We start from the raw sequence: 72,089 nt of genomic DNA on the forward strand, positions 1-72,089 counted from the left end.
GGATAAAAAACGTAGAGGAATCATAAAAATCAAGGAACTAATATAAGCCGGACGTTGCTCATAGAAGTGGATCAATTGTTGCAACACAAAGTTATTAAATCAGCTGCATATTTTAGTATTCTCTAATTATTGAAGTTAATGATCAAGAGGGGTCGAGGTTTTGGACAGGTTTAGGTGTCTGCTCTGGTGGTTCGTGAGTTGAGGGGTGCCTCCATGACCTGTGTTGGGAGTCTTGTGGGCCAATCGCTTTTGATTCGAGGTCGGGAGCAAGTCTTGTGACTCAGGTCCTTCTAGGTTGTTGTGATGTCTCCTCCGATAGGCCGGAACTTGAGTGGTGGTCGAAGCTGAGCGTCTTGAAGCAAAATCATCATTGGGTGCTTGATTGTCCACTGTTGGTGGTGTGGTTCTTTGATGAGCTTCTGTTAGGGGTTACGGCTGTTTGAGGGTGCTAGTGGTTTTTCTTTGGGGTTTTATATTGGTATAATACTTGGGATTTAATCCCCTTATATATATAATATATTTTGCCATTCAAAAAAAAAAACAAATGATCAAGAAAAATACAATTGTGTCTTTTGTAAAAAAAAACATATTTAGATGAGAGATAAAATAATTGTCAAAAGCTCCCTTTATCATTGAAGTGATTTGACATTCTCCAACTCAAATTTGGATTAAGTGCAACACAAATGGGCTTCATTTGGTAATCCAAGGAACTCTTCGTGTGAAGGTATATTCAAAAATCAGAAAGCAAGTCATATTGGTTGTTTTTCTAAACCTTTGGGAATTACCACTTCTCATCAAGCTGGAATTTGTGGTGCATTAAGAGCAATAGAAATTGCTTACTACAATAACTAGTCAAATCTTTGGCTAGACACAAATTCAACTTTGGTTGCCAAGGCTTTTAAATCTCAAAATCAGATTCCTTAGCAACTGAGAAACATATGGAACATTAATGTTTTTTTTTTTTTTTTTTTTTTTATAAACAAGATTTTACTAAATTGAGTATAAGGGGTACTCAAAGCCCATTATAGTAAGTGAAAAAATAACATGTTTTGAAGACATACAATGGGGTTCATGCACCAATCCGAGAAAACAATTTTTATTACACCCCTCCCCACATATGAACCAAGACTACGATAGACGATTTATGTGATCGACCATATCTGTCAGTTTTGTTCAAACAATAGCTACCATATCTGTTCAAACCGTGCCATGATTTAATACAACCACGCTACGATTGAACAAGTACACATGACTGTTGGCACAAGTTGGCAAAACCGTGACATGATTTCACCCATGTGTGACGCAATTTTGAACGTATCATCAAGATCAATTTTTGTGTCAAATTTTCAAGAGATGTCATTACAAGAAGGATAAAAAAGCTTTCTCTCTTGTTTTCTTTTAGGATTCATTGTGGCTTTGTGTGTCTTGAAAAATTAGTTGAAATTAGGGTTTGTTCTTTCTGAGCTTTGGATTTATTTTCTTGTATCCTCTTTCTATCACTCATTTTTTTAATGGATCTGAGAGCTTCTCTCTCTCCTCCAAACATAAGACATATTAGTTCGAACTAGATAAACAAATATTGGTGCGTTGGTGTTCTCTACTCATTTATCTTTGCTGCTTTTGTTATGCTTGTGGTTTTGCTATGTTTTAGATACTATGTACAATGTTGGTGGTGGTGTTGCTTGAAACTACTTTAATTTTTGTTGTTACTTCCTTTTACTCCACACATCTAAGCTTAATAATGTGATTTAAGTTTGAATTCACAACAACCATGTTTCCCTCGGGTGGTAATCTTGTCATGTGTTTCTGTTCCATTATAGAAATATAATATGCCATCCGTTGCACAAGAGTTATATTCAAACTACTTCATTCTGCCTCTAGAGCACACCAGAGTAAATTTAGAGCGCAATCCGCCTGACCATTACGCAGTGCAGCGCACTGCATTTTTAAGGTATCATATTTTGAATAACATAAGGAATACAACTGTCAACTTGGAGGAGAAAAACTAAAGAATCAACTCTTGAAAAGAAGATAAGAGGATTCAATTATTATGCTCCCTCAATTCCATAACAATTGTCTCGTTTGCAAACACAATTATCCAAAGAATAGTGTCCACTTTCAATTTCCAAAATAAATAATTTTAATTGTTTTTCTTCAATTGTACTATCTACTAATTAATAACAATGTATAACTTTTAATTTTTTTTCACTCTACACATATGATAATGAAAATGTACAAACGGTTGTCCAAGATAATATAGTAAAATTACTCTTTCTTTTTTTATAAAGAAAATGCTAATTTTTTTATAAAGAAAATGCTAATGAGTGTTTTAAGAAATTGGTTAAACAAAACTTTTTAGTAGTTTTAAAAATGTTGTTTATAATATTTCCTCTGTCTTACAATCATTGTCTTTTTAGTATTTTTTCTTTTTCTCAAAATAATTATCACTTTACAATACAAATGCAGCATTTATTATTTTTTTTCACTATTATATCTTTATTTATTGAATTTCATCCAACTTAATGAAAAATGCTCTTCTCCCAACAAAAAACACTCCCTCCAAACTGAATGGACGAAAGTACCCCTGCATGACTTAACTCACGTTGCGTGAGTTAAGCCACGTACCTTTAGCCGGTGGCGTGAGTTAACTCATGCACCTTTGGACGGTTGCGTGACTTAACTCACGCACCTTTCTGCACCACATAAAACACATTTTTTGGACAGTGGTTAGATGGTAAAACTTGTTTTTTTACATGTTTTTGACTCACACCATCATCTCTCATTCTCTCCTCCTCTTCCTTCCACAACAACAATGTTTTCCATCGTTGGTCATTCATAGAAAGAGACCTCTTTGAAAATTTCAGGGAATGTATGAACGGTCAATGGAGATGGCAACACACTGCAAAGAAGTGCGGTTTGTTTGGGTGCAAGGTTAGCATTCAAGGACTCTTTCGCCTTATACAAGAAACATACCTTGCCACAGCACCCCCCCCCCCCCCCCCCCCCCACGATTTTGCTTAACACCATCACCTCCATATCCTTCTTAAGTAGATGTAGTTTTACCTCAATCCCCCTTTCGTTGACAAGAAACTTACCTTATTGTAAATGTATCGATATAATAATAAAATGAAATTTTATGTGTATCAATTTTGTTCTTTTATTTATTTTTGTTTATATTTGCATTTATTTATTTTATGATTTTGGCATCTAAATAATATAATGTCTTCGAAAACTAATTAAACCTAGTGAAAATTCAAATAAAACTGTGTATTGAATAAATTTGAATAAAGTGGCACAAGTACTCAAAACCAATTAAAAAAAGGCTTAATAGCAGTTTTGGTCCTCTATGTTTCAAGAAGTTGCGATTTTGACCCCTAACAAAATAAAATACAAAAATGTCTTCTAAGTGTTGCCCCTTTTGCAGTTTTGGACCCCCAGGCCAATTTTAACCAAGTCAATGCACACGTGGACGCCACATGTGTAATTTTTTTAATTAAAAATAATACATTTTTTTATTTTTTTAATAATTAAAAATAAAAGAATTACACATGTGGCGTCCACGTCAACTTTGACTTGGTCAAAATTGACCTGGGGGGCCAAAACTGCAAAAGGGGCAATACTTAGGGGGCGGTTTTGTATTTTATTTTGTTAGGGGGCCAAAATCGCAACTTTTTGAAACATAGGAGGACAAAACTGCTATTAAGCCTTAAAAAAATACACGATTTTATTTAGTTTTAATTTCATATATATATTCTCCCTAAATATATGTGCTATCATAATGATGTTGGATTTAAATTTAATTTTTGGAAGTTTGCTAAAAAAGTTGGTATTGAAGTGTCGTATGCTTCGGGTAGAGATTTGCAACTTTCTTCGAATCCTTTCATATTAGTATGGACGTAATTTTAACCAAGTCAATGCACAGACCTTAAACGACTAATATTGTTACTCGGAGGGAGTACAAAACTTATAGTGTCATTTTTAGGATATTTGTTACTAACATTTTGGTATCATCTTTTGATAACATGTGTGACATAGTCAACTAGTAAAAATTTATTGTGAAACTCAAGGAGTAACATGACCGACATTTAGCTGTACTTGTAAACAATTAATGTCTCCATGCTGTTACAGGATTGGAATCGACTGAAGCAAATATGGTGCAGCCAATTAACAATGTAAGTTGTACTTGTCCAATACTAACACTACTTCTACAAACTACAAAGGACGAAAGCCAAAAGCTGGAAAGCCGCATGCATGCATGCATGCAATTGAATGCAAGTAAGCTAGGCCAGCCTGTGACACTGACAAATGACAATGAAGAATATTTTAAAGTAGAGACAGAGAAAAACAAAAGACGTTTTGCCAAAAGAAGGAAAAACAAGGGGCGCTCAGCCCATATTGTTGGTTGCACGATCCTCTATACTCCACATTGATGTTACAAACTACCACTAGGTATAGAACCCGTGTGTTGCACGGGCTTGTTAGATTGTTCATACTTTGTTAATAGTTTCACAATAGATTTTTAATAATAGTAAAATTTGATTGACACAAAATTTAATATATTTATAACGAAGCTAATTTTTTTTTGTAAATAATAAGATAGCATAGGTTAGGGGGAAATGTAAATGAAATCAATTCTATTAAGCTATTAATAACATGACTTGTCAACATGCCAAATAAAATTCAGAGATTTGATGTAATAAGGAAAAAAACTAAAATTGACCAAAACACTTTTGATGCATTTTATTTACATTATTGAACTATCTTACAAATATTTGACCATGAATCAAATGGTTGGAAATATGAAGAATATTTTATAAATTTGTTCTCTCCTTCACTAAGCTCTCAGACTATGAAGTCTTAACCTCAACTTTTCATTTTATTCTTTCCTTTGCATCGTCTTGTAGACTGCAAGTGGGCAGGTAAAGCCAAAATAAAGAGAAGCACACATTATATTTTGGGGTTTTTTCTAAATTAAGGGTAATGTATTTTGGGTTTTTCTTACAATTAGTTATCGTTTTCATCTCAAAAACATTTAAGTTTCTTTATCTCTCTTTCTTTATCGTTTTCATATTTATCATTAGGGATAAATTACCCCCAACCCCAATTCATGTAGGGGTAGTGTAGGCCTCACCTTTATTTTGGTGGTTTCCTCAATTGCATTGTGTATAATAATTTTGCGTACATAAGATATTTACTTTAAAGTCAAAAAAGTTACAAAAATTACAACCAAACTAACCATATTTTGTAACCTAACATAATCTTCTTTAAATGTGTTTCCCAGTCTGTACTCCACATCAGTGTCTCCGTAAGAAATCTAACCTCCTTGATATACTTGAGAATATAGATTCATTTAGGCTACCCCTCAATCAATTGATGTGAAGAAACCAAAATCTTTGTTAATTAAGATACAAATAGATATGTAGAGTTAATGGAATGTGTGCATTGCAGAAACCAAAATTATATACTTCTCACGTAGAATAAACTATAGAAATGGATTAACAATATTATGGCTGAAAAAAAGAAGAAGAGATTTTAGGCAATCTGTATGAAGTACTAATAGACTGATGATATGAACAGAGTGGTTAGAACGGATGCAAATGTTATAGAAGCTGCCAAATTGGATATTGATTGACGTGGCAAAATTTTAAATAACATTATGAAATTAATATTGAAGGTCAGTTTCACGTGTAAAAATAGAAGTTGCTTAATGGGAATTCAAAATATTTTAATTCACGGTATAACTTTTGTGCTCTAAGAACTCAAACATTACACATTAAATTGATATAGTGGAGATAAATAATGAATTTTAGAATAAGAGAGAGTGGAGAATAAGAGAGAGTGAGAATAAGCTCTTTTAGAAGTATCACATAAACATGATGCTTGCATATGGTTAGCTCAAATTTCCTTTACAAAGATATATAAAACTCGGTGGGTAACATTAGACATGCTAAGATAAATCATAGAAAACTAAGATATCTATAAAAATAAGATACACACACAAACACAATATGTGTGCTACCAGCAAGTTAATAAATCAAACTACCATAAGACAATAACATGCAAGGTAATAATTTTGTGCACCATTATGCATATTCTCAAACACCATGATAAATATTTGAAAAATAAATTTTCAATATGTATAGCATCCTCACACCTCAAACTTTATTGCTCATCCAATTGAGCTCCAACTTTAGCAAATCTATAAAACTCTGCAACAGGTTCACAAAGACATCCGCCTCCAAAACACAATTTGAATGATAGGAATTTTCATATTCTAGCAGACCCTATCCCACATAATACGATTTAACAAATACTTTTAAATTACTATTAGAAGGTGGAAGTTACAAATAAAAACGTGGTTTTAATTGTAGTTATGTGGCTGTGTTTCTCAACCTCCAAGATTTCAAAAGTTAGGGGTTGTAGGACTAAAGCAAGAAGCCCATGGAGCAGTTAGAATAAGTTAGAGGAACTACTATTAAGTAATATAGATTGACAATACATTACATATTATTCTTGACGTTACATATATACAATTTCATTAAATAAATTTTCCTGGTTTTTAAAAGGACATTATAAATCGCAACATATTATTATATCAAAGCTTTAACTATTTTTTCTATCGATTCAACTTTGAGGATAGTAGTGGTTCATTAATTAGATAAAAATTGATATATAGTGGAGGATAACTCATGAATGTGAGAATTTTATTTTATTAAAATTAAGAGTATATTATATTATAGATAATAAAGATTTAAAAGATAATAGGAAGCTCTTTTAGAGTGTCACATCTTCACAAAGCTTGCAAGAGAATAACTCAAGTTTCCTTTACAAAGATGCAAGAAACATAAGAAACAGTAACAACTATTTAAAAGTTCAAAAGAGAGGCATGGTCCTAAAACAAAGATTTCACACCTCTTATTGAAATAAACCCATAATAACTTAGAATTTATCACTATTAGAAAACTCTCGAAGAAAATGAAGAAAATTTTGGTTTCATTGTATCTACTATGAAAACACATGAAACTTCTATCTATTTCTATCCATCAAATTTAGTTAAAATTTGACAACAAAATCATTAGAAAGAACCAATTGAATGAAGATCACGATAAAGAAATAATGGGGTAGATGAAATATTTAATGTAAAAATAAAGCATTACATATATATATAAAAAAAAATTCACCAGGGAATTTCTATAAGAAAAGGAATTGCAATTTTTGTGTAATTTGCTGACCAGTTTCTCTATAAAAAGTGTTGCACCTAGCAAAGGCAAAAAGAAAAGTCATTTTTGGTGAAGAATATATGTCTCTTCTCATGAAATTCTCATGAAAATGACTATTTTAAAGGATGGATAAAAATTTGTCTCCTTCGTTCTCCTCCAAAACCTCCTCACCCTTTAGAGATGAGTAATAATCATTTTTCTGAGAGAAGATGAGTAATAATCATGTTTTTGCATGTCCGTGCAATGGTTATTATAGTAGAAATTTAGTGTTGGTTAACTAAATAAGGTGACTGAAAGGATAAAAACAATAATTAAGAAATTTTAATAACGTAATCAAAATGAACCTAATCAATTGAAAAAAATGAATAAAAATTGCATAATAGTTAATTATGTATTATATAAGATGTAAAAGACGAAAGATTCCTTCATCATTGAATAACAAAGAATATACAATAACTTTAGAACAAATGGATAAAAAAAACTTTAGCACAAATAAACAACCAAAGATGGTAGTAGCAATAGCACCATGGTGGAAAAACTTTGAGATTTAGTATAATTGTAAAAATGGGTAGAAATGATAAAAAGGAAAAATTTGAAAAAAAAATTAATTAAGAAATTTTAATCACATAATCAAAATGAAACTAATCAATTGAAAAAGATGAATAAAAAGGATAATAGTTAATTATGTATTATATAAGATGTAAGAGACGAAAGATTCCTTCATCATGGGATAACAAAGAATATACAATAACTTTAGAACAAATGGATAAAATACAATAACTTTAGAACAAATGGATAAAAAAAAAAAACTTTAGCACAAATAAACAACCAAAGATGGTAGTAGCAATAGCACCATGGTGGAAAAACTCTAAGATTTAGTATAATTGTAAAAATGGGTAGAAATGAGTTGAAAATGAATGTGGAGTAAGTGGTGGTTATAAAGGGTGAGAGTGAATGTGAAAAATCATGCATTAATTTTTTTTCAATTTGTAGGTTATAAATAAAAAGCAATGAGTAGTGGAAGAAGTTACATTGTGAATTGAAAAGGTGCTCTATTTAAAATGTTATGTGCAAATGAAAGGTGTGGAAACGTTCATAAAATTAAAGAATTTGGATATTAAAGAAGAATCTACCGTGGAAAGGTGGTAAGGTTTTTAGAGAGAGATAATAGCAAGGTTTCAATGCAATAGAGAATAGGCAATTGGAGCTTTTCTAGATATGCCACATCAGCACAATACTTGCATAAGAACAATGCAAGCTTAGATTACAAAAGATATATAGATATGGGTTATGTTACAAGACACCCTTTGGTGGTGTCTTTTATCAAGCAACACCTTAAGGTGTGATTTTCACTTTTTAGTTATAACTTTGCTAAAAGACACCTTCATAAAAGTAAGTTGGTGTCTTTTCGCAAAAGCTCATAGAGTAACTTGATAAAAGACACCTTCACAAAAGGTGTCTTCTATCATAACCCTATAGATATATAGATAGATAGATACGTTGCAAAATATAAACAAAATTAAATCAAACAAAATTTATGTAAGATTATTAGAACGCCTTATTTAATAACTCATCAATAATTTGAATTGGTTGAAAAGAAAATTACTCATACTATTTTATTTATTTTTTTCATATGCATTATTCTTACTTTTCAGGAATTTTACCCAAGTCCATCTACTGTAATCATCAACAATAACTAATCCATATTTACTTCCATATAAGGATGCAGTGCTAACTGGTCCAAATAAATCAATATGAAGTAATTCCAAGGGTCTGGAGGTTGAGACAATGTCTTTTGTTTTAAAAGATGATTTCACAATCTTCCCTTTCTGGCATGCACCACAAAGTGCATCTGAATGATAGTCAATGTCAGGTAGGCCTTTGACAAGTTGTAGCTTACTAAGCTTAGAGATTAATCTCTAGTTAGCATGTCCAAACCTTCTGTGCGACATCCATTTCTTATCATTCACTGATAGAAGACAGATTACCTTCTGATCAACCAGTTCAGAGAAGTTGATTTTATAGACATTTTCAATTCTCTTTCCTTTAAATACTATGGACTTGTCATCTTTGTTGATTACTGTGCAATTGGTCTTTTCAAACATCACATCATAACCATTATCACAAAACTGACTGATACTCAAAAGGTTATGTTCAAGACCATCTACCAACCACACATTATTAATTGAGATAGAGGAGTTACCAATAGTTCCTGTACCAATGATCTTTCCAGATTGGTTGCCTCCAAACTTCACTTTTCCTCCTTCTTTCATTGTGAAGGTGAGAAACATAAACTTCTCTCCTGTCACATGCCTTGAGAACCCGCTGTCTAGGTACCATGATTTTTGCTTTTCCTTTACTCTTAGACATATCTGCAACATTGAAAATTTCAGATTTAGGTACCCATTGTTTTATGGGTCCTTTGAGGTTAGTACTGGAAGTTTTACTCTTCACTTCTTGTACCTTGTGCTGTAAGTTTGACAGCTTCTATTTAATCACCACCTTCGGTTTAACACCTTTTGGTTTTGATTCACCAGAAGCAATAACTGTCTTGTTCTTCTGAACTTTAGACCTTAAGATACCCGGATCTGATTTCAACAGACACTGAGGAACAAGTTCTGATCTCTTCAGAATCTTGATCTTTGAAGTCTTAGAATCAGAGTTTGTCATTGCCTTAGGCTTAGTGTTCTTTGACTTTGAAATATTCTTAGTCTTAGAGCAAGAAACTTCAGGTTCTGACTGAACTACAGTTACACACTTAGCACATTCAGGCACAAAGAAGGTTTTCAATCCTTCCTTGATGCATTCACAACATGCTTTAAGACTGATTTCATTAGGTTTCCTTTCTGAGAATTCAATCCATTTACCATTGTTTCTGTAAATGCTATAAATCATTGAAGCAACTTTGCTTCTGTCAATGCCAGATATAATAAAATCTTCAAGAGTAATTTCATGTTTACTTAAAATCTTCATAAGTTTTACAAATGAAGTCAAAGCCTCTAAGTCCTTCTTCAGAAGCTTTCAGATCTAATAGAGTTAATTATTGTTATTTCATAAATCAACATATCTTTCTTTTAAATCTTTCAACTCATTGGTTCTAAGTTCAAAGTGTGTAAGGAGTTCTTTAAGAGACTCAATAAGTTCTTCTCTGGGAATTTTAGAGTATACCTCATTTTCATTTTCTAATTCTGAGTCAGGTTCAACTTCTGATGTCAATGTAGCCACTAACCCTCTAGCTACATTTGCTTCATCTTCTGCTTCTTCCTTTTCAGACCCAAATTCACTATCTAAATCTTTCCAGGTTGCCATTAAACTCTTCTTAATCTGCTTCTTGAACTTCCTTGAGTTGAAGTTTGATTTCTTTGACTTGTCCTTTGATTTCTCCTTCTGAAGATCAGGGCAATCAACAATGAAATGTCCAGGCTTCTTACAGTTGAATCATCCCTTCTGATCTTCTTTCTTAGAGCTCTTGTAACCACCTCTCTTACTCAGAAACTTCCTATTCTTCTATGCCAGATACTCAAGCTTGTTAGAGAGCATAACCATCTTCTCAATAGGATCTTCATCAGAATCTCCATCAGGTGATTCTTCTTCAAATTCAACAACTTTAAGAGCTTTTGTTAACTTCCCTTTAGATGGAAGAGCAATTACTCTTCTTAGCAGGCTCATGTTCATTTAGACTTATCTCATGAACCTTGAGAGAACCGTGAAGATCTTCAACACTTAAAGTGTTTAAATCTTTAGCTTCCTCAATAGCAGTAACCTTAGGTCTCCATCTAGCTGGTAAGCTTCTTAGTATCTTGCTCACATGATCAAAAGCAACATAACTTTTCTTCAGTATTTGTAATCCAGAGACTAGGGTTTGAAACCTTGAGTACATTTCCTCAATAGTTTCATCATCCTTCATATTGAACAACTCATACTGATGAACAAGCATAAGAGTTTTTGCTTCTCTGACTTTCTTGCCGCCTTCATAGTTTGCACAAAGAGAAGCAAACATTGCCTTTGTAGTAGACTTATCACTCATTTTCATATACTCTGCTTTAGGTATAGCAGTGACAAGTGCTTCTCTGATCATGTGATGCTTCTTGTAGAGTTTCTTTTGAGCAAGAGTATGTTTCCTTCTATCAATAGCAGCTCCTTTTTCATCAAGGACTAAGTCACCAACACCATCTTCTAGAATGTCCCATAGTTCTTCATCTAAGCCCATGACATAGCTGTAGAAGTTTGGTTTTCCACCAAGAAAATTCTTCAGGATCTCCATTGAACTTAGAAAGTTTACCAGAGTCAGCTTTCTTGTTGTTTCCATAATCATATGGAACAACATTGTTGTTCCCAGATCCATAAGTGAAGTCTTCACCAAACATGTTTTTCTCAGATCTTTTTCTGTTACACTGTTAAGTGTTGAAATAACAGACCAAGGCTCTGATACCAATTGAAGGTGAGAAAAACACAAGAAGGGGGGGTTGAATTGTGTTAACTTTTTCTTCGTTTTCTCCTAAGCTAAAATTACTGATCAAAAGCAGATAGAGTTCCACTTATGAAGTAAGGTTTAGGATCTAAATGCAACGGATAAAATAGAGAGAGAGAGAGAGAGAGAGAGAGAGAGAGAAAGAGAGAGAAGAAAGACACAAAGCAATTATACAGGTTCCCTCCACAAACCGGAAGTAGTCTTGTCCCCCTTGTAGTTCCAAAAAAGAGTTCACTAAAATGTAATATCTGATTACAATTGCTCACTGCTAAAACTAGCAAGAGACTTCAAACTACTCAAGCACTACTGCAAGAGATTTCCTATGCTCCTGAACACAATCAAGAGACTTCATATGCTCAATCACAACTGCAAGATACTTCTATTCAAACAGAATTACAAAGAAAAATGTTTGAGGTTGAACACTTGATATACAATCAGTGGTGTTCACAATACAAATCAGATACAGACTCTTAAGACTCTAGAATTTCTAAGATATGAAAGTTGTTAAGAAATTCTAAGTGAACTTTTGATGCAGAACAATTTTGACAGAGCTTTGGCACTTGTAAATTGTTGTTGAGTCCTTTCCATTCTCTAAGTCTTCACTCCTTTATATATAGGTGTGAAAGAGACGTGAAATTGCCAGCATATCAAAAAAGAGTCGTTTGAAGCTTTGATCAATCACCAATGATCTTTTGCCTGATATGGTTATTGTCTTATGAAGGATAAATTTCAAATCCATTCAAAGTATGAAGGAACATCGTTGCAGACATAGCTGTTATTCTTGTCCTGTAGCAGAGACAAAAACAGAGTAGTGGAGGTAGTGGTTGTACATTTTGTACAATCATACTTTGTCAACGTTCTTCAAAGAACAAGCATCCAATGCCTTCAAATCCTTTTAAAATAGTCGTTGCTTCACTCTCCTGGTCTTCTGCAATGCTAGGCGTGATTAAATCCTTTGAACAACCTTTGAAGCTTTAAGTCTCTCATCTTCTGATGAACTTCAGCTTCTGGTGATGTTGCTTCTTATGGGTGCTTCTGATGAACATGTTTCTGATGATGACGTCATCACTTCAGGAGCACTTTTCTTCAGATGCTTTAAGCTTCATTCTTGTTGATTCCTTTGCTCTCCTTTGTTCCTTCAGAACCTTATAAGATACCAATTTTTTTGTCTATGGTCATATACACTTGAACAAATATTAGCATATCCAATTGACAATTTTTAATACCTTGTTATCATCAAAACTCTAAAGGGTAATGTTAAACACATTTTGTTCCAACAAGGCGCGCCCCCGGGTCAGTAAGCCCTCGTGAATGGATGTTAAACGCTTAATAGAATATTGGCGGGCCAGATATAAAGGGCATATGGGTAATTATAAACATGATTGTTATCACGGAAAAGGTTTCGTTAGATCGCATGACATTCTTGTCACTTGGATGACAACGATGTATTGCTAGATATTTATTTTTGTTTATAATATGATTTAATATTATTACCAATGTGACAGAAACCTATATGGTAACACACATATGACAAATAAAGGAAAGAAAATAAATAAATAAGACTTATCTATAAACTAATAAGTAAGGAACTTTTCGTAATTAAGTTAATGAATATGATTTATTAATTAAATTACTAAACGCATTACATCGTAATATACTGTACATATTAATTGGAAAGTAGTACACCATAGGCTATGGTGCATACCCTAGTTAACACAAATCCTAAACTTAAAATCGTAAACCCTAGTTCTTTGAACCTTTGATTGCTTGGCTAACATTGGGAACTAGAGGAGATATGTTATTGTGGATGCTTAGAGGAACTGCTACGTTGCTTTGTTATGATCGAAATCGTTTATGTACTTCAACAGGTAAAAAATACTTTCACTAATTCATGTCAAATTCGTGATGATCCCTGGAAAGGAAATAAAAAAAATAAATTTCCATTGTCTTTCAAATCATGATTTCCCTTCACAAAAGTCCCTCTCACCACCTCGATAGATCGTTGATCCCACGAGGAAGAGACACCAGACCAACAATTAATGAAAGGGAGAAGGTCAATAAACCACTTCTACAACACGTTATCTAGTTGAGAGAAATGATATCCTCCATAGCAGAATTTCAAGCCCTTGAATTATAAAACCAAAACCTTTCACCGAAAAACTTCTTAGACGCACCTGTAAAAGGTCTGAGATTCACACCATTCGTCGTGGGTCAACGTGCCCCATGGGACGGGGGAACTGGGAACCTCAAAGGATTTTCCATAACATGATCGCCAAACCCAATGAGGTCAGAGCATTAAACCCCAATGGAGATTTTGTTCTCAAATACGAGTTCCTCATGAAAGCTTTTATCAAGCTACAACCTGACTCCCTCAACCTATAGCTTGAGGGAAACTATTCTGGACAGGGCCAATGCCTATTCTGTTTAGACTCGAGTCTGACCCAAAACCCGGGAGCAGAGGACACCATACGATGGACACACCGTAAATCCCACTAGATAATTGTCCGGACCATAATATCTTGATCGTTTTGTCCGAATCCAACGCAAGAGGACCACCCAGATGGCCATGCCTGTCCCTTGGGGGATAGCTGTCTAGTTGAAGGCTTGCCAACCAAATCTCTACTTATCCACTATATATACCCATGCTTAACATTAAGTCAGGTATCATACTTCTTACCTTATTTTTAGCTTTACTAACTTCGGCGTTGGAGCACGTGCAGGTACACCATCCACCTTTGGTGGAGAAGGACTCAAGGCGGCCCATGGCGGACGAGGTAAGCTCAATCCCACTACACAACGGATCTCAACCCAATTAACCATCTTCTGAGGTCCAACCTAACCAATATGCATATACGTGTGATACTTCTTTATATTGTGATATGATTATTTGTTTAGGTGTTTGTTTTGACTTGGTGCTTCTTAAAGTTTTTTTATTTATAATTTCAAAGGTGAGAAAATTCCACCAAATGTTCTAAAGATCAAACACAAATTTAGGAGGAACTTACTATTCAAGACATTCAATTCTTAGTTTTCCATCATAAAAAGAGGAGTATGTATGTGCATAGGCTCTTAAATCTAGTTTAGATTAAACTTGGTTTTGATTATATGACAAAACTAGGACTTTAGATTTGATGTAACTGTGTGTCCCTTGAAAATCACTTTACTATCTTTAAGAAATCTCAAAAATCATGTTTTTGAAAGTTCTTGTTTGTGTGAATCGATTCATTCTTAGAGTAATAAATCAATTCATTATGTGTTAAAATGACTTATATCTTATCTTTCCTATGAATTAATTCATACCTGCTCTTGGTTGTCATGTGAATCAATGCATTCAATGTTTTTAAAGAGAATGAACTATTTGTCAATGTGAATCGATTCATACCCTTAAGAGTGAATCGATTCAATCCCCGTTTTAATAAATAATGTTTTTTTAAATGACTGAATCCATTCATACTACTCTCTCCGTTTCAAAATGAGTGTCACTTTAGCCAAAAATATTTGTTCCAAAATGAATGTCACTTTACATTTTCAATACAACTTTAATTTTTTTTCTTCCAACTTTACCCTCAATAAATACTTCAACTTTTCTCTCACAATTTTCGATGCAACTTTAATTTTGTCTTTTCCTTATAAAGTAAAGGCAGTTTAGTAAAAGTGTTATATCTAATGATTATTTCATTCAATTTCTTAATTTGTGTGTCAAAGCCTAAAGCGACACTCATTTTGAAATGGATGGAGTATTTTTCTATGAATATGTGAATAGATTCACACATGTTTTTCAGCATTTCAACATGTTTATTCCATCTATTTAAAAAAATTATATATATCATAAATCTATTTTTTCAAAGTATACAACTTTGTCATTCTTTTCTCTCAAACACTCATCTCTTTCGTATTTTTGAACTCTTTAATAAATTGATCCTTAATTCATAATAGTGTATTTTGACGCTTAAAAATTCATACTTACTTCATCTTTAGTTAAAAAAATAAATTCTTATAATATTCTCAATATCTACATAAACTCATTCAAAAATCTTAAATGTACACATAAATTGTCTTAAAAATAAAACAAAAAAATACTAACTAAAAACATTTAAATGACCATTGTTTAAGAAAATATATTTTTTATATGAAGTAAAAACTTATTTAACCCAAACGTTTTATATGTTTTCTTTAGTTATTGAAATTGTAGAGGTAGAAAATAAAATAGAAGATTCAGAACCGTAAACGTTTAAGGGAGAAAGTGACTAGGTCGTTGGAAGAGGTTAATAAAAGGTCTCTTAATGAATCATCATCTTCAGCTTCAGTGAGCAATGATTGGAAGCATTGGGCTGTTTTAAATGGTAGTGAAGAGACAAAGGCGACTGATGTTCAAGACCTTGGAAAAAGTATAGGTGTGTCTTTTGAAGGGAACAATCATAACAAATTCAGTGCTCTTTCAAGAATGAAAAAAGTTGAATTGGGGCCTGTGTTGACGCCAGTGTTAGATGGGGGAGATGAGGAAAGTGGGAGATGTTAGGAAAGAAAGAATGGTGTGGGGAGCTGGGCGTGGTCTGTGTGTATGATGAAATTGGTTTCGTGGAATGTGCGGGGGCTCGGTGGGTTGGAGAAGAGAAAGGAATTAAGGAAACTGGTGGATGAAAAGAAACCTTTTATTTTATGCTTACAAGAAACAAAAATAGCGGTGTGTGATGAATTTTTATGCACGTCGGTGTGGGGTGACACAAATCATGATTTTTCTTTTCGTCCGTCTATGGGGGCTTCCGGAGGTTTGTTAACTATATGGGATTCGAAGGAAGTGGAAGTTTGGTCTTCGGTTAGTCGTGATCATATGCTTTTAATACATGGCAGATTTATTCGTAATAATGAGGAGTTCTATGTGTTTAATATTTACGCTCCTTGTGAAGCTCGAGCAAAACAGGAATTATGGGTTTCTTTGTCAGATCGTTTGCAGTTGTTACAGGGTGAAAAGGTGTGTGTTTGTGGGGATTTCAATGCCGTCCGTAATGCGGAGGAAAGAAGGTCGGTTAGGGGTTACAGTTCAGTCCAGGAGTTCCAGCACTTTAATCTTTTTATCGATGAGAATGGGTTAATAGATTTGCCGCTATGTGGTAGACGGTTCACTTGGTACAAAGGGGATGGCACTTCCATGAGCAGGATAGATCGTTTTCTAATTTCAGAGGAATGGTGTCTTCAATGGCCGAATTGTTTTCAGGTGGCTCTTCTATGGGGCCTCTCTGACCATTGCCCGTTGCAGTTGTCTGTGGATGAGGAAAATTGGGGACCCCGTCCGTCTAGAATGTTGAAATGTTGGCAAGAGGTGCCGGGTTATAAACATTTTGTTCAAGAAAAATGGCAATCCTTTCAAGTTGATGGGTGGGGCGGCTATGTTCTTCGAGAAAAATTAAAATTGATTAAGTACGCTTTGAAGGAATGGCATATGGTTCATGTTAAAAATATTCCAGGTAGAATTGATGTTTTAAAATCTCGCCTTTCTGAGTTAGACGTTAAAGGGGAGGATGGTGGACTATTAGAGGACGAAATTGATGAAATGAGAGGTTTAACACATGACATCCATTCTTTGTCACGTGTTAGTGCTAGTATAAGTTGGCAACAGTCAAGGATGCTTTGGTTGAAGGAGGGAGATGCTAATTCCAAGTATTTCCATTCTATTTTGTCTAGTCGTCGGAGAAGAAATGCCATTGTTTCTCTGATGGTTAATGGAGAGCTTGTGGAAGGTGTGCAGCCAATTCGAAGAGCAGTTTTTGATGATTTTAAGAATCATCTTGCGGAACAGCAGGTCATAAGGCCAGATGTTGGTAATTTACGGTTTCCAAGCTTGTCTCATGTGGAAGGTAGCGGCCTAATAAAACCTTTTTCGGTTGAAGAAGTAAAAGCGGCGGTGTGGGACTGTGATAGTTATAAAAGTCCTGGTCCAGATGGTGTGAATTTCGGGTTCATCAAAGAATTTTGGGAAGATTTGAAAGGAGATGTGATGCGCTTCATGTCAGATTTTCACCGCAACGGCAAGCTGACAAGAGGTATTAATTCTACTTTTATTGCTCTTATACCAAAAGTGGATAGTCCTCAGAGAGTACAGGATTTTCGGCCCATTGCTTTGGTGGGGTGTTTGTATAAAATTTTGTCGAAAGTATTGGCAAACAGGTTGAGAATGATTATTGGTCAGGTTGTATCTGAGACTCAGACAGCTTTTGTGAAAGATAGACAGATTTTAGATGGTATTTTAATTGCAAATGAAGTGGTTGACGAGGCAAAAAAGAATAAAAAAGAATTGATGCTTTTTAAAGTTGATTTTGAAAAAGCCTACGATTCGGTCGATTGGGGGTATCTGGATGCGGTAATGCAAAAGATGGCTTTTCCGGTGTTATGGAGGAAATGGATCAAAGAGTGTGTCACTACAGCAACTGCTTCTATTTTAGTTAATGGAAGTCCAACTGATGAGTTTCCTCTTCATAGGGGATTGCGGCAAGGGGATCCCCTTTCTCCTTTTCTTTTCTTATTAGCAGCTGAGGGCCTGAATGTTATGATGCAAGCGTTAGTGGATAATAATTTATACACGGGCTACGGAGTTGGAATATCAAGATCGGTTGTGGTATCTCATTTGCAATTCACGGATGATACTCTAATCCTTGGAGAAAAGAGTTGGGCAAATGTTCGTGCTTTAAGGGCGGTTCTGAATTTATTTGCGGATATGTCTGGTCTTAAAGTGAACTTTCATAAAAGCTTATTGGTTGGTATTAATATTGGGGATTCCTGGTTGTCAGAAGCAGCATCCATTTTAAATTGTAAGGTGGGCAAAATTCCGTTTGTGTATCTTGGCTTGTCAATTGGTGGTGATCCTCACAGATTAGGCTTTTGGGAACATGTGGTGGCTAATATTAAGTCTAGACTTCTGGGGTGGCACAGTCGATTCCTGTCTTTTGGGGGCCGTTTAACTCTTCTTAAATCTGTCCTGACCGCACTTCCTGTCTATGCTCTTTCTTTCTTCAAAGCTCCGTCAGGTATCATTTCTCTCATTAATTCTATTTTTTCTAAATTTTTTTGGGGAGGGAGTGAGGAAAACAGGAAAATTTCCTGGATTGCTTGGAACTCTATTTGTTTAAAAAATGAGCATGGAGGATTGGGGGTGAGACAGTTGAAGGAGTTTAATTTAGCCTTATTAGGTAAATGGTGTTGGAGATTGTTGGTGGATAGAGACGGGTTCTGGTATAGGGTTTTGGTGGCGAGATATGGTGAGGAGGCAGGGAGGTTGGCGGTTGGGGGCCGGAGTGTTTCACCGTGGTGGAAGGAGGTAGTGAAGATTAGGGATGGTATAGGAGAGGCGCATGGGGGCTGGTTTGATTGGAGGGTATCGAAGGTGTTAGGGGATGGATTGAATACGTTCTTTTGGTTTGATAGATGGTTAGGAGTTATTCCTTTGCGTTTGAGATTTCCTCGTTTATTTGATCTTGCGACAAATAAGTATTGTACGGTTGCGGATATGTGTACCCTAGGTTGGGAGGACGAGGGAGAGGCGTGGGGTTGGAGGAGAAGACTTTGGGCATGGGAGGAAGACTTGTTAGGGGAGTGTAGGGCTTTACTTGAAAATGTTGTTGTGCATTCTGATGTTTCTGACAGGTGGCAGTGGGATCCAAATCCCCACGAAGGATACACAGTGAGAGGTGCTTATCAGGCACTGACATCTATGGAAGTTTCCATTGCTGAAGAAGGACAAGATCTCATTTGGCATAAACAGGTTCCGCTAAAGGTTTCCATTCTTGCATGGCGGTTGTTGAAGGACAGGTTACCAACCCGATGTAACCTTCATAGGCGTGGTATCCTTGCGGCTGCAGACACCACTTGTTTATCAGGATGTGGCATGGAAGAAACCGCCTCCCATATCTTCCTTCATTGTGATGTTTTTGGTTCTTTATGGCATTATATCAGGTCTTGGATTGGCATGTCTGGACCTCATCCCCAAAATATTAGTGAGCATTTCTTTCAATTTACTCACTTTATTGGGCATTCGAAGGTGCGTCGAACTTTTTTACAATTAATTTGGCTCCTTTGCATCTGGTTGTTTTGGAATGAACGTAACAACAGGTTGTTCAAGAACAAAGAGACTCCGATCTTACAGTTGTTAGAAAAAGCAAAATATCATTCGTTATGGTGGTTAAAAGCAAATAACACCAATTTTGTGTACGGTTCTCAAAGATGGTGGTCGGACCCTTTACTTTGTCTGGGTATCAGCTGATTTTACTGTATCTATGTTGTAAACAATTCTTTTTCGGGGTGAGTTTCTCTAGTACACCTTGTACTGAGAGTTTCCTTCATCGCCGTTGTTAATATATATCATTTTGATTTCTTCAAAAAAAAAGAAAATAAAATAGAAGAGTATAGAAGTTGAATAAAGAGAACTTTAAAAGCAGCAGGGGGCGGGATAGCCAGGTGGATTATATATATAACGAAGTGGCTGGCTGGATGCCAATTCTGTGCCACTCACTCACATCGCTGGCTTGCTGGCCCTAACACACAAACAAACATTATTATTCTCCTCTTCTCTTCAATTCATCTTTTACTTTCCATATTCAAAATTCAAAATCTCAAACATATTCCACACTTTTTGGATTCTAATTCCAAAAACAATACAGACCTGTTTCAACTCTATATTCTTGTTTCATTTTCTCTCATTCTTTAAGGTACCAAAACGATGCGTTTTATTCCTTCTCATTCTCATTCACCTCCACCAGCTTCATAGAAGAAACAAAAAAATATGATAATTTTTTTTCTTTCTGTTTGTGGCTTTTAAGGCAATGATGATATGCTTTTCTTGCATATATTGTCATAATTTTTGTGCCTGTTTTTTTTTTTGTTCAATTTTTTATTTTATTTGAATGAATTTTTCTTTGCCTGAGCTTCATTTGAGACTTTCAAAATCAGATCTGCAACGACAACACTTTGCTTCGTAATTTGTGTCTGAAGTTGATTTTCTTTTTTAATAATTTTATCACCCAAAAAAGAAAATTACAAAAAAAAATAAAATTCTGTCCTAACTTTGTATAATCACTTAAATTCAAGGTGGTTGAGAGAGAGGACATTAATTAATTCATCAATTAATAATTATTATTGTTATTGTTTTTTTTTTTTGGCCAAATTGTTGTTTTGTTGTTGTTATTATTATTAATGGAAAATGCTAGATATCAAGAATGATTTTATCAAGAAAAATTCAAGAATGACATGGCAGAATAATCACCATTAGATTTCAGTCCCACCACCCCATGATTTCCGCACCACCCCATGATTTCCGGTCAAGTTGAGATTTTATTGGCTAACATTAATTTCAGGACAATTTCTTGATAAAATCTAAGGGTGATTATTCTGTCATGTCATTCTTGAATCTTTCTTGATAAAATCTTTCTTGATATATAGCATTGCTCTTAAATTAATAAAAAAAATCTGAATTGTTGTTTTGTAGATGTTATTATGGTTTATGATTATAATTAAGAGTTGTTTTAAATTTGCATGCAGGTGTAAAAATCAACATGGTTGCAACTGCTGCAACATCTTCGTTTTTTCCTGTTACATCATCATCTTCATCTGACAGTGTTGGAAAATCCTCCAAACATGGAGTTAGTTCTGCTAACCTTGGAGGATTCAAATCCAAGCAAAGCTCTAATGGCTTAAACATTAAAGCAAATGCAGCACCTTCCAAAATCAACGGAACTGCGGTTACAACTACGACGGTGAAGGTTGAAAATGATTCACCATCACAACATCACCCAAGGACATTCATCAATCAGTTGCCTGATTGGAGCATGCTTCTTGCTGCCGTTACCACCATTTTCCTTGCTGCTGAGAAGCAGTGGATGATGCTTGATTGGAAGCCAAGACGACCTGATATGCTTGTTGATCCTTTTGGTATAGGGAAAATTGTTCAAGATGGTCTTGTGTTTCGCCAAAACTTCTCGATTAGATCGTACGAAATAGGTGCGGATAAAACTGCGTCTATAGAGACGTTAATGAATCATTTGCAGGTATGCTCGTACAAGTGAGATTTTGATTTTATACTTTATGTAACAAATTTGTTGTGGGTTGTTCGCACTTTGCAGTTATCTTAATTATTTGTTTTGATAACAGGAAACTGCACTTAATCATGTTAAGACTGCCGGGCTTCTTGGTGATGGCTTTGGTTCTACGCCAGAAATGTGCAAAAAGAACTTGATATGGGTTGTTACTCGGATGCAGGTTGTGGTTGATCGTTATCCGACGTGGTTAGTCTTAACCTTTTTGATTTGTTAAATGTGCTGATACCTTAGTTCAGCTGCTATCTCTATTTCTATCTTGGTGATTTTAAATTTATAAATGATGAGTCAATAATTTCTTTCTGAATTTTTTGTACTTCTGCTTTTCTTCTATAGCTAAACTTTTTGTCTCAGGAGTTTTATAGCACCAGATTGAAGATTAGGTTAAATTCTTCTGGGATGAATATATATATGACAAGTATAAGCTTTATACATATGAATTTTGGGATTTCCTTTGTCTTTAGGCTGTTACAGGGTATGAAATATAAAATGGTGTTAGTTATAAATTTGCTGACCTACTTTTATAAAAAGTTTGTAGATTTCTTGAGTTAGCCTGGCTACATATTATGGTAAAAAGTGAACATGTAAACTTTTGAAAGAAGCGACTTATACCGTCTGTACTTTGCAAATTGTTTTGTTACTTGTTGTATATGCTTGAAATTATGTTTTTGGAATATTCTGTATCTGTTCATCAGAAGTTGAGTGAATCTATATTTGCTTCAGGGGTGAAGTTGTTCAAGTAGACACTTGGGTTTCTGGGGCAGGAAAAAATGGTATGCGTCGTGATTGGCTTGTGCGGGACGCCAAAACAGGGGAAATCTTGACAAGAGCATCCAGGTAAAAGTCAATTCAGAACCTTTCTTGCTCCTTTCTTCACTGGCCATAAGATATGTTGAAAATGTTTTCTGAATCTGAATGTGCATGCCTTGTGACTGGCCACTGTTTTTAATCTTTCAAGCTTTACTAAGTTATGTGTATGCTAATCTTAGTTTATCCTATTTTACAAAAATTGATAATTGAATATTCAGTTTGCTTTTGTCAAATCGGTTTGAGATTTAAGTGTAGCAGTAAATTACATATTAGATATTCAAGTTATACATGAAGCACTTTTGCAATTTCTGATTTGTTGGTTTTGCTTTTGATGTTTTACAGTGTTTGGGTCATGATGAATAAACTGACAAGGAAACTATCTAAAATTCCGGAAGAGGTCAGAGGAGAGATAGAGCATTATTTTGTTAATTCTGATCCAGTTGTGGACGAGGATAACAGAAAACTAACTAAACTTGATGATTCGGCTGAATATATTCGCACTGGTTTAAGTGTATGTGAACTATTTTTCTAACTGTCATCATTGATTTAGTGTTTTGAATATTTTCTAATTCTTATGTTATACACTTCATCTCTATTTTCAGCCCAGATGGAATGATCTAGATGTTAATCAGCATGTTAATAATGTGAAGTACATTGGGTGGATTCTGGAGGTAATTTTCTCTTCTTGTAGTCAGTCATATCTACCCCTCCTCGCTTTCTCGCGTTCTTGTTTTTTTTTATCATTGTGTAGATTTATTAGTAGAGATCGTCTGAATAAGGTCTATCATTCTCAATCTTTGATAAACAAATCAATGGTTGATGTTCTAACACATGTATGAAACTTATACACTTGCACGTAACATTAACAGTTGATTTAATAATATCAACAGTAGAATGAATTGGTCACTTTAGAGGAGTTAAAATCCCTTTTTGATTATTTGTTTAGTCAATAAACTTATCGGGCCGCTTAACCAAAGGGATTGTGGTTTGATTGCTGCAGAGTGCTCCACAGCCAATTTTGGAGAGTCATGAGCTGCATTCCATGACTTTGGAGTACAGGAGGGAATGTGGCAGGAACAGTGTACTTCAGTCCCTGACATCTGTCTCTGGTGCTGACATTGGAAATTTAGCTGACAGCGGGTTTGTTGAATGCAAACACTTGCTTCGACTCGATGATGGTGCCGAGATTGTTAGGGGTAGGACTGGGTGGAGGCCAAAACCTATCAACAATTTTGATGTTCTGAATCAGTTTCCATCACAGAGCACCTAAATGTTTGACTCACTATCAGCTGGAGGTGCAGATTGGATATCACCTATAAAGCCTTACTTGTTTTCATGAGATCTGTGTCATAAATGTATACTAATATGTGTTAATTCAACGGGTGAAAGAGGGATAGGGTAGTTAAAAATCTCATTCTCATTGTAATTAACTCCTACTCTATTCTTCCTCTGCTCCATCTTCCAATTCATATATGGTTATGGTACTGTTAGGTGTTATCAATATTATTTAATTTTTTCTTCAAAATGGCTAAGCATGTATATTAAATTGTTGTTATATATGGTTCTGCCTTATTTTTTTCCAATGAAAGTTATTGCTTTTTAATTGGGTTGTGGATAGGTGACTAACAACGGTTTCATAATAAAGGCTTAAGTATTTATTTATGTTCGACAACTGTGAATGTATAATCTAGCTTCTGTCATGTTCCCAACTCCCACCTAGGACCTAAAAATCTGTTAACTTATGCTATCATGCAATAAATATGCCCTTCCTCTCGTGTGTGCTTTTCAACTAAATCACTTCTATTGAAGAATTTAGTTAATTTGATTAATAATAATAAAGTTTGGTTCAATGTATTTCAAATTATTTAAATAGTCTGTGAAGCGGATGACTTTTCCTAAAATGGATATATAAATATATTTTGGCCATTACTTTTCCCACTCTGTGTTTCTTAAGTGCCTTATTCAGATTTTAAAATCTGAAATGTTTTAATGTGTTTTGGAGATTTTTATAGTGTTTATGCTGTTCGGATTATATAATCCGAACAAAATAGGGCGCACGAGAAATTAATAAGGTGGGAAAAGGTGTCATTTTCTATCTAATACTATTCCTAGTACAGTTAGAGTGGGATGTGCTTGTGCATGCATGCTCCTCTTCACAAACTTTTTCTGGAGTGTTACGTTTAGAACATGAGGTTAAGCTTGCGAGTAGTTCTTTTTTAATATAGTTTTCAAGTTTGAAAAGCTTATTTTGATCAGAGTTAGAAAGTTCTTTATTGTATAACTAACCTTTTAAATAATTTTAAGATAATTTTTAGCAAAATTCACATCAAGTTATCCGATGAAAAGCAAAAACAGGATAAATTAGAATATCATTATTTTGGTAATAATTAATTTTGTGGTTGGAGACTTTCTCAATGTTAAGTCTTTCTCCATTGCCAACTTCAAGCGGTTGGAATTCATTAAATAAGCCACAAAATTTCCTATTTAGTACAGTTTACGCTAAATTATTGGAAGTTGACAACTTCGTTAATCGTTACCCCCTAAAAACAAAAGGTAATTTTATCCAAATGAGTTTTTTTTTTTTTGAAGGAAATTTTATCCAAATGAGTTGTCTCAATCACATTGGTTTAAAAATATGCAAGATAATAATACTAAACAAACAAGAATCATGTAACTTGCCGTGCCATTAAAAAGATGATAGTTTTTAATTGTGGTAATATAATTTTCAATAATTGTAAATTCACCCCCATTGTTCCCAATGCACCTAGTTCACAATGGTTAGCTTCCAATGACTGCATGAAGTTATGCCTTCGAAAGAACACAATTGTAAGACGTAGGGCGTTTTTCGGTTGATATTTTGTTTATTTTAATTATCTTGCTTCCAAGTAACTAGTAGCTCAGGAGCATGAGATATCGGAGTGGACTCCGTTCGACTTGAATCCTTTGTTATTGGACACTGAGATTGATCCCCTATATTAATCAATCGTTAAACCGTATGCTGAGTTTTTTTTAGAAAAAAAAGTTCGCCATGGTTAATATGTATTAACTATTTATTTATTTCACTATATTTTGCAATTTTCATAAACATGGAGCATGGAGAGACAACATTATGAAAACTAACATTCTATCTATGTTGGGACTCCAGAACAACAATACTGTATCAGAATCCTAAATATTATTCAAAATAAAGAAAAATTACGGAAAGAAAGCAATGGCCCAAAGTACTCGAGAAATTTTTAAAGGACAAATTATACGGATAACCATTCAATCAATCAATCATGCATTCACATCATCACAGCATAAACCCTCACCAAATTATGCATTTTTCTTCCCTAAATAATTGTTTGAACAATCCCTGAGTAATTGAGATATTGAAACTCGTATACAAAAGAAAATGGAGATATTGGGTGGGTGATGAGATGTTAAGCATATCTACATAAAGGTTGATGGGAGAGAGAGATAAGACTCACATATCAATGAATTCTACTTCAGTATCTAAAAAAGATCAATTTTGAAAATAAAAGGAAGAAAAATATCCAAGACACACATAATGTGAACTTTATCTTCCCCTCCCTCTTCCTCTACCCCTTCCCCTCCCTCTTCCTCTACCCCTTCCTCTACCTCTTCCTCCTCTTCCCATTTGATAGCTATCATCAGATTCCTTTTCATATGTGAACATGCTCATTCGAATGTTCTCTGCTTCAGATTCCCGAGGACCCCTTTGTACCTAATCAAGACACAGGATATTGAAACAAGTATTGCAAAGGTAGAATAATGAACAGGAAGAAAACCTAAAACAGTTCAATTCACTAACATCCCTAAAAGAAATTAAACTACAGACCTGAGAATGTTCGAGGTTAAATTGATTCTGAAGCTGCCAAGCAAGATCCTCATCACGGCTAATATCTAGAACCTCGTCATTATTAGAAGGTTTTACTTGGGCCTTTCTTTTTTCATATTCTTCCAGAGTAAATACAACTTCATCCTCTTCTTGACCCTTTCCCCTACGTCCTCGACCCCTAGGATGTCGACCATGCTGATATGGTTGATTCAATTTCTGAAGTAATTTTTGTGCAGCTGCTTGATTTTGCACAGGAACAGACTCCACAACTGTAACAAGAACAAATAAGTATCGGATTTCAGCATTTATAGTATCATTAGGAGATATTAGAAATTAATTGGTCTGCCTTCAAATATAATTTATGATAACATTGCGTAATCATTTGATCCATGCAGCGAATTTCACTTAACTGGGAAAAGGCATTGATACTTGAAGTTGTTCATCTATTATACATATATTTTTTCTATATTTTTCTGATTGATCAGTTCTGGTACAAACCAACGAACATAGTGAATCGAACACAGGAAATGCGCAAAAAATGAAACAGAAATACAGATGAAATTGATGGATATATGTGTATTATTGATGATAAAGGAAAATGTAGTAGAGGATCTCTCTAGCTACTCGCAGAGCAAAGCTCCGACACAGAAATATCTATTCTCTGGATTCAACAGAAAAAATCCATCATACCCTCTATTATGAATTGCTCCGTATATCCAAACAAGGAGCACAATCCATTACTAACTAATTCAATTCTCTCTCTGTCACCTTACTAGTCTTCTTTTCCATAAACCCCCCGTATTTTTGGTTTACCCATAACACCTTATTCTTGGTTGTATTCCCATCATGTTCATCCCCCATGACTTCACATTTGTATAAGGGTTTTGAATAAGCAATGTCAATTATATATTGACATTTCTGTCACATGGCAAGCCAAAATGAAATAATATCAAATGCAAATGAAACTTTTTCTTTCTGGTTTTCATTTTAGATGTACCTCAAGATTACTACTGTATTACACAATGTGAAATAAGCAGAAGAATAACAGGCAAAGGAATCACCTTCTTTTGGCCTTGTCCCCGAACTACTAGGCTTGTCTTCAGCTCTTTCTGGACAAAAGGAAAAAATATCAATTCCAGATGCAACTTTCTCTTTTATGGATTTAACTTCCTCAAATGCACCTCAGAGGGTTACATCCCTAATCATATAAAAAGGGCAGCCCGGTGCACTAAAGCTCCCGCATACGCAGGGAACGGGATATATATAAAAAATAATCAAACGAAAATCAGACAAAGCTATCACCTTTTGGCCTTAACCCTGAACTACTAAGTTTGTTTTCAGCTCGTTCTGGAGGCGGGATGGATTTTAGATTTGCGTCCAAAATATCTTCTTTCCGATTTCGGTCTTGCTGGATATCAGTTGGCCTCATCTCAGCTCTAATAGCTCCAGCAATGGGCTTACCACTTCTAGAGTTATAATCTGCATAACCTGCAATTCACATTTACTCTAAGCAAACAATTTATGTGTTCTGAATTGCAAACAATTAATCTTCTACCCGGAGGTAAACTTTTATGTAATAAAAAAACAGAAGCACAGAATAAAAGAAGAAAGAATAAGTCCTCTGCCATAGCAGGGTAGTGAAAAAAACAACTCCAAAACCCTAAAGAGAGTGAGCTATTCATTCTCTACTTTTATTTTTTTTTGGAAACTCGGTATCCGGTCCATGCGTTTGATTTATGGACAGCATCATTGTGGTGAAGGCTGTAATACCAGCGGAATCATTACCGCAGGGCATAGAGGGGGAGGTCATAAGCGTCTATACCGTAAAATTTATTTTCGACGGAATTAAAAAGAAATATATAGCCGAATCATCACTATTCCCCCTTATGAAATAGCCTAGCCTTGGCCTATTAGTAGGATCAATCACTATTTTCTCCATTATTATTTCGGGATCAACCAACACCTCATCCTTTAACTGGTCAGGCTTAATGCATATTGGATGCAGCCTGTGACACCACAAACATTTTGTCGTTCCTGTCCTTATTCTAGCTGCAGGACATGTAATCACTGCTCTATTCTCCTATCTTAGCTTGTAATATCAAGTCAAAGAAATACCTGAAGCCAGTCTTGTTGGTTAAGTTCGATGATCCTTTTCTCTATAAGAAATATGTGGCTTTGCATCAATACGGTTCCTACTCATTTCCTAAAAGCATCAAATTCCGCAATTTTTTTGTATCAAACTTAGGTAATACGGATACTGTAATGATTCTGTTATAACTGTCTGAAGCCTGATTTGCTGCCTTGTTCCACTGAAATGCCCTTGTCTTACATGATTAGACAATGGTTTCTTTCTTTGCATGGTCCTAGACATATTTTCAATACCTTGCCAACTGCCTTAGACTGTCTAAATTGGCCAGGTCATCACACTTCTCTTACCTTTTCTAGTTCCATAAACCATTATTGGCTGAAATTGCGTGCAAAGGATGCACTTCTTCCGATTGGCAGAAAAAATCCACTGTAGGACATCTGATACTGTTCTCAATTGTGTCAGTCAAATGTATGCCAATTCCTATTGTACGCCAAAATGTTGTCAAAGAAGACCAAAACAGAATTCCATACAAATATCTTGAAAGAAGAACTTAAAATGGCTTGAAACGTTGCTAGTGCATTGGTCAATCCAGAAGGAATCATCAAGTATCAGATGTGGGCATGATCGGTACAAAGAGCTATCTTATGCTCATATTCCTTTTGGTGGTACCCAACATAAATCTATTTTAGAAAAAAGAGCAAGCCCAAACAATTCACCAATTAATTCTTCTACTGCCAAAAATTGGGGTTTGTTTGGTATAGTGACCTTCTTTGAGGCCCTCTAATCAATACAAACCTCAAGCTCCCGTTTTTTCTTTCCATCAATAAAATTCAACTAGAAAAGGGGAAATTGCTTGAATTTGCGATTCTAGCCCTAAACCTCTGTTCCACAAATTTTTTTATCTCATTTTCCTACATAACCAGTGTTTGAGGTGGAGGCAATCCTTATGGCTGTTGAAAATCACATTATCAAACAACTTCAATAGTTGGGTTAATGGAGGTGAAGGAGTGCTAAATATGGACTTCACTGTTTCTCCTCATTTGCAGTTCCCCTAGGGATACAAGCAAAAGCACCCCTTCTCGGCCAACTTCAATTCTTTTAGTAAGGCTCTATGTGACGTTTCAGTCCTAGCCAAAATAGAATTCTAACGTAAGGTAACTTGTTGTCCCCTCTTAATCAAATGACATAATAACTAGTGTCTTCCAATTTAGACATAACCCATGTAGTCTCTAATCAAGTCATCTAGAATATTGGCAAGCAACAAAAAAAGTGAAATAATATCAAATGCAAATGAAACTTTTTCTTTCTGGTTTTCATTTTAGATGTACCTCAAGATTACTACTGTATTACACAAAGTGAAATAAACAGAAGAATAACAGGCAAAGGAATCACCTTCTTTTGGCCTTGTCCCCGAACTACTAGGCTTGTCTTCAGCTCTTTCTGGACAAAAGGAAAAAATATCAATTCCAGATGCAACTTTCTCTTTTATGGATTTAACTTCCTTAAATGCACCTCAGAGGGTTACATCCCTAATCATATAAAAAGGGCAGCCCGGTGCACTAAAGCTCCCGCATACGCAGGGTCCGGGATATATGTAAAAAATAATCAAACGAAAATCAGACAAAGCTATCACCTTTTGGCCTTAACCCTGAACTACTAAGTTGGTTTTCAGCTCGTTCTGGAAGCGGGATGGATTTTAGATTTGCGTCCAAAATATCTTCTTTCCGATTTCGGTCTTGCTGGATATCAGTTGGCCTCATCTCAGCTCTAATAGCTCCAGCAATGGGATTACCACTTCTAGAGTTATAATCTGCATAACCTGCAATTCACATTTACTCTAAGCAACTAAGCAAACAATTTATGTGTTCTGAATTGCAAACAATTAATCTTCTACCCGGAGGTAAACTTTTATGTAATAAAAAAACAGAAGCACAGAATAAAAGAAGAAAGAATAAGTCCTCTGCCATAGCAGGGTAGTGAAAAAAACAACTCCAAAACCCTAAAGAAAGTGAGCTATTCATTCTCTACTTTTATTTTTTTTGGAAACTCGGTATCCGGTCCATGCGTTTGATTTATGGACAGCATCATTGTGGTGAAGGCTGTAATACCAGAGGAATCATTACCGCAGGGCATAGAGGGGGAGGTCATAAGCGTCTATACCGTAAAATTGATTTTCAACGGAATTAAAAAGACATATATAGCCGAATCATCACTATTCCCCCTTATGAAATAGCCTAGCCTTGGCCTTTTAGTAGGATCAATCACTATTTTCTCCATTATTATTTCGGGATCAACCACCACCTCATCCTTTAACTGGTCAGGCTTAATCCATATTGGATGCAGCCTGTGACACCACAAACATTTTGTCGTTCCTGTACTTATTCTAGCTGCAGGACATGTAATCACTGCTCTATTCTCCTATCTTAGCTTGTAATATCAAGTCAAAGAAATACCTGAAGCCAGTCTTGTTGGTTAAGTTCGATGATCCTTTCCTCTATAAGAAATATGTGGCTTTGCATCAATACGGTTCCTACTCCTTTCCTAAAAGCATCAAATTCCGCAATTTTTTTGTATCAAACTTAGGTAATACATATACTGTAATGAGTCTGTTATAACTGTCTGAAGCCTGATTTGCTGCCTTGTTCCACTGAAATGCCCTTGTCTTACATGATTAGACAATGGTTTCTTTCTTTGCATGGTCCTAGACATATTTTCAATACCTTGCCAACTGCCTTAGACTGTCTAAATTGGCCAGGTCATCACACTTCTCTTACCTTTTCTTGTTCCATAAACCATTATTGGCTGAAATTGCATGCAAAGGATGCACTTCTTCCGATTGGCAGAAAAAATCCACTGTAGGACATCTGATACTGTTCTCAATTGTGTCAGTCAAATGTATGCCAATTCCTATTGTAAGCCAAAATGTTGTCAAAAAAGACCAAAACAGAATTCCATACAAATATCTTGAAAGAAGAACTTAAAATGGCTTGAAACGTTGCTAGTGCATTGTTCAATCCAGAAGGAATCATCAAGTATCAGATGTGCGCATGATCGGTACAAAGAGCTATCTTATGCTCATATTCCTTTTGGTGGTACCCAACATAAATCTATTTTAGAAAAAAGAGCAAGCCCAAACAATTCATCAATTAATTCTTCTACTGCCAAAAATTGGGGTTTGTTTGGTATAGTGACCTTCTTTGAGGCCCTCTAATCAATACAAACCTCAAGCTCCCGTTTTTTCTTTCCATCAATAAAATTCGACTAGAAAAGGGGAAATTGCTTGAATTTACGATTCTAGCCCTAAACCTCTGTTCCACAAATTTTTTATCTCATTTTCCTACATAACCAGTGTTGAGGTGGAGGCAATCCTTATGGCTGTTGAAAATCACATTATCAAACAACTCCAATAGCTGGGTTAATGGAGGTGAAGGAGTGCTAAATATGGACTTCACTGTTTCTCCTCATTTGCAGTTCCCCTAGGGATACAAGCAAAAGCACCCCTTCTCGGCCAACTTCAATTCTTTTAGTAAGGCTCTCTGTGACGTTTCAGTTCTAGCCAAAATAGAATTCTAACGTAAGGTAACTTGTTGTCCCCTCTTAATCAAATGACATAATAACTAGTGTCTTCCAATTTAGACATAACCCATGTAGTCTCTAATCAAGTCATCTAGAATATTGGTAGCATCCAATATGAGATGGTGTTTTAAGTAATCAGTAGGTGGTTAATTAGGTTTAAGTAGATTATTATTAAGTGACCCGCTAGGGTAAAATAATAAGAGGGCCGTTAGGGTTAAATAATAGAATGTTCTCTTTAGGGGGGGTTGGGTAGCACAATAGGGTTGATCTAAGTGAAAAGGAGTTGGAGATCCTGGGTTCAGACCCGGACAAAGGAGTAAATATTAATCTAACATACTAACTACTAATATTTGACATTAAAAAAAAAAAAAAAATAGAAAGTTCTTTTTTATTTGTATATAGAAAGTTCATTTTCAGGAGTGAAGAGTATGACGGAATAAGTTTATGTTAGGGCGAGAGTAGGATTCATCTCTGAGCTGTGTCGGAGCTTTGCTATGGGAGTAGTTAAGAGAAACCCTCTACTACCATTATCATTATTATCAGTTATCAATAAAACACCCTATTCACCTTAATTACTGTTTGTTTCTTGCTTGTGTTGTGTTTCTGTTGTTCGATTACAGGATCCTTTGGTTTCTACCAAATTGGTCTGATCGAACAGATAGGGGAGAAGGTGGATGTAGTTAAGGCGGAGAAGAGAAGACTCGAGAGCGTGAACGCTGCTAATGATTGCATCTCAGACAAGCTTGTCAGCAAAAGAGATTCAACAATACTGTTAGAGGCGGGGTACTCAGAGAGCCATAAATAGCTCAGGAATTGATTGTTACCACCATACCTCCACCGAAACTGCCATTATGTTGGGAACTGCCGGATGGTCGCCTACTCGCAACCGTACCGGCGCCACCAAAGTCTCCGGACATCGGTTTGTGGACAGCAGCTCGTCCACAACCTCAAACGACAATGAAGTGTTTAATGAAAGCAATGAAAGAGCCTATCTCAGCTGATCGAATACCTTTTGTGGTTGTTTCAGTTTGGAAAGCTCTAGCGATAATAGGGGCAAATTTATCATTCTTACAGGGTTCACATGCCTTGGGTTTCAACCAAGGAAGAGTCTTTGGGAACGTACTAAAACGATGGGTTATATTGTCTAGTGAAAGTTCTACCAAAATCCAATCAACCAACAGTAACCCCGAAAAAGCAAGAAGAAACAAATAGTAATTAAGGAAAATAGGGTGTTTTATTCATAATAATGATAATATCAGTAGAAGGTTTCTCTAGTTACTCCCAGAGCAAAGCTCCAACACAACTTAAAGAGGAATCATACTCTGGTCCTAACAGAAACTTATTCCGTCATACTCATCACTCGTAAGAATTCTCCTTTACATACAAATAAAGAGAAGATTCTATTGTTTAACCCTAATGGGACTCTTATTATTTAACCCTAATGGGCCACTTGCTAATGATCTAATTAAACCTAATTAACCACCTACTAATTACTTAAAGCACTCTATCAGATTGGATCCTAACAAGTATTAACCCCGTGAATCTATAACGTCAATTGGTTGCATATGAATATACCTTCTCTAAGACATTCTTTCCACCCATCATCGCAAGTTCCTCCTCAGATAATCCTTCACCCTCTCTAAAAATACTACACATACGGTTTTAATTTTGTGCATCTGTGGGTGGGTCCGTAGGTTTGACCACACAAAGTATTTTCTTTCATCTTGTCGGAATATATACTCTTGATACAGAAACCTATGTTCCTTCATTAGGTAAGAAGAAATAGTGGTACTGCCGGTACTACTTGCAGTGGTTGAACCCAATTGTAGTGGCTAAGATTGTGGGGTATCTAAATTACGATGTAGGTTGGACATCGACTAGACTTTGAACTGGCTAGCAGGTCCAAATCCTTTTGTATTACGAGGCCAGACTATTCCCTGTACTACATCCGCTACTGCATAACCTCAGCCCAATGAAGCTTTTGCAAATGCTTATCAATAGCCAAACAAATGATCTTCAATTTCCCAAATGTTGGATATAATCCTGCAACATTTTCTCCCATGATTCTACTCTTTTTGTAGACCCCATCTTTGTTTCTTGGCAATTTTAACCAAAATGTTATGTAACAAAAAGTAGAAGCACAAAATAAAAAAAGAATGAGTACTTGTGTTGACTCTCACTAAAACACCTATGACATAGCAAAGTAGTGCAAATACATTTCCAGGACACCAAAGAGTGACATCTAAATTCTCTACCTATGACACTTGAAAAATAATTGATGGCCACTCTACACCTTAGTCCCCTTCCCATAAAACCTGTCATTACCCAAGACTCACTTATAAAAAATCGTAGTAAAAACTAGAATGATTTGTTTTGGGTAATTTTTCCCAAATATTGAAGCTCAATGTAGTCTACTCCATCATTTAGTCCTAACAATAAATAGTCTATATATGAAACTGACCTTTATAGTCTTATAGGAAAGTTAAAAGCAATGATCATCAATGTTACAACATAAAATCACGAATTCAACTATGCACTCCTAATAATAAGCATTATTTGATTGTGGACAACGACGACTATATACAAAAGCACCGTCTCTGTTTAAAGCAAAAGCAGTGCATACACTAGGGAAGAAAAAAATAATAATAAAGACGAGAGATATTTTTCTTTTTGACCTGTGGTAGATCCAACCTGCAGCTTCACAAATGGAGGAGGACCACCTGAATCACGATCCTCTAGCTTCCTTATAGATGACCGAGAAAATCCTGAATATTTTTGGTTCATCTGCCATTCTTCATATAGTGATTGAACAACACCTCCTAATACAGTCAATGCTTTAGGATTTAAGCAAGCTATACCACTATGAACTGGAACTTTATTTTCCAAACGAATCTGTCCAATGCAAACACACGATACTATCGTCATAAATGGTATAAGTGATTTAAAAATACAACATGTAAATACAGATTCACATTAGTAAACACATAGCAGAGGGAAAAACGCTACACTATTTATATACTTGAGATCCTAAACTAATTATCACTTTAGTCTAAATATTGTAATATACAAATGTCATGAGAGCGTGTAACCGTAACAGAAAACAACGTAAGCAGCCAAGACAAATATATGCATCAAATCACAGCAAATCATGCCATCAAAATTTGCATGGCAATATTCATGGTTTTAAATTGTGGCCGCAGTTGCAGTTGTGCTTAAACCTTTATATTACAGCAAAATGCGACTGATGCAGTCAAAGCATTTGACTGTGGCTGTCATGCCGTTGCGGATACCTCAGAATCCTTTATACTGTGGTCACAATAACAGTAGCAGAACACAATTTAAAAGCATGATGCTAATTATTTTAACTCTCTAAAAAGTTATTTACAGACTTGCGATCTGTCATTAGACTTGCAGCCATGAAGGACCCCCCACGATTTCAAAAATGGTATGCAACCGCTAGTGTAGCTGCAACATCATGTTTTTGACGTTGCTGCAACTACGACTCTGTTTGCATCAGCCGTATCTGACTGTAATTCTTTGGCAATACAAAGGATCACACCACGACTGCGACAGTGACTGTGACTTAAAAGCTTAGGAATGCACATGCAATCATACAAAGAAACATGACAAATTACCTTAGTACCAGGAACAACATTGTCAGGTAAAAATGGAATATGAGTGTATTCAACGGCAGTTATCTCCGAGTGACCATCCGTGAGACACAGTCTTAGAAGTCTCCGACCACTTGAATTTCTTGAAATATTATCCACACTGCTCATAGATATGTCCCTCACTGAAGATATCTGTTGAAAACCCATAAATTTTCTCTTCAACAAATATACTCAAATACTGAATCGCAAAAATTAAATACGAGTAAATCACCAAATTAGTCTCCGACTTTGAAGGACACTCTTCAACAAATCTACTAAAATACTAAAGTATGAATATTATTAAATTTAGTAGAAAGAGAAGAAAAGGGGGTGTGTAAGTAATTTGAACCTGAAGAACTTTGGGACCATGGAGATAAGAAGTGGTACGAAGAAGAGATGGTTCGGGTAAGGACTTGGCTCCGATGGATTTGAGGTCGGAATTGAGAAGTTCCGATTCAACAGACTCGAACACCTTGGAAGGGTCATCGGCTAGTGCGGTTTGAATGACGATTATTGCCTTTAAATCATCGGTTTCTTCCAAATACCAACCCTTCCTTCTTAGGGTTTCTATTGCTGCTGCTGATTCCGAGTCTCTCGAACTCTCCTGCATCTTCAATGTTTCAATTCAAATTCAAATTTTGGGAACGGGATGGTGCAAGTAAAGTGGGAGAGTTTCGCTAAATTGTGATGTGTTAGAAAAGTTAGTTTTTTTTTTTTTTAATGGTGGTCGGGGAACCCAAACTTATGCATTGTGCCAGCAACTGAGATTCAACTAGTTTATAAATTTGTTGGATCAAAACATGACCAGTTTAGCAACAAGATTTTCTCACGAGCCTGTAGTTTTTTCTAAGATGTTTGTTCATAGGGAGCCCCTAATTTGGTCTTCAAAAATAAAGGTCCACCCATGGACTTGTTCAAATGACTGGCTGCAACCGGTTACCCTCTCTTTAATTGGAATTTAATGTGTAAATACTAGTACCAATCTTATCCAGATTCCTTCCATGCGGCCCCCACTAAACCGTAAACAACAATTCATAATATTTCATACAGAAATGATAAACAAACACAAAAAATCTAACACAAATACGACACCACCGTATTAATATACCGTATTTTTCCTTTTTTCTTTATATTTTATTTTCCTCTTCTTCTTACTCTCTCTTCTCTCCCTCCCTCCATTTTTGTTTCTCTCTCACACCACCACCGTATTATTTTCCGACAACGGCGATCACCGTCGTTTTCCTCTCTGGTCATTATTCTCTCAAAAACGACGACGCCCAGAGAGAGAAGCAAGGATCTTGAACCCAAAAAACGCAGCGGCCGGCGAGAGAGAGATGACGGTAGGTGAGAAAGTGATAGAGCCAAACCGCAAGTGCACGGTCTATCGAAGTAATAGTAGTAAAAGAGAGTATCGTTCCGACAGGGAGTTATGAATTCAATTAACTTTAGATAACGATTAGATGAAGGTTTTGAGAATAAAGTTTGGATTTTTAATTATAAGAAAATAACAATAATAAAGTAAAAGTGCATTGGGGTTATTGGTTCATCCTAATGACAAATCCTTCACTAGCCAAAACCTTAACTTCTAGTCTCATGTTTTACACCTTAATTTCTAAAGACCGGTTTCCCTTTAGCCCCTCACCTTTCCGGTAAAAGTCTGGTGAGAGTTTACCCCTAGTAACCAAGCCTATTTCGCTGACTTGATTACTAGAAGAAGCTTATAAGGATTGAAACTACACATGTCTCAATAATTGCAAAGACTATTTCGCTGCCTTTGCAATTATTGTCTAGATTCACTTGTTCCAATATCAAAGCTCCGCTTTCGCTTTATGAATTGATATTTGGGATGATGGATTAACAATTATCAAACCCTCCACTTTCGCTTCTACAGTTTGATAATGGTTAATCCATGTTAAAACGGTGAATCTAAATTAGAAATTACGGTTACATGAAATTAGGGTTAAAGCTTGGTTCGTTAGGATTATGTCATTAGACTTTCCCAACAATCCCAAGACAAAGAAGTCTACTCACTCATGTTCATTGTAGACATGGGGGAAGAAGCGAGAAGACAATAAAATAAATTGCGAGAAAGTAAAGAAAGGAAAAGAATCTTTATTAAAATAATCGTCCTGAATTATTCTAAAAAGAGGTCCATGTTTATGATGGAATGCTACTCTATTTATAGCTTTACAATTGACTTAAAATCTAAGCAACTATAAGGGCAAATCAGTAAAGCTGTAACATGGTAACTTGGGCTTGAAGAAAAGCAGCAAAAGAGCATCCTGGAGGGTGGCACGGCCGTGCCACATGTTGGCACTGGCCGTGCCAAGCTTCTGACTTGGTGGAGACATATTTTTGTCTCGTATCTTCGTATTTTTGCACTGTATTTGCTCCAGTCCTCTTTCTTTTGCTCCAAGACACCTTCCACCATATATTCGTTCCTAAAATAAAATAAAAAGCAATTTGAAGTAAAATATTCAAAAAGGAAATAAAACTAAAATAAAATAAAACTAAATCTAAATAAAACGGTACTAAATAAAGCATTAAAATAGACTAATCTATGACTCATCAGAAAGCTAGTGACTATAACGAAGATCTGTTAGTTCCGTATATATTGGTGGTCGTAGAAGACAGTAGGAGGCGGAAAAGACGGATCTGAATTGTTTCTGTGGTTGGTGGCGAGGACGACGATGATGATGGAGAGGACGAAAACGGTGAGTGGCAAGGACAAGGACCACGGCGGCAAGGGCGAAGGAGTACGAAGGTTGTTATTTCGTGATGATGGGTGACGGTGGGAGGGTGGTAGGAGGATGGAGGGTGGCGGTGGATGGGGATGTTCAGATAGAGAGAAAAAATGGGGGAAATTTTTTTAACAAACTCCCATCATTTTCATTGAAATATCAACTATGCCATTGAACTTTAATGGAAATTACACAATTGTCCCTAGTGTTTTATTTGTGTATGTATTTTTGTGTCCATTTATCATTGCTGATATTTCATATGCTTCTAATCTTCTCAACATGCATAGATCTGCATTAAAGAGTTTACGTGTGAGGGTTGCTAGAATGAAAAGAGAATGGGTTTTTGTAGTTAGATCTGTGGAGTTCGAAAACAACCATGGAAGATTTTCTACACATATTTACTGAGATTGGACTTCATGGTCACTATTTCGTTTTGAACCTTCCATTTTTGTTCTTCTTGTTCAATGTCCAGTTGCTCAACTTGTTCAAAAAAAAAATGTCCAGTTGCTCAAAATTGTTTCATGAAAAGTACCTAACAAAAAAAAATCATATATGTTGGGCCTAATTTTTTATTTATGCCTTGTGTAATCTCTTGGCTGGATGACAGAAACAAAAAGCAAACAATACTCTAGATATTTTATTTTTAATCCAATTTATATAAAACCAATCGATTCCCATGAAGAATTAAAAAATAAACATGGTAACCCAAAGTAAGTTTGGTGGTTAATTAAGCCATTGTATCAAGGACTTCTTCTCTTGTTGCACCCTTAAGCTTCTCAAATTTCAAGTGATTCTGCCGCATATTGCTTCACGCCAGTGGGTGCTTGAAGAAGGGTGAGGGTGTGTTGGGTGACGATACAATGAAAAAGGTGAAGCAATTTAAAGTGGTCATGCACTGAAAGAAAGAATAGAGCCTAGTGATGGAGAGGACACACTCAAGGCTAGCTAATTAAATTAAATTGTTTAACTAAATTGAGGATGACCGATTGGAGTATGTATTATGTAAAGGTCTACCAATGGACCTTTATTTTTGAGGACCATGTTAGGGGCTCCCTTGTTCATATAGCTAAAATATTATCTATCACTATAAAAAAAAAAAAAATTAGCTATCAGTCATCAGCTAGCTTATAGCTTACAAAGTCTCAATTGATCACTAGTTCCCTTAAGTTAATTTTTTTGTTTCATGTTGTTCCTATAACTATAAAAAAAAAAAACAGTTTGGTCCTTTATTTTTGTTTTTTTTTTCAATCAAGTTAATCCTATTTTGGATTAGACTCGAGTCCGAACAGGAACCAAGGCAGAGCGAGCCCATGTCATATACTCGTCCTAAATTCTACTAGATAGTGGTCCAAACTAATCGATATAGATCGTTGAGTCATAATCTAATGTTAGGGTCCCACTCTTACTCATATATTTGTCTCACTCTCCTTAAACTCTAAATGATTTGAGCGTCAGAGCACTTGCAGGTACGTACATCATCCCTTCGGATGGAGAAGGACTCATGATGGACCACGGTGTACAAACGACGATATCAACCCTCTACACAACGAATATTCACCTTCAAGCAAGGGTGGATCTAGACATTTGATGCATGTATGGCTAAAATAGTTCCTCAATGTATCAAAATTTTAAATTGTCTCTGATTGTTCACCTTGTTAGTCAAAATAGCCCCTAACATTAAAATACTTCATTAATATTGTCATATTAGCCCTTCAATATACTTACTTATTGTCACTTCATGGACTATTATGACTAACAATATAAAATCATGGACTATTTTAGAATTTTAATACATTTAGAGACTATTATGACTATTTATTACACATTGAGGGACCAAAATAACTATTACCCTTTTATAATATATATATAATAGGGAAGTGGCATCTGGGGCTTTAGCCCCACATAACCCTTAAATAGATCCGCCCATGCCTTCAAGCCAACCATCTTAGGTCTGAAAGGATCATTAGGGAAACAAAATTTAAGACAAGGATCACCTCTCTGGTTTTAATGTGTCATTTGATGCTAGGCACATTTTGATGCTTATTTGATATTTGGTTGATATTATATACGGTGGAGCACATCGATGTTGTTGGGTTCCTAATGTGGAGACGGGATGATTTCCTAAAATGGCGATGAGGTAGAACTTCACGCAACTAATCCTTCATGTTGAGGAGATAACCTCGTATGTACGTGTTGTTAGACCGCACTATTGTGTCATTTTGGTGTTATTGACATGAGCTTCCTTGATGGACGATCCATGAGATAATTTGGTTGGGCATTTTAGGTCTAGACCCCTTGTCATTGTAATGGGTAGTGACATTATGAGCAGTGAGGTCGAATGTTTTGAAAATTATCATATATGTAGCAAAATTCTTGAAAAAAAAAATCCTAATGTGAAATTTCCTAAGATGTGAGCTCATACACATATGGTACCTTTTTTTTATAGGGACACATATGGTACCTATGCCCCCTAGATTTGTAGTCCAGGAATGAGGTGGAATCTCGAAAGCCTAAATACTTTAAAATGGATGACGTACTGACATCAAATATGTATTATACACTGATACCTGCCTGATACACCCCGATACGTATCAGAAGAATATCCGAAAATTAAATTAATTTAAAAAAACAATTGTCTGATACTTTTCGGATACATTGGGGATACACAAAGGATAAGCGGTATAACACCCTAAGCTCCGAATGCAATAAATCATGCAAATAAATCAATTATTCGTAAGAGTTTAGATGCTACGTGTACATTTTTTCAAAAACATGCATAACCTGATTTTCATAAAAACTCGCAGCGGAAAACAATATCATAAATATCTTAGCAACATATAACAAATCTCAACAACCATGTCTCAAGTCTCATAATACATCACCAATAATATCTCAAATCTCATACATAATAGTCAACAAGTCTCAACAATAATATCAATACATAACATACATGCAAAAGGTCCCGACACTCCTAATCAGAGCCCTAAACTAGACTCAAATATAAGATAAAGAGATAACTGCAAGTCAATCCTCAAGCACTAACAAGCAATAAGAATTTAATCATTTACGCAATCTACACCATTTATACAAATGGGTAGGCGATCAACCAAACGACTAACGGGAGTTAGATAATATCCCACATAATAAAATATAATCATAAAATAGTTGTTGGTCTATATGGCTAGATGGTTACCAAGCTAGAGGGGGGTGAATAGCTTTTTAAAAGATTTTTTGGAGATTTGATAAAAATTGATTTTAATGAAATTGACTATTGGAAATTTGCTTGAACAATCACAATCAATGAATCAACAAGAAGCAAATATATGTGGAATAAGATTTTATCTTAGAATTGAGAGATTCACGATACAAATCTTTTTACACAATCAATTATTAATAATCCTTGAACAAGGTACAAAACAATACACAATTTCAAACCAAACCTATGAACAAAAATATTATGTTATCAATTCAAAAACACAATGCAAGTGTAATTGAAGAATTGAATAAACTTTGCAATCAATTGATTTAAGCAAGTTATATGAAACCTAACTCAATGAATTAAGTCAATTTTCAATGAAAAACTACTTAGATCAATACTAGCAATTAACCTATCAATTATTCAATTAATCACAAGCAATATTGAAAAGTAAAAAAAGATAAGGAAAGAGAGAGAACACCGGTGTTTATAGTAGTTCACCCTATTTCATCCTCGCTTAGGGCTACGTCTACTCTACTTGATGAAGTACGCCTTCACCAAGGTCATCCACTATGCAACAAATGTTGATTACAATGTTTACAAGAGTTCCTTCAAATTAAAGCCCTAATTCTTCAACTCCTATGTAAACTACTCCCTCAAACTTCAAGTACCTCTTGAATTTGGTGCTTCTTGGATCTTCGGATCCTTGAATTACCCGTGCACTCCTTCGAACTCTTCACTCGAGTCTTCAATGCTACGTCCGGCAAACAAACCCCCTTCGACTTCAAGAACGGTTAGAAAGACCCCCAAGTCCTTTGGAGGTGGAATGAGATTATTCACTTCCTTTGAATCCTTGATTAATCAATCTTCTTGAGAGAACCAACTTACAATCCCTACTAGCACCCTAGAGAATCTATACACTCAAAGAACAAAGTGATTCTAAGAAAGGGTGTTTAATCTTGAAGAATATATAAACAATGAGTTTTTGAGACCTAGAGAGAACTGTTGCAAATGATTTAATGATTTGAAGTTGAGAAGAAAAAGTGTTTATATATTAAAGGGTGAAAAGGCACAATTTTCGCATCAAAACAACATATTGAATCGATTCATTTACCTATTGAATCGATTCAAACATTAGGAAGGCTAAAACCAGATGAAGGAAAGTATATGAAGATTGATGCAAGTCAAGAGATATATGAAACGATTCAAACTGCTCAGATGAATGTTTAAATTGATTCAAGATAACAATGAATCGATTCAGAGAGAGTCAGAGAGTTTGATGATACAACTCAAGAAGGATGATACGATTCAGACATGAATCGATTCATACACAGTGTGAATCAATTCGTACAAAGTCAGAAATTTTTTTGAGACGATTTAGACAAGAGTGAGTCGATTCATGCAAATACATGACACAAATGAAAGGGTACCAACATGAACAGTTACAAGATGCCTCATTAGGGTGCTTTAACATAGTCTAAACAAAATGAAAAGCTAGACTAACAAGATCTAAACTAAAACAATCAAAGATACAAAACTAAACATCATCAAAACTATAGCTAGAGGCTTCAATAACATTCAAGGATTTCAAGTATAACGCATATACATACTCATCATTCTTAGAATACTAAGATCATGTGAATATTAAACTAACAACATCAATTTGAGTGTACAAATACACCAAATCACATAATTCACCAAATCACCAAGTCACATAACCGCGTATGACATTTTTCACATAACTCAAATGCATGTAATGTTCTAGACACTCTCTACATGCAAGTGGTACCATTTTGGATTCCGGATATAATCTCACCGAGTGATCTACCAACGTAATCCCCATCAATTGTGTTCTTCATCAACTAACGTAAACCCTTACGGATTTCATTCTTCACCAACTAACGTAAACCCTTACGGATTTCATTCTTCACCAAAGACTTAACATGACTATGAATGCATGGACTTTCAAGTAACGACTCGACAATGCACAAATGTTTACCTTGGATTTTGGTAAACTACTTAACTGATTTAAAACAAAGGCAAGCGAGATCAACCAGCAAATCTAGGTCAAACTCTATTGACCATATTTATTATAGCCTGTCGAAAATACAGGCTAACAACAAATTACAACTATATATTATACAATTTACACCATCATATAATATCTTCACCAACACCACTATTTGCATTATCAAGTATTTACATCCACACATAAACAAGTCATCATCACCAAAATCATCATCAATAATCATCGCCATAATCATCTCAACAAATAAGCAATGTCACTTCATAAGTATAAATTGCATAATAGACGGACAATCACTCACATCATGATAACCAACATATTAAACACCCATCAATCATCAATTAATTCTTATTTCATCATATTATTATGATTACAAAGTCATTTACAAGTTATTCAATCATAATTCCTCATTTTACCAAAGTTTGTCTATTTTCATAAAAACCGTCTATTTTGACATTTTCACACAATTCATCATATGTCATGCATATTAACCCTCAATTCAATCACAATCTAACATATTATCATGAACATAAAGTCAATAGCAAACTATCAAGTCATATTTCAACATTTCACCAAAGTTTGTCTATTTTTCACCTTTTTACCAAAAACCAAGTTTCATGCTCTAATAGTTCTTTATCAAACCTACATGCTTCATCTAAGTCCATTATCACAGTAAACAAGTCATAACATCTTCATTTCACTTAAAAAAATCATTATTCGATTATTTCAAAATCAAGTTTGTCTCTAATTCAAAGTTCGTCTCCATTTTAACAAACCAATATAAGTCCAAGGTAAGTATGTTCCAGCAATTATTTTAATTAAAACTAAAAATTCTTACTCTTAGAAGGTCGCCTAGGAACCATACAAGCCACCCCCAAGCTCCTGAAACCAAATGCAAGAAGATTCTTGCACTGTCGGGGCGCCTAGCGCCAGGGTGGTCAGGGCCAAGCACCAGCTTCTTGTAACTGGCGCCTAGCGCTCCGGTGCAGGCGCCAGCGCTGCAAAAATAGCTTTTTGGTGTGTTTTGGCCTCGGGTTTTCATCCAATTTTTTTCTTTCCAAAAGTGCTTATTTTGATCCTCCATTCACCCAAGGTGTTTTAAAACTTATCCCAATGCTCAAACACATCAATTAAGCTATTTTCACAACACCCAAAACATCATAAACATCAACTCACCTAGTTTTCACTTAAAACACCAAAGTTCCAACAACAACAACAACTTAATTCATCCAAACACGCTGTAACGACCTAATTCTATTAAAGCAATAAAACATGCGAATATAGCAAATATTCAAGAATTAGACGCTACGTCTCACATAATCCAAAAACTTCACATGCATAACTAGATAGAATATCTCAGCAGTCACATCGGATAATATTCATATACAAAATCTCTGACATAATATGCCATGGTCAACCATACATCATCATAAGAAAATTCTCCAACCTCAACAATCAGTACATCTCAAATAAATAAAATAAATCCAACACAACTAAAAGACATTGACTCAACCTAATCAAAGCCCTAAACTATAACTCCAAAATGATAGCTGTTATACCCTAATTTTGGACCTAAAAATACTAATTCAATTCTTTTTTGCATTACATGTCATTTGGACTGTCTCTGATCAATTGCATTTCTTCTGTGCATTTTATTTCAATGTTATTTGCAAAATTCACATGCAAGGGTATTTTAGTCATTTCCTATGTCAAAATTTCGTCCAGTCTTTTAAAATTTTGTTTGAGTCCTTTCAAGGAGTTTGAATAAGTCTCTGTTTCATTCTATATCAAAGTCCATTTCAAAAAATTGCATTTGAAGTCATTTTGAGTCAGTTTTGCCCCTAGGGGCATTTTAGTCTTTTCAAGTGTCAAAGCTCTGTTTAAACCCTTAAAAATTGTCTCTGAGTCTTTCAATTTGGTTTAAATAAACTTTTGTTTCAATTCTCTGTTAAAAATCGTTTTAAAGTTGCATCTGAGTCATTTTTTAGCCGTTTTAGCCCCAGGGGCATTTTGGTCATTTCACACGAAATTTTGGCAGAGAGGTTACTTTAAAGTACCTCATTTAGGTAGTTGGTTCATTTTAGTCCGTTTTGTCAATTTTAATCGTTTCACTTTACGTTTAGTCAATTTTACCAATTTTTAATTCAATTTTATTTTTATTTTCATTTTTGCACTTTGGTCCTCTAATTCCTAAGATTTGCATATTATTCCTTCTGGTAATTTTTCTTTTTAGCCCTTTAATTTTTAGTAATTGCATTTTTGGTCCACTCTTCTTCTTCAGTCCATTAATTTTTAAGAATTTACAGTCAAGTCCTTTTTGTCCAAAGTTTTGCAGAATGGTTCTTTTTCAAAATTGCAGGTCAGTCCTTTAACTTTCGAAAATTGCAAAAAGGCCCAAAGTTCAGAAATTGTCCAAGGACGAGTTAGTTACAGTCCAGATACAGGTGTCAGCAAGCCGTTGGCTCAATCATCACACATGTCAGCTATAAATAGGCCACATCATTGCCACCGTAACGGAATTCCATACACAACGTGCCAAATCAGCACAAACACTCTTTCATTTCTCTCTCTTCTCCCAAATAGATCAAAATCCTAACCGTTTCTCAAGAACACGAAGAACACAATGAAGAACCCTAGAATTCCAGAACAAAGAATTGAATCAAATTGAAGTGAATTCACTGCAATTCTCAGAAATTCACATTCGAATCTTCATCATCGAATTGAGGAAACTGCAATTCAAGCACAACTTCAAAGAAATTGTGCGATCACAGTTCGAAGAGAGTGAGAAGAAGAGGAATTGAAGCAAGATCACAGTTCGAAGAAGAAGAAGATCAAACCACCGATTTATTTTCGGTTTCGAAGCTTACCAGAAGCATCTAAGGCTGCGTGGATCTTTTTGTTCGAATCTCCGAATCAAACTCAGGTAATCATCCAAACTTCTTCGTTTTTCATCGCAAAAAGCTCAACGAAGGCTTATAATCACGAATAAACGGTGAATCGAAGAAGGATTTTGAAAAAGATTCGAAGAAGTTCGAACGAAACCCTAAAAATGTAAATCATCCAAGATTCACCGTTTATTTCATAAATCTAGGTTCAAATCCATAATCAGTGAAGAAAGTAGTTCGAATTAGGGTTTTGCTTCAAGAAATTTCGAAAAGAAAGTTGAAACCCTAAAAAACCGTAAAGATCCAAAAATCAAACCTGTGTAAAACGTGTAGATCGAAATGTTTTGAACATTCTTCTTCAAAGAACATGTAGATCGAAACGTTTCGAACGCTTTTTCCTCAAAAATATCAAGATCGAACGATCCGAACAACTTTCTTCAGAAAAATGGCAAGATCGAAGTGTTTCATATTCGTTCTATGTTTGATTTATGAATTGATTCATAGTTTATAGTCCAAAAATCATGTTTGTTGTGAGAAGAGCGATGAGAGAAGACGAGAGAACGAGAGAGTCTGAAGAGAGAAGAAAGAGAAACCTAGGTTTGGAATGAAGGTGGACCGGTCTCCACGTTTTTATAAGAGCATGAACCAGACCGGTTCACCTGAACCAGTCTGGTTCACTTCCAGACCGGTCTTCCTTTCATTTTGCAACGTTAGATGCTAGTAGTAATGACGTGGACGGTGTGGATGTGTTGTTATTGTGTTCTTGTTTGCCTTATTGTGCGCCATACGTTCCCAGCCCTTGGATCTAGGTTTGTGATGGACTTGGATCAATCCAACGCCTCTGAGGCATCTGGATAGTCCAAGATCCATCAAGAACCTTGGGCCTGGGTCTCTTTTTACTGGATTCTTCGTTTTTGTTCATTTCTTGTTATATGCACCACTGGACTTTGTTTTTACGCCTCTTGTTCATTCAAAATTCCTTTAAAAAATTTCCAAATGAATTTCCATGGGTCCTTGGCAATATTCTTGATGTTTTATGACATTTTTACATAATAAAATTTGATAAAAATATGTGTGGCATTTTTTCCTACTATTCTTGATAAAATTGGTGATTTTCTTGCACACATTTAGTCTAAAAGTCCTTTAAAAATCCCTTAAAAATTCTAAAAAATTCATGTATGTGTCTTGTTGTTTTTGTGACTTTTCTATGCATTTTGTTCACGGGAAAATTTTGTTGAAAGGTATCATCACATTTTCTTGCATTATCTTTTGATTTCATGTGGAAAGTCTTGTAAAAATTGTCCAAATCCACCTCAAGCTTTTGGTAATTGCTTGTGATGTATGTTGCTTGAAGTTTATGGACTCTTTGTTACTACTTGTGTTCAACACTGTTGCATGAGTGTGATTCTTGGTTAATTACTTAGGTTACAAGTTACTTGTGTAAATAAATAATGCTAATATGCTTAAAGTTTGCTTTAAAATGCCAAGTTAATCATGTTGCCTTAATTCCCTTTCTAAAGTCTGATTCTAAACCCATTCAAAATGTGATGGAATGTGAGAATTATAGGTCATGTGGCTCTTGCATTTTATGAGCCAACTTTAGTCATGTTTTGCACTCATTTTGCCTTTATTTTGGGTTGTTTTCTATGCTTTGTGTTATAGTATTCTTCTTGCTTTATTCCTTTTGATATTACCATGTGTTACTAACCATTTCATTCCATGTCTCATATATTTCATAAGCATTCTCATCTCATTCCATCTCCATTTAATTTCTTGCACTTCAAATTTCAAGTTTCACCAAAGTTAGAATGTAATACTTAGGACTTTTTGTATTTTACTTTATGTCTTTAAACTCTTGCAAGACCATAGAATGTATCTAGGCCAATGATGTAATAAGGACAATGGACTCTAATGATGTACACCGACACGAGCACCGACACATGCACACACCTCACTTTAGATAGAATATGCATGTTTAGATGTATGTTTAGGATTGTATGTTTAGATGAATGTTTAGGCTTTATACTTAGAAAAATCAATTTTCCAAAAAAATGTGAACAACATCACTCAAATCATTTTCAAAATAAACCTTGGGATCAAAATCCCATTGTAATTTTCCCTTTTATTTTCTTAATCAAATTTCAATGAACTTTAATCATACTTTGACTTTCTTTTGCAAATCACTAATCCAACCTCACAATTTCATAAATCTCATGCCCTTGTGGCCTCTCAATCTCCATTCTTCAAAATTCATTTTCAAACTTAAAATCAACCAACAAAAACAAAAAACATTTTTGGAAGAGAACTACGGTGGATTTGATCCCTTAAACGGGTACGTAGGCAAGGAACAAAATTCCTTCAATTCAACTAAAATAAAAATTCAAAAACATTCTTCTCCCTCCAATTCTTCACTTAGAAACTCTTAGGCTTAACATTTTCTTTCAAAATAGCATTTTAAAAATAAAGCGCGCGCGTAGCAATTAAAGACGGTTCCTATAGGATACTATAGTCGTTATGGGTGCCTAACACCTTCCCGTAGCGAAAACAACTCCCGGACCTCGATTCTCAAGGGTTTTGCTTACTTTTTCCCTTCCCAAGAAAAAATAAGATATCACCGGTTTAAAAGGTTCAAACTTAATCAATGTTTGACACCCGAAAACCAAGATAAAACAGCTGGCGACTTCACTAGGGATATTCGAGAGTTACGCCTAGTCTTTATTTCCACGCTTGCGCTTGTATTTTTACTTGCTTCTTTTACTTGCTTTCCTATGTGAATAAATGTTTAAATTCTTGCAAACGTGTGGGGTGAGAATATCAAAAGTCCTGCACCCGGGCTGAGTGAACTTAGGATTTAGGAGGGATATAATCGTCAATTCATTCCGGGGGTTGCCTCGTGTTTTGGATTATGCGATCAATCCCACATAGCTGAGGCATTTTGGGGGTGATGTTGTCGGCGCGTGTTGTCGCGTTTAGGCACTTTACTTCTAATTGTTCTATGACGCTATGAACCGTAGATAACCAAACCCATCCATGGCCATTTTCTAGGACGTAGTGCGGAGGCTAAACCGGGTGTTGTCTCGAGTTTTAGTCGTCACGCGATACTACACTCAAGTTATACCTTCCACGGATAATCATGGAGCGAGTGTTGTCTCGTGACACCGTGATATACGTCGGAGAGGTTGCAACTTGGGAACCTTTTTAGAACCCGTTTACTATTTCCTAAAACCCTAGATTCACCGGACACCGTGTCCACCCGTGACTCCTCGACTTTGAACCTCAACCCACCATGTTTTCTCCGAACTTGAACATAATCATGCATTCATGCGTACATGCATACATGCATAAACTTTTTCCATGCATTGTTATCGAAGGGCTTAGACAAGTTGAATTTGTAAACATTATAGGAATGAAGAGGACTAATTCCTACAAGTTCAAGGAAGTGGAGTTGGCTAGTTTGAGAGATTTGGCACTCAAGATTGAGGATCCGACTGGTTTCCGACGTCGTTACGGGGCTTTACTTACTATTCTCCAGACTAATGTGGATGAGAAGCTTGTGCACACTCTAGTGCAATTCTATGATCGGGACTACCGGTGCTTCACTTTCCCCGACTTTCAGCTGGTGCCTACTCTAGAGGCTTATTCTTCCTTGATGGGTCTATCTATTGCTGAGGGGGTACCTTTCTCAGGACTTGAGCATCCTCTTACCCCATTGGTTATTGCTAAAGATCTCTATCTCAAGACCACCGATGTCTCCAAAAATCTTGTCACTAAGGCACGCATCCGAGGGTTTACTTCAGAGTATCTTCTTGGGAAAGCCAACCTCAATACCACTTGTCAGGACACTCTCGAGGCTATTCTTGCACTTCTCATCTATGGGCTTATTCTCTTCCCGAATCTTGATGGCTTCGTGGACATGAATGCTATTATGATCTTCCACTCCAAGAATCCGGTTCCTACTTTGCTAGCTGACACATACCATGCTATTCACGATCGTTCCGACAAGGGTCGTGGATACATTCTTTGTTGTGTACCTCTCCTCTATAGGTGGTTTATTTCGCACCTTCCGAAGTCTTTCCACGCCAATCCGGAGAATTGGTCTATTTCACAGAGGATTATGGCTCTCACTCCTAATGAAGTGGTCTGGCTTACTCCGGCTTCTAGAGTTAAGGAAATTATCTTCGGTGGTGGGAAGTTTCTTAATGTACCTCTTCTTGGTACCCAGGGTGGGATCAACTATAACCCGGAGCTTGCTTTGCGACAATTCGGTTTCCCGATGAAAGATAAACCCATCAATCTTGCTACGGCTCCTTACTTCTTCCACTACTCCAATGCTCCCACGGGGATAAGAGAGGATTTCATGGAAGCTTGGTCTAAGCTTCGAAAGAAAGAGGTGAAGCACATGGGTGTAAGGTCCGGTGTTGCTCATGAGGCCTATACACAGTGGGTAATAAACCAAGCTGAGGAGATTGGTATGCCTTACCCCTCTATGAGATATGTGTCTACATCTGTTCCCATCATGCCTTTGCCTCTACTCCCACCTACCCAGGAGATGTATCAGGAGCATCTAGCTATGGAGAGTCGGGAGAAGCACCAGTGGAGGGCTAGATACTATGAGGCTGAGAACTTGATCATGACTTTGGACGGAAAGGATGAGCAGCAGACTCATGAGGTCCTGACACTGAAGAAAGAATTAGCTAAGGCTAGGAGAGAGATCAAAGAGAAAGATAGGTTGCTTATGAGAGACTCTAAGAGGGCTAGGGGTGCCCGTAACTTCTATGCACGATACTGCAGCTATGAGTCTGAGTCTGAGGATGATGCTTCCACTTCCTATGCTTGAGGATCCCCATTTCCTGTTGACATTTCCATTCGTTTGTGTTGTTTTACATCTCAAAGTCTATCCCTTGGCTTAGCATTTCAAAGGGAATCGTCTTGTAAAACTATATGTTGGTTGTTTGTTTCCCGTTTATGTTAATTGTTGTTAGTAATGTTTACAAGTTTCTAATTTGTCTGAAACCCTTCGATAACACAAAAAAGAGTCTTTTTGCATATACATTAACACATTTCATACATCATATGCATTCATTGGTCACAAAAAACTTCTCTCGTGCTCATTGCCTCCTGGTTTTGTCCGCCGCAGTCTGAAAAGTGGCTCGTGTTCGCAAGGTTTACCAACCAGATAGAATTCATCAAACAAGACTTCACAAGAGAAGAATGATGGCTAACTTTGAAGAAGAAAATGCTCAGCTCCGTGCCGAATTGGCCGTTATGAAAGAAGATTTGGCTAAGGCTCATGACGCTATGTCCACTATGATGGCTGCACAAGAACAACCAGCCACTTCTATTCCAGTTACTGCTGAGGTGATTCCCTCTATCCCACTGTCTACTGTGGCTACTGATGCTCGTTTTGTTATGCCCAACGGCCGTCCTTATGGCCTCTCAGCTTACTACTCTCCTAATACTGCTGCTGGCGTCTCTGGTTTTGCTGGTCAAGGACAGATTCCTGTGTCCACTGCTATGCCTCAAGTGACTACTGTTGCTACCGATCCTATTGTACACACTGTGCAACAGGTGATTGATGTTGACACTCCGCGTGGACAAGACTCTGTAATGGAAGCTATGAAAAGACAGTTAAGGGAGTTGGCTGGAGAACTCCGTGAAGTCAAGGCTAGCCGGGGAAACAACGGTGTTCCTGCTAAAGCTCGTGATCTATGCTTGGTATCCCGATTTGAGGTTCCTAAGAAATTCAAAGAGCCAGAATTTGACAAATACAACGGAACTTCCTGTCCACACAACCATGTCATCCGGTATGTCTGAAAGATGGCTAACTACGCAGATAATGACGCACTGATGATCCATTGCTTCCAGAGTAGCTTGACAGATGATGCAACAGATTGGTACACTAGTTTGAGCAAAGACAACATCCATACTTTTGAGGAACTCGCTGCTGCTTTTGAAGGTCAATATGAATTCACTACCCGTCTGAAGCCAAATAGGGACTCTCTTAAATCCTTGTCTCAGAAGTCAGATGAAACCTTCCGTGAATATGCTCAGAGGTGGAGAGGGGTAGCTGCCCGTGTTTCGCCTCGACTTGATGAGGAAGAATTGACACAGACATTTCTGAAGACTCTGAAGAAGGAATATAAAGAAGGATGATAGTCTCTGCTCCAAACAACTTCTCCGTCATGGTCACTATGGGAACTCGTCTAGAGGAGGCTGTCAGAGAAGGCATCATTGTTCTTGAGAAAGGTGAATCCTCAGCCAGTGCACCAAAGAAGTACGGTAATGGCCACCATAAGAGGAAAGAATCTGAAGTAGGGATGGTATCTGGCAACCCATCTGCAGCTGCTACTCAAATACCTTTGCCCTATCAATACATGCAATACTCCCAACATCCTTTCTTCCCACCATTCTATCAGCAATATCCTTTGCCACCGGGTCAACCACCAGTACCCGTCAATGCCATCGCTCAGCAAGTACAACAACAGCCTCCTGCTCAACAGCAACGGCAGCAACAACAGGGTCCCCGACCCAAGCCTTCTTTTCCACCAATACCAATGCGGTATGGTGAGTTGCTCCCAACTCTACTTGCTAAGGGACACTGTGTCATGAGACCAGGCAAACCTCCGCCTAATCCGTTGCCTCCCAGGTTCCGTCAGGACCTAACATGTGAATTCCATCAGGGTGCTCAAGGTCACGATGTTGAGGGTTGCTTTGCTCTGAAATATATTGTGAAAGACCTGATAGAAAAAGGACGGTTGACTTTTGAAAACAGTGTTCCTCATGTTCTTGACAATCCGCTTCCAAACCATGCTGCAGTTAACATGATCGAGGCGTTCGAAAGAGTCCCCGTGACTCAAGAGGAGCCCATGTTGGATGTCCGCAATGTTGTTACTCCCTTGGTACCATTACATGTCAAGCTCTGCCAGGCTTCTCTGTTCAAACATGATCATGCTTCTTGTTCAGAATGTCTTCGGAATCCTATGGGCTGCTGTGTGGTGCAAGATGATATCCAGAGTCTGATGGATGACAAACACTTGATTACAAGTGATGTATGTGTGATTGTGCCAGTGTTCCATGATTCTCCTGTTGAAACTGCATCTTATACAAAGAATGTTGAACCTTTGGTGATCAGGTTACCTGGTCCGGTATCATATACCTCTACAAAAGCAATTCCTTACGAGTACAATGCAACCATGATTGAGAATGGAGTGGAGGTGCCTCTGGTATCCCCAACTACAGTTGATAATGTTGCTAGTGAAATTACAGCTTTGAGAAGCGGGAAAGTCCGTCCACCCTTGTCTCAAAAGAAAGTGGTCACACCTATTGCCACAATAACTCCACCAGTTGCTCCTCCTATTGACAAGAGCCCCGGCCCGACAGTCCAATCTATTGACGAGTCTAATCTGGATGAAATTCTGAGGCTTATTAAAAAGAGTGACTACAAGATTGTTGACCAGCTGCTGCAAACTCCGTCCAAGATATCCATCTTGTCTCTGCTCTTGAGCTCAGAAGCCCACAGGAAAGTGTTGATGAAGGTACTGGAACAGGCCCATGTTGATCATGAAGTCTCTGTGGATCAGTTTGATGGAATAGTGGGTAACATTACTGCTTGCAATAACTTGGGGTTTGGTGACGATGAACTCCCCAAAGCAGGGAAACGTCACAACTTGGCTCTGCATATCTCAGTGCACTGCAAGTCTGACATGATATCCAATGTGTTGGTGGACACTGGATCATCCTTAAATGTAATGCCTGAATCTACACTAAGGCAATTGAGCCATCATGGAATCTCTTTGAGGGGAAGTAGCTATCTGGTTAAAGCTTTCGACGGGTCTCGCAAGGATGTTCTTGGGGAAGTAGACTTGCCAATTACCATTGGTCCCGAGACATTTCAGATTACTTTCCAGGTCATGGACATCAATGCTTCTTACAGTTGTCTCCTCGGAAGACCATGGATTCACGATGCTGGAGCAGTAACTTCTACTTTGCATCAGAAACTCAAGTTTGTGAGGAATGGTAAGCTTGTCACTGTACATGGTGAAGAAGCATATCTGGTTAGCCAAGTGTCATCTTTCTCTTGTGTTGAAGCAGGGTCCGCTGAAGGGACGTCATTTCAAGGCTTGACTGTTGAAGGTGCAGAACCCCGGAGAGCCAGTACTAGTATGGCTTCATTGAAAGACGCCCAGAAGGCTGTTCAAGAAGGGCAAGCTGCTGGCTGGGGCAAAGTGATACAGATTTTGGAAAACAAGCGTAAAGAGGGCCCTGGATTCTCCTCAACCTCAGGCGTTTCAACAGGAACTTTCTACAGTGCTGGGTTCATCAATGCTATTGCTGAAGATACTGCTGAGAGTAGTCGTGTGCCTACATTTGTTGTACCAGGAGGCACTGTGAGAAATTGGGAGGCCATTGATGTTCCTTTAGTCATGCATGCTTCCATGTAATGTGTCTTGTTGCTCATGTTTTCTTTGTTTTCAAAATAACAATCCTTTCGCTCTGCCCAAGGCGAAAGTGATATCATTGTAAGGGCATGTTTGTTTCGGCATTGCCGTTATCAATAAAAGTTGTCGTCTTTCTCACGACTCTTTGTTTTTTACTTTTTAGTGCCTTTTTCTTGGAAATAATGGTAATGCCAGAAAAAACCAAAACATCTGTATTTTCTTATTAATTTCAAAAAATCTGCATAAAAAACTTTTTCTAAAATCATCCCAATCATATTATGCAGATTGAACCATAATAAACCCGTTGAACACAGTGACCCTATGGTTCCTCCAAATTTTGAATTCCCTGTATATGAAGCTGAGGATGAGGATGATGATGATGAAGAAATACCGTATGAGATCACTCGACTGCTCGAGCAAGAAAGAAGAGCCATTCAGCCTCACCAGGAAGAGATTGAACTCATCAACCTGGGTACTGAAGAAAACAAGCGAGAGATCAAGATTGGTGCTGCACTTGAGCCAGAAGTGAAAAGGAAGATTATTCAGCTCCTCCATGATTATCCAGATGTCTTTGCATGGTCCTATGAAGATATGCCGGGTCTAGATCCCAAGATTGTGGAACATCGGATACCGACAAGACCTGAATGTCCTCCTGTCAAGCAGAAATTGAGAAGGTCTCGTCCAGACATGGCCCTTAAGATCAAGGCTGAAGTACAAAAGCAAATTGATGCGGGTTTCCTCATGACAGCTGAATACCCTGAGTGGATTGCCAACATCGTACCAGTACCAAAGAAAGATGGGAAAGTTCGAATGTGTGTTGATTACAGAGATTTGAATAAAGCCAGTCCGAAGGATAACTTCCCATTGCCTCATATTGATGTGCTTGTTGACAGTACTGCTCAATCCAAAGTGTTCTCCTTCATGGATGGTTTCTCTGGTTATAACCAGATACGGATGTCACCTGAAGATAGAGAAAAGACGTCCTTCATTACTCCGTGGGGAACGTTCTGTTATAAAGTGATGCCGTTCGGCTTGATAAATGCTGGTGCTACCTATCAAAGAGGTATGACAACTCTGTTTCATGATATGATTCACAAAGAGATTGAAGTATATGTTGATGATATGATTGTGAAATCAAGTGATGAAGAGCAGCATGTTGTGTATTTGGAAAAGATGTTTGAAAGATTGAGAAAGTACAAGCTGCGATTGAATCCTAACAAGTGTACGTTCGGTGTAAGATCGGGAAAGTTGCTAGGCTTCATTGTCAGTCAAAGAGGCATTGAAGTTGATCCTGACAAAGTCCGAGCCATCAGAGAGATGCCGGCCCCTCAAACTGAGAAGCAAGTCAGAGGTTTCCTCGGACGTCTGAATTACATTTCAAGATTTATATCTCACATGACCACTACTTGTGGACCAATTTTCAAATTGCTCAGAAAGAATCAGCCTGTTGTATGGAATGATGAATGCCAGGAAGCTTTTGATAGCATTAAAGAATACCTGTTAGAGCCACCTATCCTTGTCCCACCAATGGAAGGAAGGCCTTTGATTATGTATCTATCAGTGTTAGATGATTCAGTGGGTTGTGTTCTCGGTCAGCAAGATGAGACTGGTAAGAAAGAGCATGCTATCTACTATCTGAGCAAGAAGTTCACCGACTGTGAGACTCGGTATACGATGCTTGAAAAGACTTGCTGTGCTTTAGCCTGGGCTGCCAAACGCCTGCGTCATTATATGGTGAATCATACAACTTGGTTGATATCCCGAATGGATCCAATCAAGTACATCTTTGAAAAGCCTGCTGTTATTGGAAAGATTGCACGTTGGCAAATGTTGTTGTCTGAATATGATATTGTGTACAAAGCTCAGAAAGCAATCAAAGGAAGTGTCCTCGCTGAGCATCTTGCTTGTCAACCTCTTGATGATTACCAGCCAATTAAGTTTGATTTCCCTGACGAAGAGATCATGTATCTGAAAGCAAAAGACTGTGAAGAACCACTGATCAATGAAGGGCCGGACCCCAATAGCAAGTGGGGATTGGTGTTTGATGGTGCTGTTAATGCTTATGGTAAAGGAATTGGAGCCACCATTGTAACTCCACAGGGGCACCACATTCCTTTCACCGCTCGAATAACTTTTGAATGCACAAATAACATAGCTAAATATGAAGCATGTATCTTGGGCATTGAAGAAGCCCTGGATCTGAGAATTAAGCACCTTGACATCTATGGAGATTCTGCACTTGTTATTAATCAGATAAAAGGTGAATGGGAGACTCATCATGAGAAGCTGATCCCATACCGTGACTATGCAAGACGTCTGTTGACGTACTTTACCAAAGTTGAGCTGCACCATATTCCTCGGGATGAAAATCAGATGGCTGACGCTCTTGCTGCCTTGTCTTCCATGTTTCGTGTCAATCACTGGAATGATGTGCCCGTGATCAAAGTACAACGTCTTGATAGACCCGCTCATGTGTTTACTATTGAAAATGTGCCAGATCAAGCTGATGAGGTTGGGAATAATAAAAAGCCTTGGTATTACAACATCAAACAATTCTTGCAGAATCGTGAATATCCAACTGGTGCTTCCAACAGGGATAAAAAGACTTTGAGACGATGGGCTAGCAGATTCCTTCTGGACGGAGAAATCCTATACAAGAGGAACTATGACATGGTCTTGTTGAGATGTGTTGATAAACAAGAAGCTGAGAAATTGATGCATGATGTACATGATGGTACTTTTGGGACCCATGCTTCGGGCCATACCATGTCAAGAAAACTGTTAAGAGCCGGCTATTACTGGATAAATATGGAGCGTGATTGCCACAAACATGCTAAAAGATGCCACAAATGTCAAATTTATGCTGACAAGATTCATGTGCCTCCACACGCTCTCAATGTTATCTCTTCCCCATGGCCTTTCTCTATGTGGGGCATTGACATGATCGGGAGAATTGAACCAAAAGCTTCCAACGGACATCGTTTCATTCTAGTGGCAATTGACTACTTCACCAAGTGGGTTGAAGCTGCTTCCTATGCAAATGTGACCAAGCACGTGGTTGTCAAGTTTATCAAGAATAACATCATCTGTCGATATGGCATTCCCAACAAGATCATCACTGACAATGGTTCCAATCTGAACAATAGCATGATGCAAGCTTTATGTGAAGAATTCAAAATTGAACATCACATCTCTTCTCCTTACAGACCTCAGATGAATGGTGCAGTTGAGGCCGCTAACAAGAACATCAAGAGGATTGTTCAGAAGATGGTCACTACTTACAAAGACTGGCATGAAATGCTGCCTTTTGCCTTGCATGGTTACCGTACTACAGTGCGCAGTTCAACCGGGGCAACTCCTTTCTCTCTTGTATATGGTATGGAAGCAGTTCTCCCTCTAGAAGTGGAGATTCCATCTCTTCGAGTGATCATGGAAGCAAAATTAACTGAGGCTGAATGGTGTCAAAGTCGGTATGATCAATTGAATCTGATTGAAGAGAAACGTATGGATGCTATGACTCATGGACAGTTGTATCAAGTGCGGATGAAGAATGCTTTTGACAAGAAAGTCCGACCTCGAGAATTCAAGGAAGGCGAACTTGTATTGAAAAGAAGGATAAGTCAGCAACCCGACCCAAGGGGCAAGTGGACACCTAACTATGAAGGTCCTTATGTTGTCAAGAAGGCTTTCTCTGGTGGTGCCTTGATTCTTACACACATGGATGGTGTTGAGCTTCCAAATCCTGTTAATGCCGATATAGTCAAGAAATACTTTGTCTAGAAAGAAAAGAACAGCGTGGTAGGTCGAAAACCCGAAAGGGCGGCCTAGGCAAAAATGCGCTTCCCGGTGGATCGAAAACCCAAAAGGGCGATCCAAGCAAAAATTAGGGACAAAAAAAATGAATATGAAAAAGCTCGCTGAGATTGTACGCAACTCAAGCAAGAATGAGCGCCTCGATGAGCCGAAAACCCGAAAGGGCGGTTCATGCAAAAATGAGGTCAATGAAAGACAAGTAACTATATCTGGCAAATCACCATCACCCCTTGGGGCACCTGCAACTGTCAATGATCATCTTCATCAGAGGCTTCTATACTTGTGAATTCAAAATTTCTATGAAATGTAGCGGTCATCGTGTTCAATGTACCACCAACCAATAAAATTACCATTTTCCAAGCTTTATAGATCCGTGAAGTTATGCCTTTGGCTAATTCTCACTCTTCTACATCAATTTGAGCCTATGCTTTTGTTTGAAATTCTATTTCTCTTTCTACTTTCAATGTTATATACAAAATATTTCCTGTCTATTTGATAATATCAATGTCTGAAACAAACATTTTTGAAAATTGAAACATCTTTTCCTGTCTATTTTGAAAACAAACCTGAGCAATAGGGTACATTTCAATGAAACATGCATGAATAAATGAATGTCAATGTCTATTTCAATAAATGTTACAAGCAGGTTACTCCCCAGGATGATCTGTGGTCAATGGCAAGAATGAAAAATAGAATGAAAATAAAAAAAAATGAAAAAATTGATTGAAAAAAATGCAAATGAAAGGCTCGCTAAGTTGAAAACCCGGAAGGGCGGCTTAGGCAAAAATGAGCACCCCGCTGATTGACAACCTATGAAGGCAATTCAGGCAAAAATGGGGCAATGAAAAGAATTTTACTCCCCGGTGAATCGAAAACCCGAAAGGGCGGTTCAGGCAAAAATGGGGTTGAAAAATGAAAAAATGAAAAAATAAAATATTGAAAAGCATTGACCACAGATGCGAGCATCCAATGTTTACCCAGCACTGGCACGCCTAGCAACGGCGACCTGTATCCAAGGACCTTCCAAAGGTCCCCTCCTCTACAAGTTTATTGCCCTCAGCCGTGGTTTCAATACGTCTCTCAACGACGGTCTCTCCAAAGTGGTTTTTCCCCTGTGAATATATAGCAGCACGAGCCACTACGTGCCCAATTTTCCAATGTTTTGTCTGCCTTTGTGAAGCCCTTCTGTCAAACTGCAAATCAATCATGCATTTCAAGCATTCATACATGCATAATCATGCATTTTATGTGCTCATACATTTAATAATCTTGTTATACCATACATACATGTTGCATATCCTGTCAAATTCAATCCAAATTCCAACTGTCAAACTCAATTTCAACCACAATTCCAAATTCCAACTGTCAAACTTAATTTCAATCACAATTCCAAATTCCGACTGTCAAGTTCAATTCAATTTCAACTGTCAAATTCGATGCAATCTCAACTCTCAAACTCCAATTTCAAATCAATTCAATGTCAAATTCGAAGCAATCTCAATTTCAATTTCAAATCAATCTCCAATTTCAATCCAATCTCAATGTCAATGTCAATTTCAATTTCCAATTCAATGTCAATTCGAAGCAATCTCAATGTCAATGTCAATATCCAATCTCAATGTCAATGTCAATGTCAATTTTCGATTCAATTCCAATCCAATCTCAATGTCAAATGCAACTCTCCAATCCAATGTCAATGTCTATGTCTCGATTCAATTCCAATTTCCAATGTCTCTTTCAATTTCAACTCTCAATCCAATGTCTATGCCTATGTCTATGCTCAATCTCAATTCTCAATCTCTCTTTCAATGTCAACTTTCAATTCAAACCAATGTCAATTCACTCTCAACTCGCTCTTGGGCCAACAAAAATGGTCATGTCTATTTTCAAATCAAGTCAATGACAATTTACCCTCAATTGGTATCTTGTTAAACCAGACTTTCAATTTGTATCTCGTTACTGGTCAAGTGCCAGGTTCGATCCAAAAAGAACCACTTGTACCTGCTTATATACCTATACCTCCGGACAAACGACAAGTTCGACCCCAAAGAACAGTTTGTACCCAGCTTATGCTCTGTTATCGGTCAAACGGCAAGTTCGATCTAAAAGGAACAGTTTGCACCTTCCCACATGACGTGGTGATAATCCAACAAGCAAGTTCGATCCAAAGAACAATTTGTATCTACCCTTTTGTCTATATCTCCTGCCAAACAGCCAGCTCGATCCAAAAGAACAGTTTGTGTCTGCCTATCTGTTTGTATTTTAAATCAAGTGTCAAGTTCGATCCGAAGAACAGCTTGTACCTGCCTATATGTCTATGTTTCCGGTCAAGTGCTAAGTTCGATCCCAAGAACAACTTGCACCTATCTCTTGTTTTGTATTCCTTGGTCAAGTGGCTAGTTCGACCCAAAGAACAACTTGTACCTTATTTTCTACTCCCTGGTTCGTCTACCCTGTTAATGTCCACCTGAATCCCCAGTGACATGACAGGCTCCATAGACTCCAGTTTGTTTTGCATTCATAATCAAAGCACTGCATGGCATTCATATTTTTGAAAATCTGAAAACGTATTTTTATGTCCAAAAGCAGTGCAAATATTAATATTTAAGTATCTTCGTCCCGTCAACTCTAGGACTTCGTCTCTTGACTCTCCGGACAAAGAAACTTAAATAGGGGCAGCTGTTATACCCTAATTTTGGACCTAAAAATACTAATTCAATTCTTTTTTGCATTACATGTCATTTGGACTGTCTCTGATCAATTGCATTTCTTCTGTGCATTTTATTTCAATGTTATTTGCAAAATTCACATGCAAGGGTATTTTAGTCATTTCCTATGTCAAAATTTCGTCCAGTCTTTTAAAATTTTGTTTGAGTCCTTTCAAGGAGTTTGAATAAGTCTCTGTTTCATTCTATATCAAAGTCCATTTCAAAAAAATTGCATTTGAAGTCATTTTGAGTCAGTTTTGCCCCTAGGGGCATTTTAGTCTTTTCAAGTGTCAAAGCTCTGTTTAAACCCTTAAAAATTGTCTCTGAGTCTTTCAATTTGGTTTAAATAAACTTTTGTTTCAATTCTCTGTTAAAAATCGTTTTAAAGTTGCATCTGAGTCATTTTTTAGCCGTTTTAGCCCCAGGGGCATTTTGGTCATTTCACACGAAATTTTGGCAGAGAGGTTACTTTAAAGTACCTCATTTAGGTAGTTGGTTCATTTTAGTCCGTTTTGTCAATTTTAATCGTTTCACTTTACGTTTAGTCAATTTTACCAATTTTTAATTCAATTTTATTTTTATTTTCATTTTTGCACTTTGGTCCTCTAATTCCTAAGATTTGCATATTATTCCTTCTGGTAATTTTTCTTTTTAGCCCTTTAATTTTTAGTAATTGCATTTTTGGTCCACTCTTCTTCTTCAGTCCATTAATTTTTAAGAATTTACAGTCAAGTCCTTTTTGTCCAAAGTTTTGCAGAATGGTCCTTTTTCAAAATTGCAGGTCAGTCCTTTAACTTTCGAAAATTGCAAAAAGGCCCAAAGTTCAGAAATTGTCCAAGGACGAGTTAGTTACAGTCCAGATACAGGTGTCAGCAAGCCGTTGGCTCAATCATCACACATGTCAGCTATAAATAGGCCACATCATTGCCACCGTAACGGAATTCCATACACAACGTGCCAAATCAGCACAAACACTCTTTCATTTCTCTCTCTTCTCCCAAACAGATCAAAATCCTAACCGTTTCTCAAGAACACGAAGAACACAATGAAGAACCCTAGAATTCCAGAACAAAGAATTGAATCAAATTGAAGTGAATTCACTGCAATTCTCAGAAATTCACATTCGAATCTTCATCATCGAATTGAGGAAACTGCAATTCAAGCACAACTTCAAAGAAATTGTGCGATCACAGTTCGAAGAGAGTGAGAAGAAGAGGAATTGAAGCAAGATCACAGTTCGAAGAAGAAGAAGATCAAAACACCGATTTATTTTCGGTTTCGAAGCTTACCAGAAGCATCTAAGGCTGCGTGGATCTTTTTGTTCGAATCTCCGAATCAAACTCAGGTAATCATCCAAACTTCTTCGTTTTTCATCGCAAAAAGCTCAACGAAGGCTTATAATCACGAATAAACGGTGAATCGAAGAAGGATTTTGAAAAAGATTCGAAGAAGTTCGAACGAAACCCTAAAAATGTAAATCATCCAAGATTCACCGTTTATTTCATAAATCTAGGTTCAAATCCATAATCAGTGAAGAAAGTAGTTCGAATTAGGGTTTTGCTTCAAGAAATTTCGAAAAGAAAGTTGAAACCCTAAAAAACCGTAAAGATCTAAAAATCAAACCTGTGTAAAACGTGTAGATCGAAATGTTTTGAACATTCTTCTTCAAAGAACATGTAGATCGAAACGTTTCGAACGCTTTTTCCTCAAAAATATCAAGATCGAACGGTCCGAACAACTTTCTTCAGAAAAATGGCAAGATCGAAGTGTTTCATATTCGTTCTATGTTTGATTTATGAATTGATTCATAGTTTATAGTCCAAAAATCATGTTTGTTGTGAGAAGAGCGATGAGAGAAGACGAGAGAACGAGAGAGTCTGAAGAGAGAAGAAAGAGAAACCTAGGTTTGGAATGAAGGTGGACCGGTCTCCACGTTTTTATAAGAGCATGAACCAGACCGGTTCACCTGAACCAGTCTGGTTCACTTCCAGACCGGTCTTCCTTTCATTTTGCAATGTTAGATGCTAGTAGTAATGACGTGGACGGTGTGGATGTGTTGTTATTGTGTTCTTGTTTGCCTTATTGTGCGCCATACGTTCCCAGCCCTTAGATCTAGGTTTGTGATGGACTTGGATCAATCCAACGCCTCTGAGGCATCTGGATAGTCCAAGATCCATCAAGAACCTTCGGCCTGGGTCTCTTTTTACTGGATTCTTCGTTTTTGTTCATTTCTTGTTATATGCACCACTGGACTTTGTTTTTACGCCCCTTGTTCATTCAAAATTCCTTTAAAAAATTTCCAAATGAATTTCCATGGGTCCTTGGCAATATTCTTGATGTTTTATGACATTTTTACATAATAAAATTTGATAAAAATATGTGTGGCATTTTTTCCTACTATTCTTGATAAAATTGGTGATTTTCTTGCACACATTGAGTCTAAAAGTCCTTTAAAAATCCCTTAAAAATTCTAAAAAATTCATGTATGTGTCTTGTTGTTTTTGTGACTTTTCTATGCATTTTGTTCACTGGAAAATTTTGTTGAAAGGTATCATCACATTTTCTTGCATTATCTTTTGATTTCATGTGGAAAGTCTTGTAAAAATTGTCCAAATCCACCTCAAGCTTTTGGTAATTGCTTGTGATGTATGTTGCTTGAAGTTTATGGACTCTTTGTTACTACTTGTGTTCAACACTGTTGCATGAGTGTGATTCTTGGTTAATTACTTAGGTTACAAGTTACTTGTGTAAATAAATAATGCTAATATGCTTAAAGTTTGCTTTAAAATGCCAAGTTAATCATGTTGCCTTAATTCCCTTTCTAAAGTCTGATTCTAAACCCATTCAAAATGTGATGGAATGTGAGAATTATAGGTCATGTGGCTCTTGCATTTTATGAGCCAACTTTAGTCATGTTTTGCACTCATTTTGCCTTTATTTTGGGTTGTTTTCTATGCTTTGTGTTATAGTATTCTTCTTGCTTTATTCCTTTTGATATTACCATGTGTTACTAACCATTTCATTCCATGTCTCATATATTTCATAAGCATTCTCATCTCATTCCATCTCCATTTAATTTCTTGCACTTCAAATTTCAAGTTTCACCAAAGTTAGAATGTAATACTTAGGACTTTTTGTATTTTACTTTATGTCTTTAAACTCTTGCAAGACCATAGAATGTATCTAGGCCAATGATGTAATAAGGACAATGGACTCTAATGATGTACACCGACACGAGCACCGACACATGCACACACCTCACTTTAGATAGAATATGCATGTTTAGATGTATGTTTAGGATTGTATGTTTAGATGAATGTTTAGGCTTTATACTTAGAAAAATCAATTTTCCAAAAAAATGTGAACAACATCACTCAAATCATTTTCAAAATAAACCTTGGGATCAAAATCCCATTGTAATTTTCCCTTTTATTTTCTTAATCAAATTTCAATGAACTTTAATCATACTTTGACTTTCTTTTGCAAATCACTAATCCAACCTCACAATTTCATAAATCTCATGCCCTTGAGGCCTCTCAATCTCCATTCTTCAAAATTCATTTTCAAACTTAAAATCAACCAACAAAAACAAAAAACATTTTTGGAAGAGAACTACGGTGGATTTGATCCCTTAAACGGGTACGTAGGCAAGGAACAAAATTCCTTCAATTCAACTAAAATAAAAATTCAAAAAACATTCTTCTCCCTCCAATTCTTCACTTAGAAACTCTTAGGCTTAACATTTTCTTTCAAAATAGCATTTTAAAAATAAAGCGCGCGCGTAGCAATTAAAGACGGTTCCTATAGGATACTATAGTCGTTATGGGTGCCTAACACCTTCCCGTAGCGAAAACAACTCCCGGACCTCGATTCTCAAGGGTTTTGCTTACTTTTTCCCTTCCCAAGAAAAAATAAGATATCACCGGTTTAAAAGGTTCAAACTTAATCAATGTTTGACACCCGAAAACCAAGATAAAACAATAGCGGAGGCTAACTCCAACTATCCAAGCACTCACCGCAAGCGGACTACTCCTGCACAGCGTCTACCCATCCATACAGACAGGTAGGCGGCAAAAACCACTGGAGTTTAGCTTTACATTAATCATAATCAATAAACAATAATTGGATATAAAGAAGTCAAATTAATTCTCAAACAGTTGCATAAACAATTAACTTCCGGCTATACATCCATTCAACCAATCCAAATATTACAAGCAAGCATCCACTTATCACCAACAAACAACATTCACATATCACATCAAGCTTTCATTTCATTATGCAATGCACCTATATTCGACACATACATGCATGTGGTACCATACAACAACATAGATGCCAACCACACATCTAAGTAAGAGTACACCTCCTCTTACTATGTAAAAGTACACCTCCTTTTACATTTCACAACTAACTTCATATGATATGATGCATGGACATACAACAAAGACCCGATAATGCACAACTTCAACATACAACTACCAACGACAATGTAAATGTACACCTCCAATTACATTGACTAGCTCAACAAAATTGCATTATCAAGTATTCATGTCCACACACATTCAACAAATCACAATTCACATATGAGTCATCATCACATAAAACATCATCAACTACACAATATCTCACAATAATCCCACATACTTCTCATAAACCAAGCAAAGTGGAATAATACAACATTTATGATAAACATCATATTCAACCTTCAACAACCATTCATATATCCTCAATTAATAATATAAAGTCATTCACAAAAGATTTACAAGGTAAGTGGTTCAAAGGAACCGTTTTCAACAAAGTTTGTCTATCGGTATCTCATTTTCAAAATAATTAAAGTTATTGAACCAAACCAAGTAAACAAGATTCAATGCCTCAACTAAGTATACCTCTAGGCCACATGTGAGTGCAGTAGAGGATACTTTGGCGCTTCACCGGCCAAATGTGACGAAATCATGAAAAACTCAAAGTTCGTCTCTATTTATCACTTTTCCAAAAGAATGCAATTTCTAAGCAAAACAAGTTAAAACTTGACGAAACCAATCACAACCATTTTTAGAAATCATATAAACATTATAAAACCTTAGTCCTACCTCAAATTCCGGAGAAAATGAGTTTTCGAAAAAATCGACGTTCGAACCGTTTTTCAAAAGTTAAGTGTAATTTCACAAAATCAAGTTTAATTTGATCCTCCCGATGTTCTAGTAGGTTTAAGTGTATAAACAGAGGTTAAACAAGTCAAAAGAATCATTTTAGAAGCTCGGATTGGTCCCCAAGTGCACAAAGCGAAGAAATAAAAATGGCTGAACTGGGTGTTGCACGCTTAAGCGTCCTCTGCACGCTTAAGCGTCCAACTTCCAGAAACTTCAGGAAGTGCACGCTTTTGGTACGCTGTTGGCACGCTGGTGGATCGCTTAAGCGTCCTGAGCACGCTTAAGCGTCCTACACCAGAAGTTCAAAACACAGTTACGGGTTCCAACCCATTTTCACCCAAAATCCCCATTTTGATTCTCCCCAACCCCAAAACTTAATCCCAAAGATGTTTATAGGTCATATACACTACAAAACACTTAAACATATACAAGTTTTGAGATTACAACATCAAATCATCAATTCTCCAACTCTTACAACTTTCAACAAACAACAACAATTCTCATCACCAATTCATGATACCCAATGTATCTATTCATCTACAACACATTCAACAACAGCAACAACATTTGAACATGAATTCATCATCAATCTAACATCCACAACATTATTCATCATCAATTTCATACAAAAACTCATCATGTTCATAACTGCCCATTTTAGCATACAAATTCAACAACAACAACACAATTATCATTCAATTCATGTACATAATCATGTCATCACAATTAAGCACAAAATTCTACAATTAAATTCAAATTAACCACTTAATGAAAGAATTAGGGTAGAATCTACAACTATTAATTATGATTAAAGTCTAACCCCCTTACCTCAATTCTTCAAAATCAACACTAGGGCTTCACTTTAGCTCCAATCCTAGCTCCAATCCTTGAAGCTTTACCTCCCTCTAGCTCTCTCTCTAGCTTCCTCTTCAACCCTTCTCTTCTCTTACTCTTTCTCTCTACCTCTTATCTTAATAATGAAAAATGATGGTAAACCCTATTTTCCTCTAACACTAGAGTTTATATAGGTTCTATCTAATTGGGCTCAACTCACAACACCTTAATAGGCCTAACCCATTTCTATTCTAACAAAAAATATTACTACTCACTTAACGGTAAAATGTAATACTAACGGTCACTTACCGGTAATAAAATAATTACTACACTCCCTCTAGTGGCTTAGTAAATTAACAACTCACTAAGCACTAAAAATAATCATCGGCAAAATTACAAAATTACCCCTACTCTCAAAATGATCAAAATGCCCCTAAATCCAAAATGACTGAAATACCCTTCTAACACCGAATTCTACAAATCCCAACCAAAATATTCACAGAGGCAAATAATCACATAAGAGCACATACAAACACACATAAAAATAATAAAATAAATATAGCAAAAAATCTGGCTGTTACACACACCATAAACAACGATAACTTAAACTTATGACTTTCATGAACCCAATCACTCAACTAGAACATACATCATGAACTCAACTACATTCAACAACAACATCACCATTTTCACTAATTTAAGCTAGAATTTCAAAGTAATCACTTTAATACATATCAACAATGAAATTCAAGCATCAACAAGTTTTCAACAATTTTAACATACCCAAAATCACCACTTAATTATGAGCACGAAAATTAACTTCCAAAATCATCAATTTCATAAATTAACATAAACAAACATGTCCCAAAAGGTAAAACAAGATTATAATTTATTATGAAAGAACAAACATACCCCCCTTACCTCAATTGTCCTTAAGCTTAAGCTACTCCACCAAAATCTTCACTCCCTTTATGAATCCTAGCTTTTTCTTCTCTCTTCTCTTCAGTTGTTCTTCCTTTTGTTCTATCTCCTTTTATCTATGTATTCTCTCTAGCCACCCTTTTGTGTAAATGTGAAATGAAAGTCTAACCCTAATTTTCACTAGTGTTATCCTTATATACTCCAACTAGTGGGCTAGGTCATCTCATCTCATTGGGCCTAGTAACTCTTACCACCAATTAAAAATGTTACTACTCACTTAACTCATTAAAACATCTCATTAATTACCATCTCAAAATAATCACCTCAAGTTATTACTAATCTTACTAAAAATAACTATTCACACTAAAACACTAAAATATTCTTCATTATAAAATTACTAATTTACCCTAGCTCCTCAAATTACCAAAATACCCTTAGTCCTAAAAATGACCAAAATAACCCTCTCGACTAAAAATCCACTAATCCCAAATCAAACACACAAACAAGCAATTAAACACATATAATAAATAAAATAATCCTAACGAAAAACGGACTGTTACAAGAGGTAGACAATTGATACGCGCGGATACATGATGTTTCTATTATTTTTAGAATATATGTAATTGCCTAAGTAATGATGTTCTCGTTTTGGTATATATCATATATGTAATTGACTAATTGTCACTTTCTTTATCATCAATATTACTTATATTTATATTTTTGTTGTTGTCCGCTGTCTGTTTTGCGTCTTTTTGTTTGTTTGGGAATGCTGCTATTGTTGATTGTCGTGTGAAGACAATTTAATTGTTGTGTCTTATCGTTGCTCTATGTATGTTTGGTATAGGTTTTGCAACTACCTTTTTGTTTGAGTTTTATCCCATGGATTGTATTTTGAGTTTTAATATGTAGTTTAAATTTAACTTTTAATTAAAGTATCCCGGACGTATCGTATCAATACTAAAAAAACAAAAATTAGTGAGGGAAAACATGAAATCCCTCTCTAATTTCATCACTAAATTTTGCGACCAAGGAATTTGTGAGGGATTTTATTTTTTCCGTCACTAATTTCCCTCTCTAATTTTACTTTTCCTAGTAGTGTATCTAGTATTTTAAAATTTTCTCGTATCAGTGTCATATCGTATTCGTATCGTATCAGGTATTTGTGCTTCATATGGTGGAAGTATAATGGCTTCATGATGTAACTCCTCAATGGTTGCTCGTCTTTGTGACCAAAAAAATTGAACATGTGTCGTATGACTAAATTTGACCAGTGCACCAAACCGTTTTCAAGTAATAGTAGTAAATAAAACCATCTCCATATGGATTGTCGTTTCGACGAGACAACTAGTTAAACCTATTAAAATCAGTAAATTGGGGGAGTTTGCAAGTTTGATTTTAAAAAAAGTACATCTTATGCATTTTAAAATGATTATTGTCTCAAGTTAGATAAAGCGATATGATATTTAAAAAATATAAAAGGTTCTATTGACATAAATGAGTCACGTAACCCTGATAAATACATACTCATTCCGTCCTAAAATGTAAGCAACAAAAAACCATTTTTTTATCTCAAAATATAAGCAAAACAACAACATTTATGACATGTTTACAATTGTTTTTCCTAAAATAACCTTGACATTATTGAGTTTGTATTTTTCAAAACATTTATTGAAAATGCACATGAAATATTAAGAAGGGTATTTTATAAATTGTTTATTTTGACATTAATTGAGTTTGTGTTTTCCAATGTACTTTCTTAATAAGCGTGATTTCATTTTTTTTTCTTCTTATAAATTAGGATGGAGGGAGTAATTTTTTTCACCTCATTGGTACATTATTATTACACCTAGTTTTTTCATCATTAAATTCTATTAAGAGGAATGTTAACAACACACATATTAACATACTTTATTTGATTGGTTAAAATTCACTCGGAATCTATCAATAAAAAAAAATGTTGAAAAAAATGTGTTAAAATATGTGTTGCCAACCTTTCTCATTTTTTTTAGGGAATTTTCTCATCTATTAATTCTATTTTGGATTCCCCCCTCTCTATATGATGAAAGGACGAAAAGAAAAATAAAAATATAATGAAGGGTCAATTGATTAAATCAACGATTTTGAGCGACAAACACATTAATATAGATACATTTTTTAAGGATTTAATATGGTTTTTAGATGTACATCAAAGAAACATTTAATAATAATAGTATGATTTTAAGAGTCGCTTCTTGCAAATAAAGTCTCAGGTTTTTCACATTATAAAGTAATCAAACATTTTTCAATTTCTACATTCAAAGCAATAATACAAAATGGCTAAAATTTTAAACGTTTTTTATGTCGTGATCATCTTTCTTTCCATTTTTCTTTATGCAACGAACTGCTGTAAGTACCTTTTCTTACCGTTTCAAATGTTCTTTTTATCTTATTCATCACAATGTTTTAACCCTCTGTTGCTAACCTTCCTTAATTATTTTTTGACATCATAGTAATTATTACATGCGAATCTGATGAAGATTGTCCAGCTAGTTTTTGTATCCCTCCTCAAATTCCGAAGTGCAGAATGATTTGTGAATGTGTCACTAAAACACAACACTTACGTTCAAAAAATTAAGCATACTGTGATCTTTAAATTTCATTGTTGGACTCTATTATTATACTAATGTAAGTGATAATACATTAATTCACTTTTATACTTATCTACTTTAATAAATAAGGAAATATATCTATTTTCTCTAGTTATGAAAGTTAATGACTACAAAAAATACAATCTTTACTTCATTCTAATCACTTGACACGTCATCAAAATTATATTATTTTGCGTATTTTTTTTAACAAGCTAAAATGGAATATATTAACTCACAAGAAGTGATTCACCTCGCACAAGGTGTGCAAAGGAGAACCACCCACCAAAATACACAGTTATGAGCCTATTTCCAAAAAAAATAACAACAACGGAAGAGCTGACGAAAAAAAGCTACACAAGAACACCCATACAAATCAACGGATGCCGCCGCCAGTCATTATAATTGAAAGCGAAAGTAGGCATTTTGGCCTTTAGCTAAGAAAAAGACAAAAGTTTGATGTTGTCAGCTAATTGATCCAATCTGCCACTTTTCTGATTGAAGATCCTATTATTTCTTTCCTTCCAAATAATCCAGACACTAGCATGCCAGATTAGTGTCAGATAAGAATATGTTGCTCTCGGTAACCCTGCTAGGTGACCAAACTGATGAAAATGGGCCGTAATGGACGCTGGAGCCATGAAAGAAATGCCTAACCACTGGTAAATACGATGCCACACCATGGCAAAATAATCACACCAGAAGATAAGGTGATATGCAGTTTCACCTGAACCGCACCCACCAATGCAAAGAGCATTGTCATGCTGAATGATTCTTCTTCGAATGAGATTGTCTTTAGTTGGTAATCGATTACGAAGCAGTCGCCAAACAAAGACTGACACCTTTAGGGGAACTTGTTTCTGCCACACACCTTCAAACACGCCATGGCCATCAGGGACAGTTATCGTCGACAGGTAAGTGTAAGCTTCCTTCACGGAATAGTATTATCCTGCAAAACAACATTATGCAATAAAGATGCACACTCGAACACCGTCTCCTCCTCCCAACCAAGAG

General features: G+C 36.3%; 3 protein-coding genes and 1 long non-coding RNA gene across 5 annotated transcripts; 3 read left to right on the top strand and 1 right to left on the bottom strand.

Moving 5' to 3' along the window:
* The first annotated feature begins 16,444 nt into the window (after positions 1–16,444).
* LOC146946922 (uncharacterized) lies at positions 16,445–55,161 on the top strand. Its single transcript, XM_085748334.1, has 3 exons — positions 16,445–19,890; positions 24,424–24,434; positions 53,323–55,161. Exons 1-3 carry the CDS (start codon positions 16,445–16,447, stop codon positions 55,026–55,028), a joined length of 5,163 nt encoding a protein of 1,720 aa, XP_085604460.1. The 3' UTR covers positions 55,029–55,161.
* On the top strand, positions 20,178–24,108 carry LOC146946923 (palmitoyl-acyl carrier protein thioesterase, chloroplastic-like). The gene is made up of 7 exons (XM_085744726.1): positions 20,178–20,390; positions 21,220–21,725; positions 21,829–21,962; positions 22,497–22,610; positions 22,926–23,094; positions 23,186–23,254; positions 23,584–24,108. The coding sequence occupies exons 2-7, from the start codon at positions 21,234–21,236 to the stop codon at positions 23,851–23,853; spliced, it is 1,248 nt and encodes a 415-aa protein (XP_085600852.1). The 5' UTR covers positions 20,178–20,390; positions 21,220–21,233; the 3' UTR covers positions 23,854–24,108.
* LOC146946924 (tudor domain protein (DUF1767)) lies at positions 25,817–36,428 on the bottom strand. Of its 2 annotated transcripts, XM_085744724.1 has the most exons (9): positions 36,089–36,428; positions 35,725–35,892; positions 34,765–34,981; positions 30,147–30,332; positions 29,906–29,953; positions 27,727–27,912; positions 27,486–27,533; positions 26,425–26,693; positions 25,817–26,310 (listed from the first exon to the last, which is right to left on the bottom strand). In XM_085744724.1, exons 1-9 carry the CDS (start codon positions 36,347–36,349, stop codon positions 26,143–26,145), a joined length of 1,551 nt encoding a protein of 516 aa, XP_085600850.1. In that variant the 5' UTR covers positions 36,350–36,428; the 3' UTR covers positions 25,817–26,142. The 2 variants fall into 2 exon arrangements, with proteins under 2 accessions (XP_085600850.1, XP_085600851.1); XM_085744725.1 differs by lacking the exons at positions 29,906–29,953; positions 30,147–30,332.
* Positions 55,162–70,296: 15,135 nt separating the features above from the next.
* Positions 70,297–71,189, top strand: LOC146946925 (uncharacterized). The gene is made up of 2 exons (XR_015026864.1): positions 70,297–70,836; positions 70,941–71,189. It is a non-coding gene; the product is annotated as an uncharacterized LOC146946925 (long non-coding RNA).
* The last annotated feature ends 900 nt before the right edge of the window (positions 71,190–72,089 follow it).

Source organism: Medicago sativa, chromosome 2 (assembly GCF_051527215.1).
Source record: "Medicago sativa cultivar Bolivia chromosome 2, Bolivia_mono, whole genome shotgun sequence".
NCBI lineage: Eukaryota > Viridiplantae > Streptophyta > Magnoliopsida > Fabales > Fabaceae > Medicago > Medicago sativa.

Coding starts and splice junctions, on each gene's coding strand:
- LOC146946922 (XM_085748334.1), top strand. CDS start 16,445: ATGGGGGCTTCCGGAGGTTTGTTAACTATATGGGATTCGAAGGAAGTG.
- LOC146946923 (XM_085744726.1), top strand. CDS start 21,234: ATGGTTGCAACTGCTGCAACATCTTCGTTTTTTCCTGTTACATCATCA. Junction 22,611..22,925: donor ATCTTGACAAGAGCATCCAG/GTAAAAGTCAAT, acceptor GATGTTTTACAG/TGTTTGGGTCATGATGAATA. Junction 23,095..23,185: donor ATATTCGCACTGGTTTAAGT/GTATGTGAACTA, acceptor CTCTATTTTCAG/CCCAGATGGAATGATCTAGA.
- LOC146946924 (XM_085744724.1), bottom strand. CDS start 36,349: ATGCAGGAGAGTTCGAGAGACTCGGAATCAGCAGCAGCAATAGAAACC. Junction 34,982..35,724: donor ATGTTGTTCCTGGTACTAAG/GTAATTTGTCAT, acceptor TGCATTGGACAG/ATTCGTTTGGAAAATAAAGT. Junction 29,954..30,146: donor TTCAGGGTTAAGGCCAAAAG/GTGATAGCTTTG, acceptor CCTTTTGTCCAG/AAAGAGCTGAAGACAAGCCT.